Genomic DNA, 64,095 nt, shown 5'->3' with positions numbered 1-64,095 from the left:
GCTTAGCCATTTTAATCACGAATCACGTTATGCCACTTTAATAACGAATAACGTTATGCCACTTTAATAACGAATAACTACCTCGTACATTATTTAGCTCTTACTAGACCCCTATCCACTTCTATCTCACTCTACTTCTACTTGTCTATAACCTTCTTCCTATTAGTACATTATTTACATAGTAAACAAGTCACATCATAGCAATCATACACACTAATAACCACTACGCAATCACTATCCTTGGCGATACGTGCAATATCCGAAGATCGTTCACGCACCGACAAGCATTATATAATAGCTACCTCATATATCATCTATAGCATACACTTACCACTTAAGGTAAGTGTATTCACTCTTTACATCGAGTATGCACACATCCCCGAAAACATACAAGGAAAATGGGGCTAGAAACTCACCTGAACTCGGTTACTTCTTCTGCTAATGGTTATTCCTTCTTGAGCTGTGCGCGACTAACTGTTTAATAATGCAATATTAGATACTGCTCTAATCATTTTTATTACTACTTAATTAGTCTTACGCGTCTAAGCCGGTTTTACTTTATTGAATCATTACCCGGTTATTTAATCATTACTCGTTAATCCTTTAAAGGTATATTTCATCAATTATCTAAGTCCAAGGACTATTATGTAAATATCTCGTTCAATCTCAAGTCCAGGGACCATTCTATAATTCTGCCAAAGTACACTTCGTTATCTGGTTCGTTAACCAAGGAGGCTCCTTCGTTATTTCTTAACGAATTAGCCCTTATAACGAATTGGTCGTCATAACGAATTGGACCTTTATAACGAACTGGACCTGAACCTTGTAACGAACTGAACCTTTAACGGATTGGACCTTTGACAAATGACCCTTTAGTAACGAATTGAACCCTCCTAGTTTGTTATCTTCTTTTAACGAATGACTATAACGAATCGAGATTAATTCGTTATCTTTTTCCCTTAACGAAATGGATACGAACTAGGGCTAGTTCATTATGCTTCCTTTAACGAACCACTTAACGAACTATCTATAGTTCGTTAACTCCCCATTAACGAATTAGGGTTAGGTCAGAGAATGTCAGGAACATTCTCTGACATTCGCTTTCCTCGTACACACATTCTCCGGCGCCGCCTTTCCGACGCCGCCATTGCCGAAAAAACGGGTGGTGGCCGGAAAAACGTATTCCAGCACCATTTTCACCGTTTTTCGTCCCGTTCGTTCCAGATTTGAGCTAGGGTGACCCCTAAGCTCATCTTAGGTTCAGTTTATACCCGATTCCACCCGGATCTAGTGACTTTAGCTGTTTAACGGTGTCGGCTCGTCGTTTCGCAACTAGATCTAACGGGTTTGGATCTCTACAATATCAAACTATCATTACCTCGGGTCGTGATCGGTTCTTCCTGGTGATTTCGGCTAGAGAGAGAAAGTAGGATGAGAGAGAGCTAAGTGTGTGTTTGGGTGGTGTATGGAATATGTGTAAATGAATGATAAATGGGTAATTAAGGCTTATATAATTATGGATCATGGTCTTAAGCCCATGGTCTTTCCTTCCTTCCCTCATAACCCAAGTCCATAACCCATATCTATTTAACCCAACACTAGCCCAACTCATAATAACTCCTATTATCATTTATCATTTCTCCACTAGCCCGAGTAAACTTTCCCACCAATATTAACTAATATATTAATATTATTTTAGAAATTTTGGGATGTAACATATCCTCGCCCATAAGCAGGTTCAATCTCTATTTCAGATTCAACTTTTATTTCATTCTCAATCGATTTCTGCTTAATTGATTTATATGGAATCGATTTATATTCAATTGATTCAGATTCAATCCAATACCTCACACTGACTTATAAATCTGTCCTGTTTTTCTAATTATCATATAAAATAAACCGTTGATCCGATTAAGATGACTCTTTTTGGGTTTGATACCTTGCTAAGTCTAGTTTCTCAAGAATTTTAGAACATAGAAAAATATAATTCTTTCTTTGTTTATATCGACACAAAAATTGTTTTATGGTTTTTTTTATTGCAGAGTGCAATGGAATGTGTTTGGTTCAACTTTTGTATGCAAGACCGGTGATGCTGCCAAATAGGTACCTTTTTGTTATTGTTAAATACTATCTTTAATTTGTCACGTGTCTTTCTTTTTCGTAGCTTCAGATCGTATTTACTTAAGGTTGACTTGCAGGAAAGAGGTTTACATTTCTTAACACATTGCAGGTATGGATTTGTAGCTAATTTATCATGATTATAGTTTGCAGTTTGTTTCCTTGTCAAATGGTTAAATTTTGTTTACTTTTATAACATAGGTTGTTAAGCGGGTCTCTTTGCGGGTTAGCGATTCATAGTTGGAAAAATTGGCACCCTGAAAGTAATGGAAGCTGTTAATCAGGTGGGCAGTTGCACACTTGCACTTCCACTTGGGTATATTAGCTTAAAATCTAAGATCATGATCTGCAAATATGTAAAACTCAAAATTATTGTATTTACCATTTTAAAGATATTTTTATGTGACGAAGTTCGTGCTGGTCGATTGCTTTTTACTATTTTGTTTTGGTCGTTAAACACAGAATCCAAAAGTTTGACACATCGCACGCCGCAACGCGACGGTTGAAAATACTAGTTTGTATTAAGATGTATTTTGGTTGGTTATAACGAAAGTTTGGTCATTCAGTATAGTTATTAATAGCTCAGACTAAACATATATCTTTCAATCAGCGTAAAATAGTTCAGAGGGGTAAAATAGTCATTCTTCACAGCCATTCGGAGGTTCAACCAAACAACACTTACTGGTTCAACACTTACTGGTTCAAAGCCTCTTAATCATTCAGACCTCATAATGGTTCAGCACTTTCCAAACAGCCCCTTAGCTAGTTATCGAATATATCCCTGCTAGAAATCAACTTAAGTGCCACAGTATAATCCCTTAATAAGCAATATAATAATTGTGCTGCAAATCATTTCGCCTTAGTAACATTATGAAGGAGACTGACTGGTATTCTATATTCGAACATCACACAATAACAATATCTACTTGTCATGAGAAAATAAGATATAATTGAGCTTATTGATCAGCTCGCGATTGTTAGTTGTAAAACAACAAACAAAACTAGTTCAAAACATGCATATATACTTGCAAACAATTTGAAGTAATTTTATTTTATCGATTACAAATACAATACTCCAAAACTACACAAGTATAAACTAACTTCATGCTTAAGCTTTAAACCTAGGACCTCCCACCAAGAGTCACAAGTCTCCACCACTAGGCCAACTAAACTAGTGGCACACATCAAAAAGTTAAATGAGATAGCACAAACGAATTCATAATATCATAAACTATTTTACAAGAAGTCAACAATTCTTACACCAAACCTTTCAAGTATCAAACAAACATATGTTAAAATCAGTAATCTTGACCTAAAAGTCAAATAATTACAAGCATTCATCATTCTTTTTCTTGCCTAACTTCCAAAGCAAGCCACAGACAGAAAGAATGTTATAGCTTTGACACTAAAATTTGAATAAATATAACCTAGTAAAACATTTTACATCAAGATCTCCATTAAAGCTTCTAAGATCGATAGAAGCCTATTCATGTCTCGTATTCTCTATCATTCTTCAAGAATTCTAGTAGCGAAATGCTTGACATGAAAAGTTCCATACTTTACTACAATACTTGTCAAATCGAGTCGAAAAACTCGATCACAACCAATTTTCCAATTAAAATATACTAAAGTGTATGCAGATAACTACACGAAAAGGTCAAGATTATTGGCTTTCCATCTCACCCTGATGTAGGCTGCAACATCTCAAGTTCAAGCTTGCTTTTGTGGGCCTACCAAAACTTACAACTGTGAACTCTCATCATGCAATGAGCCAGCTTTGCAAACATCACCACGACATAAGGGGCAAATCCTGTTAGGAGAATTCAAACTTATGCATGTTAAACTTTTTCAACAAAATGGGTTGCGTAACGGGTCAAAACAGGTTCAAGTTGAAACGAAAATGGGTCATTTCTGGTGCAGGCTAAACCAGGTCAGGTGGCAATCACTTTTACTCTATATTTGTAACAATACATGACTTAAGGAGTGCGTATGCGATAGAAATAAATTCGAGGCAACTTTCAACCATTTTGACTGGTTCCCCTTTTAGAAACTTTTTTTTATCTGACCTATGTTAACCCGTTTGGGATAAAACATTACCCAAATCGACCCTTTATGAGTAAAAGGGCCAAACCAGTAACATCTAAAACACAAAATATGCCGTAACCATGTGTAGAAATACACCTGTGAATTTCCTTGTGCCATTTGTCAACGCATAATTTATGAAACTCATGATGGCAAGGGAGAACCCGAACTTCATCTCCATCCTCATATTCAACAAGGCAAATATATCTGTATAAAACAAATATATTATAGCTATTCATTTTCAAAGTTGAATGCTTTGACATCTTGTTATATTATAAATATTTAAGAATTTTGAGAATCACTTGATATATATTTCAAACAAACACATACACACATACTGTGCATCGTCTTCGATTAAACGCTTTGACAACTTGTGGTAAAGTTTAACAGGAAGTGCTTCCACAACTTCAGTTGGAGTGGGAACGGATCCGATTGAAAACATAGCGGGTTGGGATGAAGAAACTACAGATTGTTGGCGAATGTCACCCAAAACCTAAATTAAACATGACATTACCTCAAATAGAGCTTCAGTTGGTAGAACAATTCTTGGCAGCAACTAGTATTATTTCGATCTTGATTATTAAGACGGCATGTGCAATGGCCTGTTCGATGCTGACCTGATAATATACAAGACCTCTCGTGACCAGATAGATTCTCGAAACGACTTCCCATCCTTTGCAATGCATGTACCTACCACAAAGAAAGATCATCAAAATTTTAACATATACATATACATACACAGGGGAGGGTTCTATGCTTAACACTAAATATTGAGAGAATGCAGAATAGTGAATCATTCAGTTTTTCAATCTTATAATTTAAAATTTTTATATGTGTTGGTAAACAGTTAAAAGTTAAAAACATATAGAATAAAATTAATTGGACGGTTTTTTATGTGCATAAACATATGATGTGCTCTGCGTGTGGTAGTAAATATGAAAGAGATGGAATGAGTAGCTTTTGCACAAGATCGTGTTTTAAATTTATAAAAGTGATTTCTACAAAGGCTAAACACAAACAAAATAGGCAAGTGTACCTATCGTATATGTAGAATAGTATTGGTAAGAACCAAGTATCGATCCGTGGACACAAAGGTTTCTAATAATAAATCGTTGTTTTGCTTTAATCGGAGGTTTAATCATTTTGGGGTTAATTTTGAACTTTTTATAAAATGTAAATACTAATATATAATATATAGGTGACCAAGATAAGAGATTTTAAACAAGTTGTTTAATTATACGAAGGTTACCATCTAAGATCAAGAATCCACTCCATTTTAACATTGATAATTAATATTTAGACATATGATAAATTTGCCATAGTAATATATGATAGATAGCTTCTTAAACCTTAAGTGAGCATCTTTGGCACTAAGGAGATAACATGCGCATTTTAAAGTCCACCCTTTCCTAATGTCATACCATCTCAATGGTGTCAATTTAAGTTGTCAAGTAGTTTCGTAAAGTAGAAAAATTAGGATTGACTTCGATTTCTCAAATACCAATTCTAACAACTTCGGGTGGTTATAGTTCATCACACAACCTCCCCTTGGTTGATTTATGTAGGTTATAATTACACATTCCGTTAACATATGATTTCTTTAACTAATTTGATATCCTAAGCAGAGCCATTTTCGGATTACCAAGGTTTAGATAAATACATCATAACTTATATCTCATCATTTCTAAGTACAATATAAGGATCCATGTTTCGATAATGTATCAAAGTATTTCTATCTTTCAAGAACATGAATCGATCATGAACGATTGCCAATAAAATTGACAACCACCAACTTTGAATTAGTGTTTTAAGATGGTGAAACATTTCTCATCAAAAGATAATTGTAATATAACCATGTACTTTACTAGACTACATCACATGTCTTGATTAATTATCAAGTAAAACAAAGCTTCTTCATAGATTTTAGATGGTAAAAGGAGTTTAGCTCATAATGAGCACGATGATAAACATTAAGATGAATGATGATAACAAATACATGATTAAACTTGGAATAATCTAACCAGTTGTAGATGAATCTTCCTTCTTAATGATGGTAATGATGGTTGATGGTGATGACCTCCAAGCCTTCAAACTCTTCACTAGATCTTCAATGAGAGTGTTAGTGTGTGTTTTTATAAGTGAAAACCGGATAGAACTCTTTTCAAGGCACCCTCTTCAAATGGCACAAGAGCCTCTATTTATAGGCAATCTGGAGTGTGAGGCACGGCCCCGTGGTTGGTGGGCACGCCCCGTGTATTTTTATGACATGTGCCAGATTTATTTTGTCTTTTCTGAAAGGTGGCCACGACCCCGTGGTTGATGGGCACAACCCCGTGGTTTTTAGTGACATGTGCTAATTCTTCTTTGTCTTTTCTGTGTTCTCGTCCACGGCCCCATGATTGGTAGGCACGGTCCCATGCTTTTGCTTCCAGATTTTGTCTTTTCTTGCGTTCAGAAGCACGGGGGTGTGTTTCTTCAGACATGGGGGCGTGTCTCTTTGTTTTTCTTGTGTTTTCTTCTGTTTTTCTTCGTTTTTTTGCTTGTTTCTTTGTTTGGGGCTTGGTTTCACCTGAAATTATGTTTTATTATGATAAGTAGTCTTTTATGCTATGTTATTTGATTGAAATTGCAGTTTTTAGAGATTATTTGATGCCGAAAAGATGTATATTTCTATGTACATCAAACATCCCCACACTTGAACATTGCTTGTCCTCAAGCAATCTTTTTATAAATATTCTCTAAAAACAGCAAGCTTAGATTATAACCATCCCTTAAGTGAGCTCCAAGAATATGAAACAAAGTAACCAATTTTGTGTTAGTGATAAGTAAAAAGGAACTTTTGTTTTTATGAGCTTCCGTTTATGCAAAACGTCACGTTCTCACAATGTTCACTCACACTCGGTTTTATATCTGATCATACCTGTGATGTATGTATGTGAACACTCTTAGTCAAAATGCAACCTGTGATAAATAAGCTTGTAACAAGTTCAAATCTCCACCTTTTAAAGGGTTGCATAGATCAGAAGGTAAAAGGTTTTGGTTTTGTGTGAGTAGGGATTTGTTTTTTTTTTTTTTTTTGTGGTGGTTCAAGGGTTTAGGTTAATGAGGATGGTAAATACAACTTCTATTGATTGTCGGGAGTCTTGAGATGTCTTCATTGGTTAACTCCCTTTTCTTCAAAGAGAATATATATATATATATATATATATATATATATATATATATATATATATATATATTTTATATATATCTAATAACTCTTTTAAGGTCAGATCGTCAAGACCAGTTTTATCGAGGATGTGGATCAATTCTTCCTCAATCCTGTTCTGAACATAACTTCCAACTCTAATGAATCGTTCGGCTTTGAGCCTAATAGCCCCCATACTCATTAGTTCGGTATATTCATGCTGAGACTGAGTTTGACTTTTTCTACATCTTCCTTCGTGGGGCCAGTTTCCGCAACCTAAGCATCGTTCATATCTTTTTGCTCTTCTCTTTATTGCGTTTTTGGAGATTCCACAGAATGGTGGCCTTTGTTCATCTTGGCGCCACTTTTTCCTCACCTCATTGCTAAAGAGAAAGATTCTCTTCCTAAGTTCTGGAGGCAACCTAGGTTTTGTGAAGTGTATGCAGCAAAAGAAATTGAAATCTAAAGAATGCATTTCCAGTTCTTTAGGGTCTGCCGGTAAAAGACCAATGTTGTATTTTACCGGTGAGAGGGGTAAAGTGGTATGGTAAGGTTTTGTAAGATTTTTGGGTTTTGTGTTTTGAAGAATGGTTTGATGGGATTGTGTCAATATTACCTTCTTCTTTATACAACGTTTCGTTAGGTCTTGAAATGAATAATTTGCGACAAGTTCTAAATCACACGAAGCATATGACTCACTCAAAGCTTCCGAAAAAAAAAATTATATGGCATGAGGTTTATCTCATAGTAACGGAGGAATTGGGTATTAACGCCATATTTTGCATAAATTTATTCTCAATATTACAAAACTTCTTTTTACTTTTTTCACTTTTTTATAATGATTGGTTATTTGCGAAAAAATTTTCTTGGTTTTCTCTTTTAGGTTTTAACATAATCTTTGTTTGCTGCAAAAAAAATATTTGTTGATTTAGAGAATTTTTTATAATTATTGAACAAACAATTGGTCAAGTAATTCCCCTCCCCACACTTGTATCTCACATTGTCCTCAATGTGACAAGATTCATGAAAATATAAAAATTCTAATTGAGTATTGTGGGTAAAAATGGAAAGGTACTTCCCTACGGGTTAACGAAATTTTGACAGAGTGTCCCCTGTTTATCGTCTGTTTTCCTGTTTTTGTACCTGTATAATATAAAACTGCAAACAATCCACAAACAACCAAGCATAAACTGCTGAAAATTGGGTATGGAATCATCCATCCCTTGCGCTATTGGGCTAAATTAGTACCTACTATAATGTCTGGCACTTACGGCCATAATAGTGTCCAAATCAGTAAATAAACAAACAAACAAGTATGACAGAAAGTAAATTGTTTAACACACATATCAGAATAATGTCATAAGATACTACCAACCCCATGCTCAGGCCCAACCTACCTGTGCTGTCAATCATCAGTTACCCGTGTCCGGGTCGAATGGTCCCCACTGCTTGTCCATGCGATAGCCTAATCGTTCAATATCTCGCCTCATCTCTGCGTATTCGGCTGCTCTCTGTGCTTCTGAAGCAGCCATATGCTCTGTAACCCTGTTAAATGAGGCGGTAGTGTTAGTTGAGAATTGATCAATTAGTCCATATATACCCTCCAATGAGTATCGGCTATTGTGTGACGAGTTGGGGCCGGCCCCTGATGAAGATGGGCCTCCTCTCTTATGGTAAGTGCGGAAGCGTCTCTGTCTGGGTGGTGAAGTCCTTCTCTCGTGCACATCCTGTATCATCATCACTGCTGGGTCTTCCGGATCCCAAACCTGGTTGTACTTATCACAAAACCTCCACACATTCGGGCTGATTTGCTGAACCATTTACATGCTTTCACAATAATCAAGGTTGAGAGCTATCGAGTATGGGCTTCGAGTTCCTTCTGTATCTGCATCATAGGCTTCATAAAGGTTGCGGATCCAAGGACCACCGAAGATCGGGGTGTTTCCTCTAGCACTTGTGTTTGTCATGAATAGTTTGCATAATAGCATTGTGATGTTGCATGCTATGTCGTTTTTCATACAATGCAATGCCCAAAGATCCCTCAGGTTGACAACCCCTTCACTCTGACCTCGAGCCGTGACGGTGTGACTGAGAAAACGGTGGATATACCTCATGAGTGGGTCACGTAATGCTGTGCTTTTTGAAACGCTTGCGTTATACTCTGTTGTACTATAACTCAACTGTTCCCCAGCCTCTGCCCTTGTGTCTCTTGCTTCAGCTTCATCATCATTACCTTCATCTGTAAACGATGTTTTAGCCTCGAACCAGATGTCTGAGTCAGTTTCCTCGGTTGTATAAATTCCCAAATCAATTCCTAATTGGGTGACAGAGGTTTTACGCCATATTCCCCCACATCGAAACTCGATTGCCTCTTCATCCCACATGTCAAACTTTTTCTTTCTTATATTGAACGAGGCCAAGAATTCCTTTGTTAGTTCTGTCACTGCTTCTCCTGTTTGACCAAAAACCCGTCTCCATGGTCCTCTTACAATGTTCTCATAACGGTTCCATTGGTTGACGTGTCTCATATTGTCTTCACATGCATAGAAGTTAGCTTCGGGATACCTTTGGTTAAGATAAGTTAATCTTGCATTAGTTTGCCTGTCCCTTGTTCTGCGGTTTGGGAAGACTAGAAATGCATGAACATCCTCTCCATACTCGGCCATCTGCAATTTACATCCGAATTAGTCAAATTTCTGAAAAAAAATTTCAATTTCCTGGAACAGAGAGCAAAGCACGGCGGCGTGCTATCAAAAGCACGGCCTCGTGCTGTTGCCACTGTTTAAGTTTCCTTTTATTTTGACTTTGGTTGACCATGGTTCGTGATGTTTTTGGGCACGGCTCGTGTTTTTAATACTGACTTCTACCATATTCAGATTTGAACCCTCGTTTCTGACCGGTTTTAACAATTAGGTTTATTGGTTTATAGGGTGTTTATGCTAAGACCCAAAACCTGAATTTTACCTTTCAATTAAACCCTAATCATCAAACATTCAACAATTTATTCATCTTATACTAGCGAAATAACCCATATCCTTCTCGGTTTTTGACCCGATTTGGTCGATTTAAGTGATTATAGGGTTAAATTAAACCTAGAATGACGAATTCGAACAATGCAATCGTTAAAATTAACATACCTTAGGTTTTGAATTGAAGATTTGATGAAGAAATCTGATGTGCGAAAAAATATATATAAATAAAACACAAGTCGCAACTAAGCTTTAAAAACCAAACAATCTATCCTAGTTCACACAAACGGCAAGTGTACCGGTCGCGTATAGCAAAGATGAGGAAAGTCCGGATATCGAACTCGAAGACACGTGAAAACGTTTATAATTACTAAACTCTAACCAAGACTCACCAAAATATTTAATTGATTTATTTTAGAATTTAATTTAACTATTTAACTTAACTAAATGAAAACTTTTGACTAAACTTTGAAAACTTTGGTCTAAATTCAATATATAAAGACGTCTACCTAGGAATGAATCATGTTGACAGAAATAACAAGACAACGGATTGAAAATATTCACGACGCCGGTAATAAAAGATGACACAACTAAAACTTGTTTAAGAAAGTCAAATTACCTCTCAGTCTCTCGAACAATCTCTAACTTATCTTAGTTGATTTTAAAGAATAAACCGGAAAGACAATTATTAACGTGTTCAAATGTCGACTCTCCTCTCGGTCTCATCGACACACTATCCTAATGGAGACAAATACTATGCCACCAAGGATAGAGGAACAATTTAACTTAACCCAAATTAAACCAACTAATTGCACATAAACACTCAAACTTGACAAGACAAAAACCCGCTCTCGCGCGGTCTTAATTCTAACAAGTAAAAGCAACGAGACAATATTACTTCTTATCACCTCTCGGTCTCAAAGAAGGTGTATTTTAACTGATTTTAGATTATTTATATTACCCACTTATCCTTACGGTTGTACACCCCGCAAATAAACCCTAAACACCAAGTCAAGAGTCTAACAAGCAATCAATTAATCAAAACTAATTCAATTAACTAATGCAAGAGGATTATAAGTAATAACACAATAAAACACAGCCATCACACACAATCTAATTTATGGTTTAGTTAAACTTTACATCAATAATTTAAGTCTTGAACATTAAGAATCCATTATACAAGTCTAAACTACTCAACAATCATCTATCCTAGGCAGAACAAGCAAGTTTAGCTACTCATAGATTTTAGACAGCCATGTATACTTAAGAAAAACATCACAAACATCAACTTAAACATGATCAAATTCATTCAAGATTCAAACACAATCAATCACAAGTCAAACTATCAATCACTTGCAAAACAATCCAAAGCAAAAGACCGATTCAACAAAGTTAGGGTTCTTGAACAATAAACAAAGTTGAAAGATAATTACTTAGGGTTTATGGCTGAGTTTATGGATGTTATTGATGCCTAGCAGCTGTGCCAAGATGCCCCTTGATGTTCTTCTTCCTCTCCAGCCGCCACAGCCTCCACAGCCACCTCCTTTTCTTCTTTTTCTTTCTTCTTTTTCTGCTGCAGTTCCGATCGGAACTTGTAGAAGAGGCTAGGGTTTTTTATTTTCGGGTTCTTGGCTGGATTATCGCTGATTTCTCAATTAATTATCTTCATATAATATTATACAAGGCTTCTAACTTGTGGGCTTGGGTTGGGCCTTGAGTTGTAGCTTCAAAACTTGACCAACAAGGCCTCTAGAATCTTCCAAATTAACTCTTTTTTCACCATCTTTCATAAACCTACAATTAACATTTAAACTTTGTAAATTATTGCACTTAGCCCCCAATACTTTCATAAAATAAACAAATAAGCATAAAAACCATGATAAATTCATAAGGAAAGTAAGTGTGTTTTACTACACATCAAAATCAGTGAATTATTGGATGGTCGGCGGTTTTCGGTCCAGAAACGTAGTGAATGTTATGGTTGGTGGTTGAAATAGGTTATTTTGATAAGTTAAAAATCGTAACTGCTCTGGGACCAAAAGCACGGCCCCATGCTTTTAAAGACACGGTACCGTGCTGCATGATGCGGACAGTATCCTTTTGATTTTTGTTTATTTTTTGAGCTGGTTCGTTCTTAACTGGATTTATTTTTTGGTTAGTTTGAGACAATAATTAAAGATTTAAAACTTCATTAAAACATGGAACATAAAACTAAAGACATAATTAAACATAGATAAAATGAAAAATACAACAACAATTCTTGATCCTAACACATAGTACTAGCGGGAACAACTTCAACACGAAACAAAGTCAGAACTTCAACGACCACCATTCCCGAACAAGTCCTAGATGTGTGGTGGTGCTCGTTTGGCTTCCAAGAGCTCGGAGAGCTTTTTGTCGAGCTTAACGATTTCTTGGTTGAGAAAGTTAAGCTTGGAGGCCACATCTTTGTGGTGGCCATCCACAACATGGAAGTTTTCGAACCTCAGTAGTTCAACTTTGTTGATTAGCTCAATTACACGAGCTTCGGTTTGAATGTTGCTTTCAACTTGGTCTCTCATGATGCATTGTAGCCTCATGACCTCTTCATCAAGATTTGACGAAGATTCATGTTGCTTGCCCTTTCTCACTGGTCTCCATTCAACCTTCTTGTTTCCCATTTCAGTAATGTTGTGTTTGGTGTGAATGGAATAGTGAGTTTATGCATGCATTATATAGAGACTGGAAAGTTGAACACGGCCCCGTGCTTTTGGAAGCACGGCCCCATGCTGCTTGGGGAATAAATGTTTCTGATTCAGAGAATTGTACGGAGTCAGCGCGTATCATGCTAAAGATTTTGGGGTGACCACGGCCTCGTGCTTAGGGAAGCACGGCCCGTGCCTATTGTCACAGATGTTTTTCTTGTATTATTTAGCAAAACGCAAGAGCTGGAATTCTTAGAATGACGTTTAGAATGATAATTTGGAAGTTTGGTCATCTAAAAACTTACTTTTCATTAAAATTAAAAAGGTCCTAAAACAATTACGGGATAAGCCCGGTTTTCCTAAAAGTAAGAAAATATTCGGGTTAAGCCCGAAATCCTAACACATTGTGCATAATGCACTTGTTTACACATAAAAACAGAAAATTAAATTTCCTAGATGTTTCCAAAAGGCTCTCCTCCTCAGAATGATCCAGGTGGTGGAAAGTACGTGAAACCGAGAACTTAAAACTGGAGTTGTTCGTTGATGTCTCAAAGTTCCATTTTCATATTTTCCACCGATTTTGTGAGTTGAACGAGGCGCATCTCTACAAGGATGTTCATTTCGGTGAGCTCCTTGACGAGTTCTTGAAGTTTCAAGAGAAGCTCGGTTTTGGAAACATGGCGGGCATCGTTTCTCGGGTGTCGGGAAACGGGGATTGCTTCACTCATCTCAGTCGGCATGGTTTGATTTTCAGAGACTTTTGGTTTGTTTTTGGTTGGTGCAAGGAATGCAATGACACAATGTGCCCTTTTATAGCCAACCAGTATTCTAAGCACGGCCCGTGCTTTTATAGCCAACCAGTATTCTAATACCACCAGAACTTCTTCAAGTGGACCGTCGATATATGGTTTCAATCGATGTCCATTTACTTTGAACTTTTGGCCATTTGAGCTTGAAATCTCGATTGTCCCATAGTCAAAAACTGATTCAACTATGTATGAACCTGTCCATCGAGATTTCAGTTTTCCTGGGAAAATGTAACGTCCCAAATTTCAGATAATAATATTTTATATATTATCCTTAATGAAAGAGTTTAATTGGATTAATAAATAAAATAATAATAAGAGAGAAAGATAAGTAGGCTTAGATAGGATTAATCATGGACTAAAGAGGAAAGATGGGCCTAGGGTCCATGGGCTTAAGGGAGTATAAATACCCCTTAAACCCTAAATCTTTCCATTTCCATCCATCTTATCCACTTTACACCACAAAACACACCTACAAACCTTCCTGTTTTGGCCGCCACCTAGATCAAGGAACCAAGATCAAAATCAAACCTTTTATTCATAGATCTTTGGGAGTACAAGCTAGCCGTAACCTAATAACCATATAAAGGTATGTACTTTACGTTTAAAGGTCACATTTTTATGAACATTTTGCCATAAAACTTGATCCTAGAGTAGATTGGACCTAGATGTCTCATAAAAATACAAACTTGATGATTAAAACGGACTTAATGGAGATATGGTTATATACGGCTCATAGATGAACCCTAGATCTAGTCTAGAACGTTTTAAAACTATAAGGGTCCAACCTTTATGCCTAAAACGGGATAGATCTTGAAGCCACGATTGTAATGGATGTAGTCGGGTATGAATGATGATGATAAAGGGGTTTAAAGGTCATGATTTGAGCCTTAGAACTGTAACTAAGCAAGGAAGAAACATAGAAAATGGAATAATGAGCTGAACTGGGTGTTCTCGGCCAGATGTGAGGGTTCTCGGCCAACCCATGTTTTCGGCCAAAAGCGGGTTCTCGGTCAAAGAGAGTTCTCGGTGACCTGGGTTCTCGGTCACCAAGAGGTTCTCGGTCAACAAAGAGTTCTCGGCCACGAGTTCTCTACCAAAGGGTTCTCTGCCAGTCCTCTGACTGGGTATTGGGCTGAATCCACTTGGGCCTAGACCCAGTTGAGCCCAGAAGAACAGTTGGACTGATTTAATTAAGCCCATAAGGTGCCAAGCCCAACTTAGAGGATAATTTAAAATGATAATGGAAAATGTGTTAAGACCGTTAATGAAAATAAAATTTTTCCAAGCTGACCTGGCAGCTTAACCCCAGTCAGGGGCTCTGCCCCTTGGACCCCGCTAGGGGCTGCCGCCCCTAGAACCCCGCTGCCAGGGGCGCTGCCCCTGGACCCCCGTTCGTTGAGGGCAATAATCAACCTAGAAACACATTATGAGTAGTGATAGTTAATTGATGCATGTAATTATTATACAGTTAGTCGTGCCCAAGTGAAGAAAGGAATAACTATTAACGGTGAACGTAACCGACTTCAGGTGAGTTTCTAGCCCCATTTCCTTGTTATGTTTTCGGGGCTGTGTGCATACTCAATGTGATAGTTAATACACTTCCCTTAAGTAATAAGCGTATGCCCTATACGAATTATGTATGATGATTGCTCGACGGTGCATGAACGATCTTCGGATATTGCATGGACCGTCAGGTAGTAGTTAACGATATGATTGATATATATGATGGATGAATGTTGTATGTATGAATATATATGATGTATAAATGATGTATGAATGATTAAGTATGATGTAAGTATGATATGTTGCTGGTACGTGAACGCTCTTCGGAGATTGCACGTATTGTCATGGAAAGTACGTAAAGGACCGGTATGTTATAGTAGTACAAAATGGAGGGTACCGGACTCTAATAATATCCGAGGATGAAGGGTGACCGGACCCTAATAGTATCCGAGGATGGAGGGTACCGGACCCTAATAATATCCGAGGATGAAGGGTGACCGTACCCTAATAATATCAAAGGATGAAGGGTGACCGGACCCTAATAATGTCCGAGGATGGAGGGTACCGGACCCTAATAATGTCCGAGGATGGAGGGTACCGGACCCTAATAATATCCGAGGTATGTAGGGCGAATGCTCTTTATAACGTAAGGTTAGTTATGAATGTATATGAAAGAATAATGGACAGGTTAAGTATGGTACCTACGGGCACGTATATGTGTATGTATAGTAAGTTATGTGATTAACTAGAACTCACTCAGCGTAGCTTACTTTTAGTATGCACGCAGGCAAATAGGTTGAGGCAGCTCGCGTGATTGAAGACACATGGCATGGAATCGAAGATACTGGCATCTCAAAGAAATGTTGTGATGTTTTAAAAGACTATGTTTTGTTTTAAATGACTTTGAATGTTTTATAAGACAAGATTTGAAGGTTATGTAAGATATATGGTTGAAGTTTTATATTCCGCGTAAAGTTTTAATTAACTCTGATATTTAGAACTGTGTTTATGAGTAAATCCAACACTAAAGTAGGGTTACCGGTAACGGGGCCTTAAAGAAAAGACATAAATGAGCGTTGTATAACAGTACACGATCGCCGATTTGAAATTTTTTGTTACCTTTTAAATGGGCGTCGTGTAGGCGTTTAGTCTTTTCTTTGTAAGACCAGGAATTTTCGTAGGCCAATGCCCTCAGTTCCTTGAGCTCACGAATTTGATCTTCCTGATTTATGCCGGCGGATGTTAGATCAAAGTTTACTGCTCTAAGGGCCCAGTAGGCTTTGTGTTTTAATTCTACTGGTAGATGACATGCTTTCCCGTAAATGATTTTGAAAGGTGTCGTTCCTATGGGGGTTTTGTAAGCCGTCCTGAGGGCCTACAAAGCGTCATCTAATTTTTCTGCCCAATTTTTGCGATTCATTCCTACAGTTCTTTCTAAAATTCTCTTAATTCCTCGATTCGAGACCTCTACTTGCCCACTGGTCTGAGGGTGATATGGTGTTGCCAGTCGGTGGTGAACTCCATATCGTGCTAAGACTTTGTCCATCAGAGCGTTACAGAAGTGGGTACCTCTATCGCTGATTAGGGCCTTGGGAGTGCCGAATCGTGAAAATAATCTTTTCAGAAATCTTACAACCACTCGAGCGTCGTTAGTGGGAAAAGCTTTTGCTTCTACCCATTTAGATACATAATCGACTGCTACGAGGATGTATTTATTTTTGAATGAGTTAGGAAATGGGCCCATGAAATCTATTCCCCATACATAAAAGATCTCACAAATTTGAATGCCTTTTTGAGCCATCTCATTCTTGGATGAGATGTTCCCGGCTCTTTGACAAGCATCGCATGCTTGGATCAAAGTATGTGTGTCTTTGTATATGGTGGGCCAGAAAAATCCTGCATCAAACACTTTCCTGACCGTAGTGGCACTACCATGGTGTCCACCTATTGGTCCTTCATGGCAGTGTTTGAGAATGTCTAAGGCTTCCTTGCCTGCTACGCACCTACGAATAACTTGATCCGCACCTATCCTAAACACGTATAGATCTTCCCAGAAGTAAAACTTAAGATCCGAGAAGAATTTCTTCCGCCGTTGATGGGTAAGCCCTTTTCTTAGGAATTTACAAGCTAGGTAATTTGCGAAGTCAGCATACCAAGGACTTTTGTCTTTTTCTTCTATGACTTCTTGAATGCGCATGAGAATTTCATGTGGGAAATTATTGTTGATAATTTCTTTGTGAAGTTCTTCAGGGGTTGGATATTCTAAGCGCGAAAGGTGGTCGGCGGCGACATTCTCTGCTCCCTTTTTTTCCTTGACCTCGATGTCAAATTCTTGGAGTAGTAGAATCCATCGGATGAGTCTGGGTTTGGCATCTTGTTTGTTGAAGAGGTAACGTATTGCGGCATGGTCGGTGTAAACTATGGTTTTTGAAAGAACTAGATAGAATCTAAATTTTTCAAAGGCAAATACTACTGCTAGTAACTCTTTTTCTGTTGTGGTGTAATTTTCTTGTGCATCGTTCAGAGTTTTACTTGCATAGTAAATTGGGTGAAAGTATTTTTCTTTGCGTTGTCTGAGTACGGCTCCAACTGCAAAGTCACTTGCATCGCACATGATTTCGAATGGAAGGGTCCAATCGGGTGTAGTCATGATTGGTGCGTTGACAAGTTTGTCTTTTAATGTGTTGAATGATTTAACACATTCTTCAGAGAAGACGAATGGTGCGATAGGTCTTGATATTTTTGAAAAGTCTTTTATGAATCGGTGGTAGAAACCTGCGTGACCTAAAAAACTTCTAATGGCTTTGACAGAAGTTGGCGGTGGAAGTTTGGACATGGTTTCTATTTTGGCTCTATCAACTTCTAGTCCATTTTGAGAAATCTTGTGACCGAGAACAATGCCTTCCTTTACCATAAAGTGGCATTTTTCCTAGTTGAGCACTAGATTTACTTCTTCACACCTAGCTAACATTTTGTCTAGGTTTTTCAGACAATGATCGAATGAGTCTCCGAAGACTGAGAAGTCATCCATGAAGACTTCCATAGAGTTTTCGATCATTTCATGAAAGATGGCCACCATGCAACGTTGGAAGGTGGCTGGAGCATTACATAGTCCAAATAGCATTCTTCGGTAGGCGAAGGTTCCGTATGGACATGTAAAAGTGGTTTTCTCCTGATCCTCATGAGCAATGGGAATTTGGAAATATCCGGAGAATCCGTCAAGAAAACAGTAGAACATTTTTCTAGATAATCGTTCAAGCATTTGATCGATGAAAGGAAGTGGAAAATGATCTTTTCTTGTGGGGTCATTAAGCTTCCAGTAATCAATGCAAACTCTCCAGCCTGTGATGGTTCTCATTGGTATTAACTCGTCCTTCTCGTTCATTACGACCGTCATTCCTCCCTTCTTGGGTACTACTTGAACAGGACTAACCCAAGGTGAATCCGAGATCGGGTAGATTAATCCAGCATCAAGCAGTTTGATTACTTCCTTCTTCACCACATCTTGCATGTTGGGATTGAGACGTCTCTGATGTTGGACCACGGGTTTGTATTCTTCTTCCATGAGAATCTTGTGAGTACAAAAGGAGGGACTGATGCCCTTGATATCCATGATCTTCCATCGATAGCCTTCTTATGGTTTTTGAGGACCTTAAGAAGCTCGTCTGTCTCTTATTAAGAAAGGTGAGATGAAATAATTACAGGGAGTTGAGAATCTTTTTCTAGAAAGGCGTACTCGAGATGTTTTGGTAGTTCTTTTAACTCTAAGGTTGGTGGTTCTTCGATTGATGGTTTTGATTTTTCATTGTTTTCAATGATTTCATATATCATTTCTGATTCTTCGTGGTAGTCATTATTGAGATTTTCGTTTTCTAAAATGGGTTTATTGAGTGTTTTGTCTAAGACTTGTGTTTCTAGGGGAGTATTGATGGAGGAATCTCGCATATAGCAACTTACGATGGAATCTATAATGTCAACACAGTATAATGTGTCATCGTGCTGTTGCGGATATTGCATAGATTTTCCTATGTCAAAAGTGATTGCCTCGTCATTGACCCTGAGAGTGAGTTTGCCGGTGCAAACATCAATAATAGCCTTTGCGGTGGCTAAAAAGGGTCTTCCTAAAATCAAAGGTACACTTTTGTCTTCACCCATGTCTAGAATTACAAAATCTACTGGAAAAACAAACTTGTCAATTTTGACAAGCATGTTTTCAACAATGCCCCGAGGATATTTAACAGATCGGTCAGCAAATTGAATACTCATGAGGGTGGGCTTTGGTTCTCCTATCCCTAGTTTTGCAAAAACCGCATAAGGTATTAAATTAATACTAACTCCTAGGTCAGCCAGGGCATTGCTAACAGACAGATTTCCTATGAGACAAGGGATAGTAAAGCTCCCTGGATCGGTCATCTTTGTTGGTAACTTGCTTTGAAGGACAACTGAACATTCTTCACTTAGGGTGACATGCAAGAGCTCCTCCAGCTTTCTTTTGTTTGTCGGCACTTCTTTGAGAAACTTGACATATTTTGGCATCTGAGCAATAGCCTCGACAAAAGGGATGTTGATATGGAGTTGCTTGAAGAGTTCTAGAAACTTCCCATACTGAGCTTCCAATCGCTTCTGCTTCAGTCTTCCGGGGTATGGAATAGGTGGAACATAAGTTCGGACTGGCTCCTTGGGCTGCACTGTGCTTGTTGGGGTCAACCTTTCCTGTGTTTCATCAGGAAATTTCTTTCCCGTAACTGGTTCTGAAGTTGTTGAGACAACAGCGGTCGTACCGCTTCTGAGTGTAACGGCGTTAGCTGTTGCATTCGGGTTGGTGATTGTGTTGCTTGTAAGGGTGCCAGGTGGTCTTTCGGATAATTGTCGGGCAATTAGTCCGATTTGAGTTTCTAGGTTCTGAAGTGAGGCTTGTTGACTTTTGAGATCGGCTTCATGTTTTAATAATACTCCGCTGATATCAACAGCTCTTGAGTCGGCTTTCTTTTATGCTTCATTTGTTTTGGTCATCAGTTGGATTAGCATTTCTTCGATCTTTGAGTAGCTAGGGTTTTGATGGCTACTAGAACTCTGATCTTGAAATTGAGGTTTAGGCTGGAAGGGTTGATTTATCGGTCTCTTTTCGAATCCGGATAAAGATTGAGTGTTACCTCCGTCTTTCCAACTGAAATTCGAGTGGTTTCTCCATCCTGAATTGTAGTTATTGCTGAAAACGTTGTTCTGTCGAGCGATGAAATCGACTTCTTCCATGGCCATAATGACTTGTTTACAGTCACTTGTCTTATGATTTCCTCCACAGGTGTCACAGTTCGGTCTGGTTTTTGTCAGCTCGGCTTGAAGTTGTTCGAATTTTTTAGAAAGGGCTTCAAGCTGTGCTGTGACAAGAGTGTTGGAATCAACGCGGTGTATTCCTTTATGGGTAGGTCTAGATCTTGGTGGGTTGTAAGCGAAACTCTTCTTTGCGGCCTTCTCCAGGGCTTCAAATGCTTCGTTAGGTGATTTGGATCCCAGGTCTCCACCAGCGATCTGGTCGAAGGCCTGTTTGTTTTGACTGGATTGTGCGTCAAAGAAAGTTTGAACTTGTAACTATACGCTCTGTCCATGGTGTGGATATCTTCTTAGAAGACTTTTGTATCTTTCCCATGCTGCGTGTAACGATTCATCATCATCGGTCCGGAATCCGGTAATGTTGGCTCAGTATTTGGCAGTTTTATCTGGCGGAAAATATTTGAGGAGAAACTGTTCAACCATCTGGTCCCAAGTGGTGATAGAACCAGAGGAAAGGGATTCTATCCATTCTAAGGCTTGACCCCTTAGAGAGAAAGGAAAGAGTTTAAGTTTGATTTGATCTTCTGAACAGTTTTGAATTTTGAAGGTTCCGCATATTCGTAGAAATCTAGATATGTGAGAAAGAGGGTCTTCGTCGAGGAGACCATGAAATTGAACTGAATTTTCCACCATGTGAATGGTGCTTGATTTGATTTCGAAATGTTTGGTAACATCGGGTGGAGCCACTCCATTGCCATAACCTTCGAGAGATGGCTTGGCATACTGGCTCATGTTCGGCTCATTGATCTGGGCCGCCATCATTTCTTCGGTTTGATTTTCTCCTGATGTGGTGGCGTCTACTGATTCGTCTTTGATTGCTTCGGCGGTTTCTGTAGCCCGTTTACGAGTTCGTCGACGAAAGAGTCGTTCCGGTTCAGAAATTGTAGAAACCAAGCTCGGATTCAAAAGTAGAGGTCATACATGGGACTAAATCAAAATTAAACACTAAAGTAAAAGTTAGTTAAAGTTAGTACTAAAGGTTAGTCTAAGTTAAACTACGAGTTAGGCTAAGCTATTTTAAACTAAACTAGGGTCTAAATTAGTTAAATGCTAAAGTAAGGGTAAGGTAAATAAAAGTAAAAAGTAGGTTAGCCGTAAAATTATATATTTTAATATTTAGTAAAAGTAAGGATAAAATAAAATAAAAGTTAAAAATTTGTACAATTATAGACAATGATTAAATTAAAACTTGGATTGTTCTTAGAAACGTACCGCGTCCCCGGGCCCAAAAACTTGATGTGCTCTGCGTGTGGTAGTAAATATGAAAGAGATGGAATGAGTAGCTTTTGCACAAGATCGTGTTTTAAATTTATAAAAGTGATTTCTACAAAGACTAAACACACAAAAAATAGGCAAGTGTACCAATCGTATATGTAGAATAGTATTGGTAAGAACCAAGTATCGATCCGGGACACAAAGGTTTCTAATAATAAATCGTTCTTTTTCTTTAATCGGAGGTTTAATCATTTTGGGGTTAATTTTGAACTTTTTATAAAATGTAAATACTAATATATAATATATAGGTGACCAAGACAAGAGATTCTAAACGAGTTGTTCAATTATACGAAGGTTACCATCTAAGATCAAAAATCCACTCCATTTTAACATTGATAATTAATATTTAGACATATGATAAACTTGCCATAGTAATATTTGATAGATAGCTCCTTATACCTTAAGAGAGCATCTTTGGCACTAAGGAGATAGCATGCGCATTTTAAAGTCCACCCTTTTCTAATGTCATATCATCTCAATGGTGTCAATTTAAGTTGGCAAGTAGTTTCGTAAAGTAGAAAGATTAGGATTGACTTTGATTTCTCAAATACCAATTCTAACAACTTCGGGTGGTTATAGTTCATCACACAACCTCCCCTTGGTTGATTGATGTAGGTTATAATTATATATTCTGTTAACATATGATTTCTTTAACTAATTTGATATCCTAATTAGCAGAGCCATTTTCGGATTACCAAGGTTTAGAGAAATACATCATAACTTATATCTCATCATTTCTAAGTACAATATAAGGATCCATGTTTCGATAATGTATCAAAGTATTTCTATCTTTCAAGAACATGAATCGATCATGAACGATTGCCAATAAAATTGACAACCACCAACTTTGAATTAGTGTTTTAAGATGGTGAAACATTTCTCATCAAAAGATAATTGTAATATAACCATGTACTTTACTAGACTACATCACATGTCTTGATAAATTATCAAGTAAAACAAAGCTTCTTCATAGATTTTAGATGGTAAAAGGAGTTTAGCTCCTAATGAGCATGATGATAACATTAAGATGAATGATGATAACAAATACATGATTAAACTTGGAATAATCTAACCAGTTGTAGATGTATCTTCCTTCTTAATGATGGTAATGATGGTTGATGATGATGGTTGATGGTGATGACCTCCAAGCCTTCAAACTCTTCACTAGATCTTCAATGAGAGTGTTAGTATGTGTTTTTATAAGTGAAAACCGGATAGAACTCTTTTCAAGGCACCCTTTTCAAATGGCACAAGAGCCTCTATTTATATACAATCTGGAGTGTGAGGCACGGCCCCGTGGTTGGTGGGCACGCCCCCATGTATTTTTAGTGACATGTGCTAATTCTTCTTTGTCTTTTCTGTGTTCTCGTCCACGGCCCCGTGATTGGTAGGCACGGTCCCGTGCTTTTGCTTCCAGATTTTGTCTTTTCTTGCGTTCAGAAGCATGGGGGCGTGTTTCTTCAGGCATGGGAGCATGTTTCTTTGTTTGTCTTGTGTTTTTCTTCGTCTTTTTGCTTGTTTCTTTGTTTGGGGCTTGGTTTCACCTGAAATTATGTTTTATTATGATAAGTAGTCTTTTATGCTATGTTATTTGATAGAAATTGCAGTTTTTAGTGATTATTTGATGCCGAAAAGATGTATATTTCTATGTACATCAACATACACATTTGTTTGCAAGAAACGCAAAATTTAAATAATATGAACCATTGATAAAAAAGAATTAAACGAATTAAGTTTATTCAATTTGTTCTCACAATATTTTAGCATTTTGTAATGAACCTCACCCTATTTGTATCAGTTTTAACTTTTAACAGTTATATTTTAAGGTAACATGTGTACTTGTGATCTTATCCTTCTCCTTTCAAGAACATTTTCCCTACGTTCCAAAAGCTTAGTATACCTTGTTCCTCTAGCGCCCATATTTTCAACTTCAAAATCAAGTTAAAGCAAATGTAAACTGCAGCATGGTGGTAATTAAGCAACGTGGATGCATGTGACTTTTTTTTTAACTCAAGCCATGGCGGATCTTCGAGCTTGGGTGCGGGTAAATATGTGACCCCACGTGGGTTATCTGGGTCACATATTTTCCTATATGTATCCAAATTTTAGTAATGAGAAGCAGATGAGTTACGTTTGATGAAAAGTTTTGAGTTAATTTTATCACAATTGATTCTGAGTAAAAATGATTTTGTCTATGCTAGCTCGATTTTGGCATCTCGAGTGGTGTTCTTAGACCCGATCCTCTAACCATAGTGGTGTATATGTATCTTCTGTTAAAGATCGTAGCCCGGCAGTTTTTATTTCGGTGGTCAATCTGTATCCGAAATAGATCGTTGAATTATCTGTTTTATTTATCATTTCAGTTTCCTATCCGTTACCCGTGATTTTGCTATCGCAGAATCTGAAAAAGAATCGGAAATGGAATCGTCATCTCGGGGTCCAGGTGGCATTGGCATGAAACAAGATGGGAAACTTTTAGTTTTATCACTATAGTCACTTTGGTTTCTTGAAGTGCCGCTCAGACTTGATTCACCCCATTCACCAAAATGAGTTTCAGAAGGTATATGATCCTTTTTTTCAGCCTGTTTGACTTCTTTGTTTCGTTCTAGTTTACCTTTTGACTTTGATAAATTCATGTTTGACATATTGCATTCAATATCAGTCTTCTTAGCCTGATGATTAGATACCTGAAGAGATCGAAGTAGACATGTATACGAACCGAACAAACACGAGCGGGTCATGTTTGTGTTCTTTCGTTTAACTTTAACCTAACAAACGATTGAACACGAACAAGTAAATGAAACTACTTAACGAGCGTGACTTTCTTGTTCTTGATTGTTCGCTAAGAAAATGAGTGTGGTTCACAAACGTAAACAAACATAATTGAACATAGATGAACAAATATAATTGGGCGAACACATGTTAAAAGTAAATTTGAATATGTATCAATATGTTAAGCCTAAAAAATAAAAAACATAAAGAAATTCCATGCATGTGTTTACTTTGAGTAAAGCTTAGCTAAATAATAACATACATTTTAACCATATGCACAATTTATTGAATATTTTTTTTTACAAATGGGGTGTATTTGGGATTACTTATCACTTGGGGGGTTGGCTTTATTTTTTAATCACAAATGGGTTGTTAGTTTTTAATAGTTGCGAATAAGAGTGTTGGTATAGGTGTGTAAGAGAATGTAAGAGGGTTGTCAGGTGAGATAATCTTATTTGTATTTGGTAATGACGAATAAGGTAAATTGCGTTTTATAGTGGCGAGTAAGAATGAGGTCACGTGACCAAGGTCACGAATAACCTTAATATCACTTGATATCGGCAAGTAAGGGTAGCTAGGCTCGGCTTCGAATAAACCTGTTGGGTTCACATAAAACAAATTCAAAAATAAAAATATTGATGAGACTTTACCATGCATGCATATACAAGTCATGTATATTTGAGAAATGATCTCAAATATTGAAACTAGTTAAGGTATGATGATGAAGTTAATTGGGAAATGATATGAAGATGAAGCTAGCATGCATATATAAGTCATGTAATTTGAGAAAATTATTTTGATTTTGGATTTTTGTGGGTTGCATGTGACATCTGCAAAGATTCTCTCTATGTACAAGCGAGCTGCCCATCAACCTTTTCTTTTGATTTTTGAGAGATTCCATGTTAAAGTCTCATCATTGTAAATCTTTTTTTTTTATTTTTGAATTTGTTTTATGTAAACCCAACAGGTTTATTCGAAGCAGAGCCTAGCTACCCTTACTCGCCGATATCAAGTGATATTAAGGTTATTCGCTAATACTAAGTGCTAATTGTACTTGGTCACGTGACCTCATTCTTACTCGCCACTATCAAACGCGGTTTAACTTATTCGCCACTACCAAATACAAATAAGATTCTCTCATCTGACAACCCTCTTACATTCTCTTACACACATATACCAACACTCTTATTCGCCACTATTAAAAACTAACACCCCATTTGTGATGAAAAAACAAAGCCAACCCCCCAAGTGATTAGTAATTCCACAAATTATTATATCCGGTAGGACCAACACTTCGAGAATAAAGGAAATGAAACATTCAATGTACAGGATGAATTGAAAAAATATATTGTTCAAATTAACCTTCAAGGAACTTGTAAACAATAAACATATGCACAAACTTAAATAATGGATTTAATACGAGTTGAACAAAAATATCATAATCACACCTTCCAGGAACTTGTAATTAAACAAGTATTCAAGTTAGCTGGTAGAGGAAGTATATATTCAACATGAGTTGTTGAAAATATCTTAATCACACCTTCCAGGAACTTGTAATTAAACAAGTATTCAGCATGATAAATTATTAATAAAGTTAAAGCACAACCTTCGTAATTTCTCCTTTGTCTAGCACAATGCTTTTCGAATCTCCTAAGGACGCCGTGCCATGGGTAGGCTTATATACCGCCATTGCATCTTTGATATGCACCATTGCAATGGCTGCCGATGTCATACAAGCTTTTAGGCAATGGAAGCTCTGGTTTCCAAACAAATTCTTCACTCTCAATGCTGCCACCATCACGCTTATTGCGATAGCTATGAAACTACCTGTGGATCTAACAACCGAAATGTATCCACATCCAGAAGGTTACTTTACTATCACAAAGATGTTCAGCATGGTTTTCTTGGTTGTCATGTTAGCCAATATTCTCCCTTCTTTAGGGCTTATGGATGGCAGAGAGCTTCTAATGAACATCGTGGCCTTGGGCATCCTCATGATCACCATTGATGTTAATGTTTTTATCCAAATTGAATATGGTAAATCTCAAGATCTCGGAATTTTGATATTTTCTACTTTATGGTTGTTTTAAGCCGCTTTGACAGTTTCAGCAACTAGAAAAAAGTTAGAACATCGGTACAGGGAATCACAACAATTGTTTTCATATCATCAACACAAATGGTTTTCTTTCAAGGAACACAAACGTCATGTTAAAAGGTATTGGATGATGACAGAAACTCGTAACCCCCAATTTGTAATTGCTTACTCATCAGTTGCTTCTGCTTATGGGATCTTATGCTTACTCCTTGCTTTACTTTCAGTTATAAACTATTTCACATTATAAGTGAGAGAACACAAGCAGATGTTGGTTATATAGATTATAAATGGTCAAAGAAGATAATTGAGATTGTGCAATTAATAGGGGTTATAGTAGGTAGTATTGCACCATTTTTTAGATGTTTTACATCTATAAGCCATTACAACCTCTCCAAAAAATGGAGCAAGAACCAATTAAATGTGTTTCGAGTCGAGAAACATTGGATCCAAACCCTTAATTATTGGAAAAGTAGCCACGTTCATTCACGTATTCCAGGGCGTCATTGCAAAATAGTTTTTCGCTACACAAAAAACACCTTTTTGAACTTTTGTATAGCAATTCATGTCGCGGTTTTGGTTTTATGTAAGATAATATGTCTCGTTTCGAGAACAATTTTAATCTTACTCTCTTGTTGTTGGGTTTTCTTCATGTCATTTTGGAAATGGCTTAAGAAGATAGCAAATTCATCTACTAGCAATTTAAGCTCAGATTTAGAAGAATACACAATGTATGTTGTACAGATCGAAGAGGAGGCACAGCTTTCAAACAGAACATTAAGAAATACACTCCGTTCTATAACTCAACTCCTTGATGAGTCTGTAAAGAAAGAGCCACGTGATCTTATCAAGCTTCTAGACAGATCTAAATGTTTCAATGGAGTAGTGAAGTTCGACAATAACCAAGTCCCGCCTTTATATCCAGAAGAACCGCGTAATTGTTGGAGTCTTGTAGTAGTAACTTTGACTTCAATTGCCATTGCACTTCCTAACATTGAAAATGCTCATTTTAACGAATTACTTGCTGGCATGAAGGAAGGCCTCCAAATTGTTAGACATATCGAAGAATGTCTTAATGGGGATGGTGACTCAATAAAGGCAAGTAAATCAGCAAGACGTTTGTGGGCAGAAGTTGAAGTGTATCGCAAATGGCTTCAAATTGACCTTCAAAAGAAAGCTCGTAAAGGAAAAACTTCAAAGGAGATTCTTACTTGGTTGGGAGATGAGGCCGCAAAAATTGTGATACAAAGTAAGAGTAACAAAAAGGCAAGTATAGATCACTCACCTTTTAAGTTTATAGTTGCAAGTTCCATGTACCGAATCAGTCAGACTATATTACTACAATGTAATGAACACGGAAATTTTTCGAATGATATGGAACTTTTTGAATGGATATCAACTACGATTGCGGATATATTACTTGCTTGCTTTACCAACTTACCACGTGTCATACAATTGAATTACCATCACCATGCAATCGAGAAAAGAGGAGACAACATCCAGAATGCAGCTCAACTTCTTGGTAAATCCAAAAAGATCCTTAAGATGCTTAAAACACGTCAACTTACTAACACAGATCTAGACTCGATGGCATACATTGATAAGTGGCGTGTACTAACTCTGAGTCAAATGCCTAATGGTAGCAGCAGTGGTGCTTCTACAAGTGGGATTCGACAAGAGTCTTCAACTTCTAATGGATCGCTTACAATAACTATTATGTAATAAGTGCAGATGCACCAATGTTTCCATAATCTTATCATGTGTCCTAATACTTCTATCTGTGATTGCTAGTTGCTAGTTAGGTATAAAATCGTTGTATGATTTTGTCTAATATCATTCATGGACGGACTTAGATAGATAGTTATCGGGTAGCCCTTCTAGATACCAACTTCTTACTTTGATAGTTATGTGGTCTCATGACATTGTCATAGATGTAACAATTGGCCCCACAATAACTTGCCCGGTCTACAAATATAAGGCTCTATGATCGCATAAGTGAACATACAATCCAACTTTGCAATAAAGTTGGCCACCAACAAAGGATGAAGAATGAACAGACAGAAAGAAAGTTACAGTTTTGACACTAAAATTTGAATAAATATAATCACATAACACATTATACATCAATATAGCTCCATTAAAGCTTCTAAGACAGAAGCCGATTCAAGCCGCTTATTCTCTATCAGTCTTCAAGAAGTCTGGCAACGAAACACTTGGCATGAAAAATTCCATACTTAAAAACAATACTAGTCAAACCGAATCAAGAAACTCAGCCACAAACCAATTACCCAATAGAAAAAAGCCTGAACATAAAGGTCAAGATTTTGACTTTTTATCTCAAGTTCCAAGCCTGATACTATGAGTCACCAAAAAGTTACAACTGTGAACTCTCAGCATGTGATGAGCCAGCTTTACGTATATCACCACGGCATAAGGGGCAAATTCTGTGAGTTAGGTAACGGGTCAAAACAGGACATTTCTGGTGCAGGCAAATCAAATCAGGTGGTGTAGTGTAGCAACTAGCAACCGTGTTTTTTGTACTTCCAATTTTGTAACAATCAATACAGTACGATTACAATAATAGTTTAATCTTTGAATAAAATTGTTAAAATGCCGATTATACAAAAATAATTTTTATCAATCTTTAATGTCAAAATCAATAATATTGAGCTGAAAGTTAAATAATAACAGGCATTCATCATTCGTTTTCTTGCCCAAAGCAAGCCACCACCAAAGGATGAAGCATGAAACATACATACAGAAAGAAAGTTAAAGTTTGACAACACTAAGATTTGAAAGAATAAAGTATATAACCATATAATACATACAGATCTCCATTAAAGCTTCTAAGAAAGAAGCCGATCTATCACGCTTCAAGAATTCTGGCAGCCAAATGCTTGAGTTTTATAAGGATAATAAGAACAAGAAAACCAAATTTTGACTTTCCATCTAACCCTGATGTAGGCTGCAGCATCTCAATTCACAAGTTCCCAGCTCGCTTTTTGTGTCCACCAAAAATTACAACTGTGAGCTCTCACCATGCAATGACCCAGTTTTGCAAACATCACCACGACATAAGGGACAAATCCTGTGGGTTGGGTAACAGGTCAAAACAAGTTCAAGCTGAAACGGGTCATTTAGCTAGTTCTTTTGAATTGAGCTATGTTAACCCGTTTGGGATCCAATCCAAATTAACTCATTAGTGAGTAAATGAGTTGAACATGTAACATCTAAAAATAATATGAATTAACTATGTGTAGAAATGCACCTATGAATTTCCTTGAGCCATTTGTCAATGCATGATCTATGGAACTCATGATGGCATGGGAGAATCCGAACTTCATCTCCATCCTCATATTCCACAAGGCAAATGTAACATCTGTATAAACCAAAATAAAAGTTTAACATAAGACCTAAATTCATATAGAGGCAGCTTGATTTCTTTTTTAATAAAATGATAACTGTATCATTTCGAGAATCACTTGTAATATATTTCAAACAAACACAGACACGCACACACACACATACTGTGCATCGTCTTCGTTTAAATGCTTTGACAACTTGCGGTAAAGTTTAACTGGAAGTGCTTCCACAACTTCAGTTGGAGTGGGAACGGATCCGATTGAAGACAGTGCAGGTTGGGATGAAGAAACCGCAGATTGCTGGCGAATGTCACCCAAAACCTAAATGAAATAAGTCCACTAAGTTCAACTCATAATAAAGTACTTAACAAAACAAAACCTCATTTTTAAAACATGACATTACCTCAAACAGAGCTTCAGTTAATAGAACAATTCTTGACATGCTGCCCCTATTATTATTTGGATCTTGATTATTAAGACGACATGTGCAATGACCTGTTCGATGCTGACCTGACAATATACAAGACCTCTCATGACCAGATAGATTCTCGAAACGGTTTCCCATCCTTTGCAATGCATGTACCTACCACATAGAAAGATCATCAAAATAGTATAACTTTATAACATATATATAAACACACACACACAGAGGAGGATTCTATGCAGAACACTAAATATTGCGAGAACACGCACAAAATGAATCATTCATTTTTTAAGCTTAAAAGTTTATTAAAATAAAAGAAAATAATACAAATGTAATTTTTATTCCTCTCCCGAAACTTAAAAATACATATGAACAAATTCGTTTTTATATGTAACTACACATGTGTTAGTCATGTGTAGGTTATATTACATACACATAGTATGTATAGGTAAACGGATAGAAATTTAAAACATATGAAAAAAACAAACAAACTTGAAGGTTATGAAAATGTTTAAAAATATGAATCACTGATATAAAAACGACTTATGAAAATGTTTAAAAATATGAACCCTATATGTGTACCTGTGATCTTAATCTTCTTCTCCTTTCAAGAACATTTGCCCTATGTTCCAGAAGATTAGTATATCTTGTTCCTCTAGCACCCATATTTTCAACTTCAAAATCTTGATTCCCGTAACTAGAAGACGTTGTGGATATTATCACATTCTCATCAGACAAACGTGATCCCATATTAACATCACTCACAACTTCCCGTTCTGATAATTCTGGAAATGTTGGCCTGTTAATAACCCTATCACGAAGCCTTCCAACACTTAAAATTCTACTAAACCTTACATTTTGTTCAACATTTCTCGGATACAACATGTTTCTGTTACATTCCATTCCGTTGTTATTATTACCATTTGGACCCATTTCACGGATAAAACTTGCATCAGTATCGTCGGAACTAGAAGCGGAATTGGAATCATCATCTTGGGGTCCAGGTGGCATTGACATGAAACAAGATGGGAAAAACTCACAACCATGACGACTTTTAGTTTTATTACTATAACCACTTCGGTTTCTTGAAGTGCCACTCAGACTTGATTCACCCCATTCACTAAACTGTGTTTCAGAAGGCACAAGAGCCTGTTTTTGAGCCCGTTTGACTTTTTTGTTTCGGTCTAGTTTACCTTTTGACTTTGATGAATTCATGTTTGAGAGATTGCATTCAATATCAGTTTCTTTGGCCTGATGGTTAGATACCTGAAGAGATCAAAGTAGACTTGTAAACAAACACGAGCAGGGCATGTTTGTATTTCTTTGTTTTAACTTTTAACCAAACAAACAATCGAACACGAACAATTAAACAACTGGAATTATCTTGTTCGTGATTGTTCGCTAAGAAAATGAGTGTGTCCGTGTTCGTCTATGTTTGTTAATTGTATAAACGAATGGTTCATGAACGTAAACAAACATAACTGAGCATAGATGAACAATCATAACTGCGGTTGCGAACAGCCAAACACCAACTAAAAGTAAACGTAAGCATCACTCTGTTGGGCCTAGAATTAAAATTAATAATAATAATAATAATTAAAAAAAAAAACTAGACTAAATTGTAACGGGCCTAAAGTTTTTAAATGAATACACTAACGAACGAACTAATTAAAAAAACAAGGTAATGAACATTAATGAGCATAAACAAATATATAAAAGAGTGTAAATGAATAACCAAGATATGTGTTCATGTTCATCCATTTAACCAAATGAAGAAAAAAAGTTATTCATCTTCGTTCGTTTGTTAATAAACGAACAGTTCACTCGGTTCATTTACCAGGCTAGATCAAAGTATCATCTTAAAGATATCAAATTTACAATGTCAAAAATTCAAAAGATTAATAATTATGCAATCCATCTAACAAACACCCCAATTATTAACCAACATTACTTAGTAATCACAAAAAAACATAATTTCAATATAAATTCTACCCAATAATTAAAATTCAAAAACACATAACAATGGGTTTTAATTAGGGGGAAATAACCTCATTTGTTGAACAACTCCGGTGGGTAGATTTGCTGGTGGTTGATCCCATTGTTTTGTATGGATTAACAAATGTATCATATATTCAGATGGGTTACAATTACAATAATAAAGATGAAAAGAATAGTTGTCAGATTTAGATTTGGGTAGAATGTATAATAATAACATGTGGGCAGATGGATGCGTCAGCATTGTGACCTGGAAATTCCAAGATCACGGAATCATGCCATTCAAACCAGGGTTCGGGTCAGATTCGGGTTTTGATAAGTTTACGGGTTCACCTGTTTAATACGTTTACTAGTTATGTTGTTTTTTATTTTATAAAAGCTGAAAAGAAAGTTGATATAAATTTTATAATCCAAGTGTAACTATTTTATAGAAGTTTATAATTTTCATCGTAAAGAATGTAAATTTTTAGTATTTAGAATAAACAAAAATTTCGGGTCAGTCCGTAGATATGTGTGTTGTATTTTGGTTCATGTATCTGACATAATTTTCAATCCGAGTTCTTGACAAATTTTTTGGTTCGTGTCGGGTTCGACCCATGAACACGCCCGGTTTTCCCCCTACTTTTATGCACCGCTAAGCTTTTTAATTTTAATTTTTTTTAAACGATAACTTTTTTGTATTTAGGTTGCCGTGCTCTTCAATTTTTTTTAATTATTGTAATTAAATGATGTTTTCTAAAAGTATATTTATTTATAATATTTCATATAAACAAAAGAGTAAATTTAAAATATATTTTAATTGTTTCGCTATTTAATTGAGTTGAAGAAAAAATAGAACCAAAAAATAGTAACAAAGGTTACATATTGTTTTAATAACATTATTTACTATAAACAACTTGTGTTTTTTTTTAAGTTATTATTCGATTTTGTTTATTCACTCTTATCATTTACTTTTAGGTTTAACTTTGTTTTTAAAATAATACCTAATAATAACCAAATTTCAAATACATTTTTATTTAATTTGAATATGATCAAAAAAGAAAAGTCAAATGTATTTCATACATGTCATTTAATTTGAACATTAACAAAAGAAATTCATAACAATTGATAATTAGACATCAAGACACGATCATAAGTACTTATAGATAACTCAAAATCACAATTAAATGATTAGAATAATAATAATTTTATTGAACAAATGAACACATTAGTTTCATAACTTATCTCAAATATAATTAAACCGCATCAAAGAATACTATATATTGAAACATATCTTGGTGGATGTTCTTCAGAATCAACAAACAATTGCATCTTCTACTCGAAAACACGATTGTGGCATGTTTTGTCACACGGGTATGGGCAATCTATCTTTTGAAATGTAGCGCGCTCATAGTACCAGTCTCCAACCGCTTTTGCGATGGTCTGTTATAACGGTTAACACATAACAAAACATTAGATCCAAAAACATTAACTTGAAATGGAAACTTATGTTACTAACATATTATACTACGTTACATACCGTGTTGCTCAACAATGGAGAATCATTTCTCAACCATGTTTCTTGAATTCCAGTTTGACAGTGGGAATAACACGAGTTGATGAACATTCCTCTCGAAGGAGAGTTATCGAATCCAGTCAACGCCTTTAAGAATTCCTGTCTGTACCCTGTGAAAAATGACCAGTTTTAACCTGACCTGTTACCCAACACGTCCATATTGTGGGTTAAAAGGTATTAAAAGAAACAAGAGTGAACCTTGCAGGATATTAAGTTGATCAGATGAACACTTTGTTATGTCAAGTTTGCATTCACGCCAGACTCCTTTTCGATCAGCAACGCCTGGAGCCAATATATTCTTTACCTGTAAAATAATATAAATCAAAGAAACTCAAATTAACATACTATAGACATCAATGCATATATTATTACTTCAGTTCATATTGAATTTTGCCTAACCTGCCATGAGTCATAGGCAGCATTTATCAAAAAAATCGGTGTTTTGATGTATTGCACCATGTTTTGCGGGAAAAAACACTGCAAAAACCACAAGAAATGTTAGTTATAACACAAGAAAAAAGAAACTTTGTACAAAAAATAAATAAATAAATCACGACATCCGCTCTTACCAAACCAGGACTCATTTTCGAAGTGCAGTCGGGAGACAAGACTTTAGCCGATCCCTATATATCGACGTTATAAAAAAAATTAGAAAATAAACGACAAGTGAATAATTGATATAAAAAACTATAATTTAGAAGGGTTAGAAGGGTACATGTGTCTTAACAACATCTGCATAGAACTCTTCAATGTAATTTGTTCCCATCACTGTCTTCCTGTTAATGAACCAATAATGCCAACTTGTTACATTGAAGAATATGCCAATGAAGTGAAAACAAAAATAATATATAAAACGAATATTTACGCGTTAATGAAGAAACCAGCATCCGAAAGGCATTTCACTTTAGTGGTTGCGGGTAAAAGTGATCTAAAGTTATCACACTGCAATATGGAAGTGAGTCCACCAGCTGAACAACCCGCAAGCATAGCCTACAATATTAATGTATAAATTTAGTAACTATATAAATATATATAAATGTGAACAAGGGGAATAAATTATTAAAATTAAAACATTAAGTTTACATTTTTTGCGTTCTTCATTCCTTTTGCTAGTAAATCTTCAATAACAACCTGAAAAATCCTTGCTCCTCTGTAGTGAAGATTGGTTTTCTAGAAAAGAAAGGATATAAAACGGGTTAAACAACAGATCAAAACAGACAACTTTTTAGTACGGACCGCAATGGGCAGGCCCACAATCACTATTTTTTTACTTATTTTCTTTAACTTAAATATCATTGAAGTTAAACCTATGTTATTACAATAAAAATCTTAACTTTTAGATAAAAACTATTTAGAAACTTCAAGATTTGTTATAAAACTATGACTTACAGGATCAACTTCTTCCACATCGCCGGTAAACGAAGCTCCATCACAATACCGAACCTTGATTCTATTCCAATCAAAAAAATCTAAAAACAAAGCAAAAAGTAAATAAAAGGACCACTTTTGTTTCACTTTTTTGTTATTATTAAACGTCACACTCGAAAGCCGACTTACCAGGGTTATATTTTGGCTTGTTGTGAAACATCCCCGAGAAGGTCTCGGTCGTCAACATGTGTTTGGAAGAACCTCTACGAGTATCTCTACGTTCAAGGCAACTCGTGGCATTGTTGCACCAACCTCCTCCCTATTAGAAAGAATATATTAACAACGGATTATCATAATATTGTTATCATAATTCTATAAATAGTTAATTAATTAATTAATTAATCCATGCTTTACCACTATGGATTGTCATACACGAAACTTATCGCGCTTTTAATCAATATATAAATAAATATAGCTTACAAACTATACATAAGTTTATACCAAACTCAAAACAATCAAACTGAGGAGCATATTCAAGTCATTATACCTCGAAGAAAACCAACCAGTTGTCGATTCCTGCACCGAACCCCTTGTCGAAATGATATGCAGGAGCACTTCCATCCAAACAAACTACAGATGACCATGATTAACTTTGAGTTAACAACTTAACATTTCAAAACATAACAAAAAAATAAAATAATAAAATAAAATAAAATATTATGTTATATAATAAAGTTGAAATCATTCATAGTGAAAAGATAAAGCTAGTTTAATTACCAGCTCCTTGAGCAACAGCACTGTCTAGAAAAGTGAGTCCAACTTCATAACCTTCAATACTCACCACACTTAATAATAATACTCCCACTAAAACTATGCATACTCCTCCCTTCATCATACCTTCAATTCCCTAAAGATTTCAAAACAAATATATATATATAAATATATAAAACTGAACCATATGCATATGTGTGTATATATATATAATGTTTCATCAAATACATATTCATATATCCTACCACTTGCCAAGTTAGAATTGACACACACCCACATTTCTTAATTACTAGTATTGACTCTTGCAGTCATAGTCAATTTCTAAAACCTAATAACTAAGATTGCTTTAACTCTTATTTAATAGTACTATTTAAGAATAACTGGTTTCAAGCTTCCCATTTAGATTATAGCATTAAACGCCATCACCACTTTGGTGGGATGGTAAAGGCTTTGGCCTTTTGGTGAGAGGTCCAGGGTTCGATTCCTGGCATTGGCGGTATAATGTAAATAGTAGGAGGAAAGCTTGAATGTTCAAAAAAAAAAAAAAAAAAAAAAAAAAAAGATTATAGCATTAAACACAACCATATCAACTTCATAAGTTGCATATTGACCACAAAAACACGTACCTTAGAGATGAACTTATAAGTTATAACAGATAGTTTATAAAACTTGAAAGGTAAATGCAACTGACGACTAATGAAATGTGTTACATTATATATATGTGTATATATATATTAGTTAATAAGTGAGAAAGAAAAGAAAGATGGGTTTGGAAGTTTCGTTTGACGCGTATAATAAGTCAGGTACCGACGAAGACAAGGATTCGGTGAGTGTGCATGCATATATATATACATAGATAAAGTCAAAGACAGCTTGCAAAGCGGCCAACATTATTGTTTTCGGACCAGAGTCTATAATTGTGGATCCATATGGCAGAACATTTTATTATTTAATTTACTGCTACTCATGCCAGGCGCTACTGTTTAAAAGTTAAAACCTTAAATTCAACTAGTGGGGATTTACATTGTTTGTAACGTTGCACAGAATACTTATAAAATAAAGTTTGTGGTATATGTTAAAAAGTATAGCAACATGTTAGATTAAAAACTATAAAAAGGGGTATTGTTAAGGGGATCTTAACAATAACTTAGATGGGCCGGACTTAATATATATAACTTTTCTTATTTTTAAGAAAAATTATACTATTGAGCGAAAAAACTAGGTGTGTAGCGGCCTGGCTTGGCCCACACTAAGATCCGCCAATGGGTACCGATAACATCAGTATATATAGATGTCGATGTTGTTTGATCAGAATTGGTTTGGTTTTTCACGAACTGGTACGGTAACAACACTTGTATATTTACAATATAAAAAAATACTTTGTTTTGAATATAACTCTGTTTTAAACAAAATTTATACCGAAATATCAAAGAAAAAATACATTTTGTTATTAATAGAATAAATATAAACTTCTAAAATACAAATGCCATGCAAGATTATAATTGTCCTTAACCATTCCATTGATCTCTTCTCTATTAATGTTAATAGGCATTTACAAATATGACAAGTATATCTCTAATATTGAGATAATATACAAGAATTATAACCGAATATAAACTCCTAAAATGCATTTATTCTATTTATAAATATATATAATTAATACGTATAGATGTAGAATATAAGTTGTAATTATAAAAGTTTCACTATACATCTGGTTGCTTTTTATATTATCGTGTACGTCTCGTAAGTATTTCTTAATGGTTGTCTAGTCAGACTATTAATATTTACACGACACTACGTCTTGTGAGACGACTTAATACTTATACTAAACTACAAAGAAATCTGGTTCATAGCTGTGATACCCAAAAGTAGAGGTGTACAAAACCATGTATTTTTAGAAATCGGTTGCGTTATAGTTAACGGTCACGGTATTGATCAAAATCGGTGTCATAGGAAAAATATTGGGGTTTGGAAGTTGGAACCAAGCTGTTTGGAAAACTAAAATCTAGAGGAACTCCGTAGGTTCAGAAACTGAACCGGGCCGAGTTCGGAACCCATCCTGAAACTGGTTTTTAATATAAAAATATATATATTATAAAGTATAAAATAAACAAAATAAAAGCTTATATTGTTTATTTCTGAAAATTACAAAAAAGGTTAAAAAATTGCAATGCATTAAAAAAAACTTATAAATCACAATACATTTTTTTATTGTTTAATCGTCACGGTGATTTGGTGTATAATCATCGTGTTTAATAGCGTTGTTGGAACCCGAATTATTGTATAGTTCTTCATCAAAAGTGATTTCTACATTGGTAAGTTTTCTTTTTAAAAGCTAGTGTATTAAGAAAAAAAAGAATTGCTTACAAGTAGCAAGCAATCCAGACGTGTAAAGAAAAAAAAAGGTGAAAAACAAAGTAGACAGACAACCTACAATGGATAATTATTAAAATTAAATTTACCACTTCTGATAATCTTTTAATTCTATTCTCACCCATAGAAATAATGTTATTTTAATTTCATTTATCACATAGGCCAACAAAAAAAAGGTTCTACATTGATAAGTGGATCATCATTCTCGTGATAACTCATTGTATATGTGTGCTTCTCCACGCTTCAAGTGAATATACAAAATCTATAAGTTGTTGCATACATGTGGTCTTCTAACACAAATGCATAACCTTGTTCTTTTTAGAGATATAACCCTTCTACTACAGTTAAGAGTTGGTTCCAAAAAATAACGTAGAAGATTGGACGATAGGTATATCATAGGTCATAGCAGATAGAATCGAAAATTGGGACACTTTCTAAATTCCTCTTCACAAAGCCAAAATATCGAAGATTTCAAAATCTTGTGCAGTCGGAGTGGATAAAAAATTTGTTCCGATATGTTCGCGACTTGAAGTGCTACCGCAGGCATGTATTTATTAATTTCATGTAGATGTAAAAGTATTATTTAAGCTAAGCATTGGATTTTTAATACTACTTTTGGCGGCGATAACATTTACATATATGTATGTGTTGTATCATATATTGGTTGATCATACATGTATAAAATGAAAACTCATTTAAGTTGAGAAAATTTGTGAAAACTCTATCTTACATTAAATTGTTTTTAAACATATATAATATATGTTACATTTAATACAAAACATTAAGAAATTAAAAAAATTATATCACCATTTTTATAAGTGTGTAACACATTTGTTACATGTATTTTCAGGAGAAATTATTTTTACTTTTATATTTTTTATTAACTTTAATTGTAAATTACAATATTCAAATTTTAATTTAAAATATGAGTTTCTAAAGTTTCTTTAACTCAAGTTAGTTATAAACATTAAACATATTTATTAAATCATTGGTAAAACTATTTATAACATTTATCGGAACAAGACAACAACTCACGTCTACATCTAGCAAACCCAAATCGTAGGTTATTCTCATCGTAGGATGACTTGCACAATGGTGTTACTTGACGAAAAACCGACATTAAAGAAAGACTATTCAAATTTTAATTTGATGGTGTTTGAAAATCTGGACTTGTTTGGCTCAATACGGCTTCTGACCTTGTGAGTTTATATCAAAGCATACTGTTTTAGAAAAGTGCCAAAATGGGTTTTGACCAAAATTAAGTCTTGAGATAAGTCATTTGAAAAAAATAAGAATACCAAAATAGGTTCACCAACCATATTTTTATGGTTACTAGTGGTGCGGTGGAGATGGTAGCGGTTGCAGCAGTGACGGAGACGAGGGCAACAACTGCAATGGAGGAGGCGGTGAGAGAGCGAGTAGATGAGGATACAATGGTCACGGGTGATCCTAGATTATTTTTCGTTGTCTAATATATGCGACACAAATGAACCCGTATACATTTTACTTTCACCTAAATCAATTCATTATCTAAAAAATATGTCATCATTGTCGGTTATACTGAAATACAAGAGTACATGCACCAATCGGGCGATGTCCAGATGGTTGAGTGTTATGTGCCTTATGTCTAAGGCTTGATGCAAAACTACTATCGAGCCGAAGGTCTCACCGGAAGCAGTCTTTCTATTCCTACGAGGTAGAGGTAAGGATGTACACATTTACCCTCCTCAGACCCTACCATAGCTTTGCTATTGGTAGGATTTACTGAGTACGATGATGATGATGATGACATGTTCTCAATGGATAGCAGGGTATTATTGGCATGGAGTTTCATGAATGTTTCGATACTAAACTTTTGAAAAGAATATAATTTTAAATGTTATCATTAACATATTATACTATGTATACTGTTGAAAATTGTAAGGAAAAAACCAAAACAAACACTAATATGTTTTCAATTTAAAAAGTAATTTTTTAATCATTAAATTATAAATATATGCTTAAAAGTTGATCCATTTTTAAAAAATAAATCCGTTTATATATTGATTCTTTTTGTACATTGTCATATAAATTTATAATATAAACATATGATTTAAATCTATCTATATTTATTTTTCGGTTAATTTAGTAAACTATACATATTTGTGTTAAATTGTAAGAATAGTATATACCTATCACTTTCAAATATAACAAAGTTTATCATATTTAGTTTCTTAGATTTTTTTTATCAAGGATTGCTTCAGGTTTTTTGTGAAACTTAAATTTGATTGTTACGGGTTGAAAGTTGATAAATAAATTGTTTGGTACAAATTAACTGCATTTGGCTTAAATTTGTTACGCGTAAAAAAGATGTAATCTGAATATTTTTAAAAATTTGAGAATGCAAATAGATTTATCATCAAACTTGTTACGAGTTCAAAGTTTTGACTAGAAAATGTTAAACAAATGAAAGTTAGAATTTAAATGTGACTGGGTTTTGAATTTATTTTTAATACCATTTTTGGAAATAATCAAAAGATTCGGGATTTTGCACATTGAGTATTTTCACATAATTAATAAAATTTAAGAAAAAATGACAATCACTTATGACATGCCACCTCTAGGCCTATCAATACTTTCAACTTTTATGAAATTAGAAATATGTGTGCCATCATTGACTTTTTCTTGAATAGTGATCAGAATGTTTTATGTGAAGCATTTCGTACAAAATTATGCTCAAGTGAAGCAAAACATTCACAAAATTGAACGTGTTAACATGTTATTTTTTTTTTGTCAATTGACAAAGTCGAAAGCCTCTCAAACTTATCAAAATCTTTTCCATGGTGCAGTTAAAAACTATTATTATATGAGAAGTATTCTCAGAAATTGGTTCATAACCAATTTTATTTCAATTATACATACATGATATTGAGAATAAATTTTCAATAGACGGAGTGTTCTTGGGTATGTTTTTGCACGTGCATTATTTTTTTATTAAGTTATTATTTATTTTTTTTGAAAAAAAATCATTTTGTGATATAAATAAAATCAATTATGTATAATAATACAAGCATAGATGTAATATATTTTTCTATATACATTATGTATTATTTTATTAGTACTTAATTATTTAGATAATCCCGTGTGTTACACGGGCTCTAAATCTAGTTATAAAGTGTAAAATAAATAAAATAAAGCTTATATTATTTATTTATGGAAATTACAAAAAAAATTGCAATGCATTATAAATTAAAAACATATAAGTCACAATACATTTTATTTTTTTATTGTTTAATCATGGCGGTGATTTGGTGTATAATCATTTTTTGTTTAATAGTGTTGTTGGAACCCGAACTATTGTATAGTTCTTCATCTGATTTCGTAAGTTTTCTTTTTAAAAGCTAATGTATTAAGAAAAAGGGAATTGCTTACAAGAAACAAGCAGACGTGCAAGGAAACAAAAGTGAAAAATAAAGTACACAGACAACCTACAATGAGTAATTATTAAAATTAAATTTGCACAACTTCTTCACTCAAACGATAATCTTTTAATTCTATTTCTCGCCCATAGGAATGATGTTATTTTAATTTCATTTATCACACAGGCCACCGAAAAAAGGTCGCCATTTCTCGTGATAACTCCTTGTATGTTTGCTTCTCCACGCCTTCAAGTGAATATACAAATCTATTAGTTGTTGCATACATGTGGTCTTTTAACACATGCATATTTTCATCGATCTTTGAACGAACCTTGTTCTTATTAGAGATATAACCCCTTCTACTACAGTTAAGAGTTGGTTCCAAAAAATAACGTAGAAGATTGGACGATAGGTATACCATGGGTCATAACAGATAGAATCGAAAATTGGGACACTTTCTAAATTCCTCTTCACCAACCCAAAATATCAAAGACTTCAAAATTACATCAACTTTTTTTTTAAACATATGTAATATATGTTACATTTAATACAAAACATTAAGAAATTAAAAAAAATTGTATCATCATTTTTACAAGTGTGTAAAGCATTTGTTACATATATCTCTAAGAAAAGTAACTTTTAATTGTACATTTTTTATTTTTTATTAACTTTAATTGTAAATTACAAATTCAAATTTTAATTTAAAATATGTGATTGAGAATAGGGATGAGATCGGGACCGGGACTGGTCCCGAAAATCCCGGTCCCAAAAATCGCGGATTCTTGGTACCGGTACCGAAATGTTCGGTTCGGTACCGGTACGGGACCGGAACGGGACCGGTATTTAAGGTAAAATTTCGGGAAAATTCGGGAAATACCGGTCCCGTACCGTACCGGTACCGAAACTCAAAACGTTGGTACCGATTCGAAACCGACGGTACCAAATCGATACCGATTTCGGTACCGGTACCAGTCCCGAATTTGGCCATCCTTAATTGAGAATGAGTTTCAAAAGTTTCTTTAACTCAAGAGAGTTATAAACATTAAACATATTTATTAATCATTGATAAAACTATTTTTAACATTTATAGCAACAAGCCAACAACTCACGTCTACGTCTCGCAAACCCAAATAGTAGGTTTATTCTCCTCGTAGGATGACTTGCACAATGGTGTTACTTGATGAAAAACCGACATTAAAGAACGACTATTCACTTTTCAATAGCGATTTGATGGAGTATTTTTAGTGTTTGAAAATCTGGACGTGTTTAGCTCAATACGGCTTCTGACCTTGTGAGTTTATATCAAAGCATATTGTTTTAGAAAAGTGTCAAAATGGGTTTTGACCAAAAGTAAGTCTTGAAATGAGTCATTTAAGAAAAATAAGAATACCAAAATAGGTTCACCAATTATATTTTTATGGTTACTAGTGGTGCGGTGGAGGTGGTAGCGGTTGCAGGCTTGCAGCAGTGACGGAGACGAGGGCAACAACTGCAATGGAGGAGGAGGTGAGACAACAAGTAGATGAGGATACAAACAATGGTCACGGGTGATCCTAGATTATTTTTCGTTGTCTAATATATGTGACACAAATGAACACGTATACATTTTACTTTCACCTGAATCAGTTCATTATCTAAAAAAATATGTCATAATTGTCTATTATACCGAAAGACAAGAGTATATGTACAATCGGCCGACGTCCAGATGGTTGAGTGTTATGTGCCTTATGTCTAAGGCTTGAAGCAAAACTACTATCGAGCCGAAGGTCTCACCGGAAGCAGTCTTTCTATTCCTACGGGGTAGAGGCAAGGATGTATACAATTACCTTTCTCAGACCCTACCATAGTTTTGCTATTGGTGGGATTTACTGAGTACGATGATGATAATGATGATAATGATGATAATGATGATGATGACGACATGTTCTCAATGGCTAGCAGAGTATTACTGGAGTTTCATGAATGTTTCGATACTAAATTCCCATCATTACCTATATATTATGAGGGAGTGGATAGCCATATATCGACACATAATAATGTGGAACATGCCGAAGAATGAACTTGCAAGGTTCTTCAAATATCAAAGATAGATTTTGACCACATTAAATGCTAATGTGATTGGTTATGTAATGATGAATATTCTAGACAGCTATAGCCATCATGGCTTGACTTTTGCGCCATCATGGCGTTCTCATTCATTTAATGTTCGTATTTGACATTTTTGGTTTTCTTGTGTCTGAAGTTGTGAGACTACTTAACCTAGTCAACGGGTCATGCATTATGACTCTAAGAGTCCAAGATCTATCGATTTAGTATTTAAAAGATTGGAATTTGCTATTCAAAAATGGTTTGCGACACAACTTGTAACTCGTTTGCCTTCTGTTTTAGCGTAAACACTTCTTTTTTTGTTATTTGAAAAGAGAGATTGGTTTTTAAGGAAGCTAATCCAAGTAAGATTTACTTGTTATGGTTAGCCTTTAATAATATTCTTAGAGATTTCAAAACTTGTTAACTCAAACCACAACGTCTGATTAACAAGATTTTGAAAACTCATATTTCAAATTTATGAAACATCTCTTTGTAGAATCTCATTCTCATTTATTTTCAAAACTCTATAAATCCTCAAACTCCTTAATCTCATAACTTAACAAATCCCGGTAAATTATATGTAGTCCTTTAAATGCTATTGTTACCCTACTATCGTAGCCACAGACATGCGTCACTCACTCGTTCTATTTTACCCGCGATCTATACAAATGTACAACCACTGTCCCCACAATCTTTGCAATATATGTGCCATCTTCACCATCATGGCCTTGGCTTGGTATTAATGATGGCCCCTCTATGTTAAGGGATAATGGTTCGATCTCTAAAGGATGGATTTAATAGGTGTATCTTATAAGTCGTTAAAAACATAAAAAAAATGGATAATAATTTTTGTTTTATTTTTTTTTTTAAAGAGAAACATGATTAAACCTGTATGACTAAAAAGTAAAGATCCAGAGAATTAATTTTTTTTTCTTTTTCTTTTTTGTCAACGTCACTAAAAAATTCAGGTTGATTTTGAAATAATGGAATTAGGTTGGTAAACTTTTTGCCAAATTTGTTTTAATATATTGACTTCTGAATATTATATAGATATGCGAATATAAAAATTTGTAACTTCAAACAGTAATCATTTTCTATTTGTAACATATGTGTTGCTTGATGTGGCAGGGAACACAAACACGGGTAGTTACGTAACATGAACCATTTTTTAGTTATAAAAAACTATAGTAATATCATAATCAAATTAAAGAGAATAAAATGTTCGTTTTTATAATATACTCTTTTTTTTCTTAAAAATTATTGTACGAAAAAGTTATGATCATGTAAAATTGGTGAAAGTTGGTTTAAAAATCTACAATATGCTCAAAAGAATTCTCCCATATGTGTTTTAAAAGTTATAATTAACTCTTAAAATTATCTTTTATCTCATCACATAGATGCCACACCGGAAAGATGAAAGTGGTGGTTTATTATAAATTATAATTATAATGGTGGTATCTCTTCCGATGAAGTGAAAGCTTATTCCTTCTTATGGGTGAAAAACCGCAACATGGTGCTTTTTTATTTTCGTTAACTTTCTGTTGTAAAAGTAGTTGTGGTTCTTTGTAGCGTGTTTTAGGCGGTCCTTTTCCTTTTTGTTCTTTTGGACCTTTTGCATCTTGCTTGAGGTTCTTTTTGTTTTTGTTTTTTTTATAAAACTTGGCCTTTAAAAAAAACATAGTTGCCAAACATGATAAGTTTATAACGTCATGTTTCTGCTTGCTAACTGAAACATTGCGCTATCAAAAAATATTAAAAAAGTATTCGTTATTCTGTGTTTTCTTTGATTTTTTCAATTATGTTTCAACTAATGAGATTTTACACTCTTCTGAGTTATTATGAGGTGCCTTTGGTTTCAATTGTTTTGACATATTATAATATAAGCTTAGTTTGATTATTATGCATGTATGAGTGTGAAGTTTGATCTGGAACTCAAGAAATGCTCTTCATTCGGGTTAAGCTCCCAGTAACCAAAACAACTAAGCAAGACAACAAGAAAGAAATGAATCGTGTTTCGACAGTGTAAATAGGTCTCCTAATCATTAATGCGAATTACATGATCAATAAAGAATACAACCAATTACCACACTTTGTATGCATTGTTGACTTCATGATGTTTAAACCTACACTTTAAATTTGTACCTTTCAAAGAAACCATTTGTTTTCTTCCACATTTTGCAAATCCAAAAATGTTGCTGTATTTGTATGTGTGATTGCTATTCCAAAGAATGTGTATGCGTACATAATCGGTTCTGATGGGATGCGATTATTATATAAAAATCCGATTATGACATGTTTTATCACATGGATAAGGGCAGTCTATCTCTTCAAATGCACTCCTGTCATAAAACCAGTCTCCAACTGCTTCTGCAATCGTCTATAGTAAAGTTTGTAGTACCAATTAGTTCCAATTTCCAAAAACATATTGATCAATGTTTTAAGTTCAAGTGTTGAAACGGGCCAGTCATGCAGACTGGGTAACGGTTCAAAAAGATTTTTTAGTCAGGTCAATAAATTGAAATTATTCTGGTGCGGTTAGGGTTGTACACGAGCCGAGACAAGCCAGGTTGGGCTTGGGCCCGGCTCGTTTACAAACTGACGGAGCCAGATCAGCTCATTTATCATAATGAGCTGAAATGTTGAGCTCGATTTCGGCTTGTAAAAAGTTTGAGTCAGTTCATTTATTAAAAAACACAATTTAATTATATATTTTTACACAAATTGTATATAACAGAAAAAATAATATAATTTTAACATACACATAATGCATAATGTATAAACACAATTTATAATGTATATATATAACTTTTGGTTATAGTTTATAAATATTAATTTTTGGCTTTAATTTAAACAAGTCGACGAGCCAGTTAAACAAACCAAACAAGCAAACCAACAAGCCTAGCTTGCCTTGGTCCGGGCTCGGCTCATATACACACAAGCCAATTTTGAGTTAGCTTTATGGAGTAAGGCATGAGCCACTAGTTTTCTAAACAGTCCTTGTATGATTGACCCACAGACATTTTTTTAAGTTGATAGATTAAAAATGAGTTCAAAAACTATGCTACATATTATAATAATATTCTAATCTTTAAAAACGAATGGATTATCATATATAAGCCTGCAAAATATTAAATAAAATACTTTGGAGTGTTTTGTTTGTTTGACTTGTTTACCTTTTAGTTAATTATTTTCGTTTGACCCATTCAGCCCGTTAGCAATAAACAATAACTCATTTTGACTCGTTAATTAGAGAATAAACGGGCCGGGCCCACGTTACCTTATTATTCAGCATGGGTGAATCACTCATAAACCATGTCTCTTGTATTTCAGTTTGACAGTGGGCATAGCAAGAGTTGATAAACATCCCTCTTGGTGAAGAAGTGCCAAAAAATCCATCCAATGCGCGTAAGAACTCCAACCGGAACTCTGTATATTAAGTCAAACTATTATAAAGTCAAAATGTCTGTACGAGTCAAGATACCCCGTTAAAGTTGAATTGACCTGAAACACCTTATTGTCTATATTATTAGCATTAATATATTTGATATATCAGATATATTCATGCTAATATATATAACTACTATAATTATTATTTAACTTAGGGAAATTGGTGACCTTGTATAATCTCGAGTTGACCTGATGAACATTGTTCGATATCAACTTTACAGTGGTGCCATTTACCATGCGGATCAACAACACCTGGAGCCAATGCATTCTTTAACTGTAGAAATGTATACAACAATTATCAAAAAATGTTAAAAAGAAACTTTGAGATAAACATAAAGAAAAATATAATGTTTTAAGTATTTGCAAAATATTTTGAACTGTTTGCCTAACCTGCCATGAATCGTAGGCCGCATTTATTATAAAAAGTGGTGTTTCTATTTCTTGGACCACATTTTTAGGGAAAAAACACTGCAAAAAAGGAAAATGATTTAAAATTTAATAAAATATAATGTTGGAAAATTTTAAGCACATTCTCTCTTACTAAACTATATTTCATCTTGGAAGTGCAAGAAGAAGGCAAAATTTTGGCTGATCCCTACCACAAGATGAAATAGAATATAACCATTAAACTCAACAATGTAAATTTGTAAATTGATTAGTGCTTCTACTTCTATAAAGGGTCTATGAAAGTACATGTATATTGACCACATCATCATAAAAGGCCTCAAGGCGTCTTTGACCAAAAAGATCCTTCCTGTTTATGAGTAATTATATTATAGCTATGCTGAAAGTATACAAATTAATGCAAAGAAAAAGGGTTAATAATTTTAACTTACGAATTAATAAAATAACCAGCATCAGAAAGGCATTTTACTGTGGTGCTTGTAGGAAAATATGATTTAAAATTATCACAGTGCAATATGGAAGCCAGTCCACCAGCTGAACATCCAGAGAGAATGGCCTATAATAAACTTCTACTAATTAAGTAGCTATTAAGCAAATAAAATAACACTCAGGTGCAATAAAAGAAGTAGCAAAGGTATTTTGAATCATACATTTTCAGAATTATTCATTCCTTTTGCTAGCAGGTCCTCAATAACAGCACGGAATATCCTCGCTCCTCTGAAGTGAAGATTGTTTTTCTGAAATATTTAGAGCAATATATAAGTTTGTAAATGTAGTAAAGCCACTACTTGTATTGATTCTTGAGCAGTATGCTAGAATTTACTGGATTGACTTTGTCCACATCCCCTGTAAAGGATGCACCGTCACAATATCTGACCTTGATCTTATTCCAATTATAGAAATCTGTCAATAAAATTATTAAAAAGAAACCATGAAAACATTTCGGTGTATGATATCTCACTGAATATGAAATAACTTGTTAGTTGTTACCAGGGTTGTATTGAGCCTGATTATGTAGAATCCCTGAGAAAGCAACTTGTTCCAACATTTGATTGGAGGAGCCTAAACGGGTCACACTACGGGCGAGGCAAGTAAAGACATTGTTGCACCATCCTCCTCCCTTATAAATATAATCATAAAAAGTTACATATAAATAGAATTATTGCATCAAGGACCACTGGAATTGTTTATAATCATAATTAGTTCAGTACAAATATCAATACATATAGAGAATGAGAAACGAACCTCAATGTGTACTAACCAGTTGTTGGTTCCTGAACCGGATCCCATGTCCCAATGATATGCAGGCGGACTCCCATCCAAACAAACTGCAGAAAATCATGATTTTTACTCAAAATATGTCAAAATAATAGATATACTAACAGAAGGATTTGAGTTTTAGTTAGTTTACCAGCTCCAATATCCATTGCACTTTTAACATAAGTAATATTAACATAGAAACCGTCTGTTTTCATCACGCTAAGCGAGCTTATCAGTATTACACATAGCAATTGACATGTCTTTTTGATCATCTTCCTGCCTATTGATAAAAATCACAAGAATAAAACACTTCTACTCAACAAATAAATTGGACTAAACAAAATTCGTTTATAGACTACAGACTTTGGCTGTCAAACTAGTAAACACTTTTTGGATCTATTTGAATGATTTTCCTTGTGATTGAAGATAACTAATATTCACAATAAAGTGCACACCAACAAACAAAAGACATAAATTAAAGGTTTAAAAAAATAACTTGAGCATAAAAGTGAGTTGCTAGTAGCTACATTCATCATCTAGTATCTTCCTCTTCCCTAACCAACAAATACAAGACACGTGATCGATAAACACGTTATTATTACAAAAGAACCGACTCGAAAAAAAACTCGTTACAATAATTCTCCCCGTATTAAAAGATTCAACCCTAACTTTCATACTAATTCTATTTGAATTACTAAACCAACTTGACAAACTTGTCAACTCAAGTCCTTCCACATTCACCAACTCGTGAATACAGTCCGGAATTACCAACATATAACACTTTTTACTCTAGAAATAAGTCGTATAATACAAGATCTAACTATTGACTTTGGCTGTTAAGCTAGATAAACCTTTTGTATCCAAATTTCATCATTTTACTTGTGGTTGAAGTTAACTAATATGCATAATAAAGTGCACACCAACAGACAAAAGACACATATTCAAACTGTATAATAATAATAATAATAGTAATAATAATGATAATAACTTAATAAGAACATAAAAGTGAGTTACTAGCAGCTACATTCATCATAGTATATCTAGATCTTAATAATAAAGACTCGTTTAACCACGCGAAAACGATAACAGAATGTATCATCCTCTCCCCTAGCTAGCTACATTCTAATTGTATCAATCATCAGTGTTCAAAATGTGTAAGCCAATACGTAAGCAATTGCATAATCAAAAGCTATAAAGCTACAAATAATGATATCTCGAACTGAACCTGTTTTATTAACAATCTGACGAAATGAACTGAAATTGACGCAGTCAATGGTTTAACGATGAAAACGTACACCTGAACTTATAGCATTGATGAATTGGAATTGATACCTGTAACGGACGGAAACGAATTGCGTATGACGATATCAACTGTATAAAGAGGCAAATGACGACGATACGTGAACTTGCAGTGCAATGTGTTGGATTTGATTGATACCTGTTAGGGATTGAAGCTAATTGAGAATGAAGAATGAAAGGTTAACCAGAGCAGCAGCAATGGCAGAGGATGGAGGTACATATGCGTTATCTATCTTGTTTCTCGTTACTTTAGATAGAGTGAGTGTAATATTAATATTATATTTGCAGTTTATTCGAAAACAAACACCATTGGCTGCTCCTGCTCCTGCTCCTGCTCCTGCTCCTGCTCCGTATTAATATTATTGCTCCACCATTGTTTATGCTTTTTTTAGCTTCTCTTCTCCGAATTTATTATAATAATAATAAAAATAAAAATAAGCATGCAATTTGTAGGCTTTTACTTTAGAATTATTAAGAAAGAATTCATTATACGGTGAGATGATATCATATTCCTATTTTTTCGGTTTTAGGTTGACTCAAAACCAGTGAGGGGTGCTTGAGGGAGGATTCGAGGACCCATATACCTTTTAGACACGGAAGAGTGATACATTTTAAAGTAAACGAATCATCTCCACAAGTAATGGTCGTTCATGAGTCGAGCCAGGGTGGTTTCGAGCTCGGGCTCAAAATTAAACGGGCCAACTCAACTAAGGCTCTAACTCGATTTTAAAGTTAAATGAGATTAAGATCGACCCAACGAGCCGAGCCATGATCGAGTCGAGCCTAGGTCGATTTTTGGCCCAATTATAAAACTGAGCCAACTCACCTTAGGATGTTTCAAATCAAGTTTTTTTAGCTAGTTTTATTCGAGCTTTTACCGAGCGAGCAACGAGCCTGGAGCTTTTTGAACAGTCGGACCACAACACATAACCTTTAAGTCGGAGTTAAACCAACTCGAATGTTAGTAAACTGAGCTCAAAATTAATAATGTGGATTTAGTTTGTTTCAAATTTATGTCTAACTCAATTTGTCGATAAAGTAAATATTATACTAAAGGATTGTAAGACATAAAGATTAGGTTCGAGGATATGATGTGGATTGTGGAGCTCAAACTCCACCATAAACTTCAATAGTTCAATGTGTGATAAATGTCTCAACAGTAATCACAATTATAATAAACTAAGTAATCATAAACTCTAATAAAAGTAATCATGTAAAACCCCATGCCAAACATGATCTTCTAACACCGTCAATCCTTATGTTTGTGTAATCTAAAGAGATAAGTTATAATAAACTAAAAAAAAGGACACATTTTTCAAGTCACACAAATGTATTAAGACAAGTATGTGTATGGCATTGAAAACGTATCAAGTCGTTCATGAACTATTCAGTACCGCTAGCTCATCAATTAATTAAAATAAGCCAAGCTTAAATGAGCTCTTGAACTAGAGTCTAAGTTGAAGCTCATTTAACAAATAAGCCATGCCCCCAACCTCATATATCGAGATCTACCATGTTCACATGCCTAAATGAATAAAATGGATTTGGTTACATAACCAGGATTCATCTCTTAAAAAAATTGAATAAAAGCTAGCCTGCATTGAAAACAAGTGACCCTCTAAAGGGACAGAGTCACTTTGGCCTTCGCACAGCTAGTACCTCTTTCAGAGGTGGAAGTGTTAAGCCCCAATGTCGTCTTCAAAAAAATAATTTATAGATCCGCCACTAGTCCGATCCCTTGTGGTCTTCAACCCCAAGAAATTGGCTTTGTTTTTTACTCTTCCAAGAAATCAAAGATTTCCCCAAAAAAATTCAAAAACCTTCTCCACGGATATGAAGTTGCGGCTTTCTCCGTATTTAACATGTCATAACTTAGTTCTTTTGGAGTGGAAATATATTTTTCCTACGGGATATACTACAGGCCTACAGCAATGGTAACCTGTAAAAGTCAAGTTTTATATGGTGAACGTTTATAAAAAAATCATTCCATTAAAAACTCCTACATTTAATTCTTGTATGTTTTTCTCATTTACGGATACTTATCAAACTATGAAGATGTTGTGACTTGTGAATGGTTATTTCACAACTCACAAGTAATACAAATAGGTACTAAACCTGATACGTTTCTATTGATTTTCTGAATTACTACAACTGAGAACCGAATGTAATACAAGATAACCGATATAGAAGGGGTGAGAAGCTTAGAGTTTACATAGTATGATTGGAAGAAAACACATTCTAAACAATATTCATTCATAAACCTGTGGGCCTTTCACCAACACTGAACTGGGCTAGGTGCAAGGTTGGGTCTACTTCGATTGGGCCAATTGTGTTCATAACAGAAGAATAAATGTTGAGCCTCTAAATATGGAGAATGGAAAAATAAAAAATGAAATGTTTTTTTTAAATTGTAAGGATAAAATTGATACGTAAAATGAAATAAGAATGCTCTAATACATATTAAACGAAAGTACGAAACTATATATACTTGTCAAGTTACACATGGTAACTTTGGTATATGTCACTGTCACATACATGAAAATTATCATGGAAAATGATATATCTTTAAAGTTTGATACACCTTACAATAAGAGCATACAACGCCTCAACGAGAGATTGAATTTTCATGTTCTTAGTATAATAGCACATTACATAAGTTTATGATATTGAAGAGGTAGGTCCCAGCAGAGCCCAGTTGGACCCGCAAGACTCACCTGGAAGAGGGACGTCTGCGCAGAAACCAACTGGATCCGCAGGACCAACCATGCTCAGAGACGTGACGTCCTTACGCGCAGTACGCAAGCTGGTCCCGCAGGAAATGCCTCCCGATGGTGAAGGACTCCGCCTGTCCCCGCAGCCTCGGATACAAGCCATCAGGGAAGGCCACCCGCGCAGCAAGGCTACACGCACAAGGCACTTAGCTCTCAATCACTCAGTGTCACCTGAAGGAATGAGCGAAGCCGGGAACAATCCCGCACAAGGGCGGGAGGGGGAATACTCCCGCCCAAATAAGCCAGTCCGTACGATACGGGAAGATCTTCTGTACTGTACCTGACGAGGTATGGGAAAAAGATCTGACTAAAGATACGACAGCTTATTGACAACAGTATGGTGAGCAGCATGCTCCTGTACTGTGTCACTATTAGCCGCTGCCTACTCACCAACTCCTGTCATACCACGTGCGTAGCCGGCAGTTGGTGGAAAAGGAATGGTATACAGCAGGCCTGGTCATTATCAGCCGTTGCCTACCCACCAACTACCAGCAGGGCACGTGCATAGGCTACTGTTGGTGGAACAGGAACACTGTTGCAGCCGGCCATACCTCCTTGGAAACCTACCTTCGGCTATAAATACCCCAAATGGTATGACCATCTCATCTTATCATATTATCATCTTATATCATCATATTATACCTGATATCTGCTCTAGCAATCTCTTAATGTACATTTATATTTAAAGAGCAATCTAGTCTGATTCTCACGCCGGAGGGTGGTCACAAGGAGGAACCCCCCCTTCTCAGTGACAAGCTCACGGTGTTTGTTTTGCAGGTTATCAGAAGAACCATCTTCTCAGGGTCTCACCCCTCGTGGGAAACATCTATCTAACCCCCAGGTTACCAGTAATCTGCCCGGGGTCCGGTTAGTGTTTCTTCATTGGCGCCATCCGTGCATAAAGCTAGAACTACATTTTTCTCCAGTTTTTCAAACTTCTATAAAGATGGTTAGAGAAATTCCGGTAACCACAACCCCAGCTACTGGGGGAAATACCGGCAACACAGTTTTTACAAACACTACCCCGGTTATCCAAGCCGGGGCAAGTGAAGTAAATTTTACGAACACTACCCCAGTTACTCAAGCTGGGGCAAGTGCAGTAAATGATCGCCTACTGGGATCCACCGATACCCAGTTTGAGAAACGAAGACTCCCCCGCCAAACTCTCGATGAAGTTAAGGCATGGGCGGAGGCACGACAAAAGGAATTCCAGGCTGAGTTGGACGAACGCTTGCGTTCCGTACAACAGGCTGACGAATTCGAATACTGGGAGGATGACTCGGAGGAATCCGACTCCGACGCGAACCCTCGCCATAGGGCAAAAGGGAAGCGTAAGGAAATGGAATCCCAACCGATAAGGCATTTTGGACAAGCCTTCAAACCAAAAAGCACAGGTGGAAGTCCACGAGACTTCTCCAAAACGTTCAGACCAAACGTTGCAAATGCGGGAACGTCCAAATTTGCAAGGGACATTGCGGAAGCAATCGCCCCAAAGAGTGCCAAACAAATGCCTAACATAGGCACATATGACGGTATATCTGATCCAGACGATCATTTGAACAGGTTCATAGCGGGGGCAACCGTCAGCAATTGGACGGAACCCACGTGGTGTTACATGTTCCAAATGACGCTTGTTGGGGCTGCTAGAGCTTGGTTTGATCGTCTACCGGTCAACCACATCTACGACTGGGCAGACTTCCAGCAGAAGTTTAGCCAACACTTCAGTCAGCAACGGAAGTATACCGAGGAGCAATGGACAATCCTCAAATGCATACGAGAAGAAGATGAATCTCTGCCAAACTTCATCACTCGCTTCAACTCAAAGAAGCTAAGTTTGGGCAATATCAGCGAAGATCTTGTTCGCGCTGCCTTCATCCAGGGCGCGCATGACCCAGAGCTCATCCGCACCCTAACGGGTAAAGATGGCATGCCGTCCACATGGGATGCCATCATGACAGCAGCAAAACGCTATGCGGAAACGGAGAAGCAACTGGGTAGAGATCTCCCACAGAGCACAAACCTCTACACTCAGAAGACGAGAGAAGACAACGTCCTCACCGCCCGACTAAATAAAAAGCGGAAGCTAGGCATTTGGCAGTCAAGGGTAAACTTTGACACCTCATCCGGCTTGCAACATCGATTGGGCGGAAGGGATAATGTACATCCGCACCGGAACTCCAGATGGACGCCACTCACCAAAAGCGTCACTGAGATATTCGCCACTGAAGAGCTCCCGTGGCCAAAGCCTCCAATAATCCGACATCGTCATGATGCTGATCGGAGCAAATACTGTGACTTTCACAGGACAAAAGGCCACAACACTGAAGAATGCATAGACGTAAAAGACATGGTCGAAGCATTTGTCAGAGATGGGACGCTCGCGCACCTCGTGGCGCAATAAAGGCTGAGCATGCGGGTGCGTGTAGAACCTCAGCTGGGGAAAACACGAATAAAAATTCCAGCTTCAATGTCGAGACTACATGCTGCGTAAAGAACGAGATCCCGAACCAGGTGCGTATCGGCTCGATGGCACTCCCATCCCAACATGGAAGGGAGATCATTTACACAATTTGCATGTAAATCAATTCCAATTTGTAAAGAAAAGGCCAAGAGCCACTTCTAATGGAAATGATTCTCTTTAGAACATCGAAGCTGATGATTTTACTTTTCTGAACACTAATATGCCGGCTTTCACCGCATAATTACGAGAAGTCGTTGCGTGGGAAGGCGGTCCTACCCGCACAAACCCAATAACAGGACAAAACCTTCACGCAGGTCATTTGAAGGAGAAGTTCAGCACCCAAAAATGAAAGTGCCGGTCTATCCGCACGAATCATAATGAGGAAACTGAATAATAACCTATCGACAACCGCGCGTCGAACGGTTCAAAACAAAATTCTTAAAAGGATGAGGAAAACCTACACGCAGGTCAGATAAGGGTAAAGTTTTGCCATCCTACTAAGTGCAAGTGACGGTTCTACCCGCACAATCACGAAAGAGGAAGCAAAACTTCACACCTATTATCAACCACGTTCAAAGGTTAACTTATCCTCAAAAGATGAGGAAAACCTACACGCAGGTCAGATAAGGGTAAAGTTTTGCCATCCTACTAAGTGCAAGTGACGGTTCTACCCGCACAATCACGAAAGAGGAAGCAAAACTTCACACCTATTATCAACCACGTTCAAAGGTTAACTTATCCTCAAAAGATGAGGAAAACCTACACGCAGGTCAGATAAGGGTAAAGTTTTGCCATCCTACTAAGTGCAAGTGACGGTTCTACCCGCACAATCACGAAAGAGGAAGCAAAACTTCACACCTATTATCAACCACGTTCAAAGGTTAACTTATCCTCAAAAGATGAGGAAAACCTACACGCAGGTCAGATAAGGGTAAAGTTTTGCCATCCTACTAAGTGCAAGTGACGGTTCTACCCGCACAATCACGAAAGAGGAAGCAAAACTTCACGCCCATTATCAACCACGTTCAAAGGTTAACTTATCCTCAAAAGATGAGGAAAACCTACACGCAGGTCAGATGAAGGTTAAAGTTTTGCCATCCTACTAAGTGCAAGTGACGGTTCCACCCGCACAATCACGAAAGAGGAAGCAAAACTTCACACCTATTATCAACCACGTTCAAAGGTTAACTTATCCTCAAAAGATGAGGAAAACCTACACGCAGGTCAGATGAAGGTTAAAGTTTAGCCATCCTATTAAGTGCAAGTGACGGTTCTACCCGCACAATCACGAAAGAGGAAGCAAAACTTTAACCCATTATCAACCACGTTCAACAGGTTAACTTATTCTAAACACTTGGAAAATTGCTAATTTAAACTAAGTATGCAAGTCATAAGTTTATAAAGCAAGGAACCCAGAGAAGGAAATAACAATCTTATACGCAAAAAGATTTGTATTTCACAAAGATATATTACAAAGAATGGCTGGGTAACTACCCGCCTACAAAACAAAATCTAGTCTATCCTAGCAGCGGGAAGGGATCTTCAGAATCAAGCTTCAGGACCACTTCCACTTGGACCCGCCCCATCAGTAGAGCGTGGCGGTTCAAGGAAAGCCTTGAGGATAGCAAGTCCATCATCAGCAGCAGCGACTTCCTTCACCTTCTCCACCACCGGATGCGGAAAGGCGGCATATTGGTTCACCGCTTGGTCATATGCAGCTTCGGTGTCCACATCGAACAAAGGGAAGTTGGAAGGCGGGACGCCTTTCTCAACGAACCCTAGACCAAGCAGGAAGCCGGCCTTTTCCCCATCCTCATGAGAAGCGTTGAGGGCTGCGCTCATGGCATCATCGTAAGTAGTCTCTGAGAAGACCCGATGCACAACCTACAAAAAAAATACAAGTGTCAAACACCCTTTCTATGTACAAAGGAAAGCGTGAAAGACGTAAAGCTAAACATACCTGAGACAACGCTTCTCGAAGAAGCCATTCCTTGGCAACCAGAGCTTCTTGAAGGGCGGCTTGAGCTTGGGTGCAGGCGCGTTCGGCTTCGCTTTTGTTAAGGTTGGCAAGTAGCACTTCCTTTGCGGCAGCTTCTTCGACACCCTTAAGCTTCCGCTCGGTATGGTCAAGCACGCCCCTCTGGTCCAAGATCTCCTGGAGCTTCTTGGCATCTTCCATCGCCAAGGCATCATGAGCACGTTGGAGAGCCTCTAATTTGGCCTTGAGCTCCTCGTTCTCCACGCGTAAAGGCTCAGCAACGGCTTCAGCCTTGGTGGCCCTCTCGGTTGCGTTCCTCGCAGTCTCCTTAGCCAGCCGAAGCTGTTCGTTAACAGCTTGGGCAGCCTTGGAGCGGGCCTCGAGTCGCGCTTGAACCTCAACCTCGAGGGCCTTGAAGGCCTTCTCCTTCTCCGCAGCAGCTGCGGCCAACTTTTGGTTCTCCTCCCGAAGAGCCCGCGCTTGAGATACTTCCTTGGCGCGAGCTGCTTTCAACTTGTCGTTTTCACGACAAAGCAGCTCGACGCGCGGCTGCATCCGGGCCTGGAGAACACGAAGCTCATTGGGTAGCCTACCCTCCTGGTAGCTAGCCATGGCTTCCCCCAACGCACCATGGGGAGCAGCGTGGCGAGCCCATTCCACGCACTCCACAGGGGTACGAAGGGTTGTTCCTCGGCGGATGTTCCATCGCGGAACATACACTTCATTGGAATCCGACACTGCAAAAGAAACAAAGCAGTTAGGAAAAGATGAAGAAAAATATGAAGGCCAAAAGAACCCTACGCACCTGTAGGGTCGATTACAGGCCGATAGCCACCGAACTCATCACCTGAACCTAAGGGAAATCCATCCAAAAGGTCAGGCAGATGGGAAGGTAACAAAGATTGGCGAGAAGCCCCGCGCGTACCTGAAGGTTCGGCCGTCGAGGCCGATGGCGGAGGCGGCATGGTTTCCGCCGCAGTCGATGGCGGAGGCATGGTGTCCGCCGTGGTCGCCGCCGCGAAGTCAGCAGCAACAGTAACCGCCGGCTCGGTGAAGGATGCTGTAAATATCGCACTCACCGCCGGCGGTGACGTCATCTCGGCTGGAACAGTCGGCTCAACGGAGTGAGCAACTGGACCAGCGGAAGCAGGCGCAGGCGCCTGGGTCGACGCCTCAGGTAGGCTGACCGAGCCTACCGTCATTGGCGGAGAGGTACTCCTCTGCGCTCCACCCTGGAATGCGTCAACATCCACGCCTGCACAAAGAAGACAAGTGTTTTAACAATAAATTTATAAAGTGATAAATCTACAAAGATAAGGATGTTTGTACTTACGGGTTTTCTTGAGCTTGAACGTACGGACGGGCGGGGACGAACCCGATGGAGCCGGTCTCTTGATGCCGGTCACCGTCGTCGTCATTGGTTCTCCGGAGGTAACAGTCGTAGCCTCCGGAGCAGTGGTCTTCTCACCACCGGGGTTCCCCGCCACCTCTTCACTATCTGACTCGGTGTCAGATAGAAGCACCAGATCAGCTGTGGAGGCCACCTTCTCCTTCCCTTTCCCGCCGGCAGCCCTCTTCTTCCGCACCAACGGAGGACCATCTGCGGATTCCTCAGAAGAATACAGGATGTCAGGAATTCCAGCAGCGGGTACAGCATTGAGGGGTGGAGGATAGAATAACGCCTTACCTGGCCACCGGTGGCTCAGGATCTCGTGGCCCAGCGGATAGACCTCCACAAACCGATCCGCCGTTTGTTCCAGGATGGGTAGCTCGTTCTCGTCTAGAGTACGAGTACCCATCCGCGCGGGACCATCAGCTTCCCGCGGGTACAGGAGCGACTCTAAATCGTTCCCCTCTGAAAGAAAAGAAACAGTTAGAAGACAAACTCGTATCAGCAAGAAAAACAAGACATACCATAAGGAGTAGAGTTCTAACCGTATTCGAGAAGGATGGGAACCTGAGACGCCTCCTTCCATACCCGGCTCATCCCCAGCATCACCATCCCGGACTCCGCAAACCGGTAAACCGGAGATTGGACCCGGGATATCTTCGCGAACCATTCCGCCTCCTGGTAGTTGGTGGCGTGGTGGCTCAGAATTGCTTGGCCATTTTTAAACTTCATGGCAATGGGGACGGCGCGGGCAGAAATGTAGAAGAACTCCCGCTTCCACGATCGGAGACTGCGCTCGGTCGCGCAAATCTTCAAACCCTTGATCCGGGTTGTCAGGGTGTACCACCCCTGGATGCACCTCCAAGTATAGAAGGTCATCAGGCGGTCCACATAGGGCTCAATGCCCAAAATCCGGCACACCCACTCGAAGTGGCGAATCTTGGCGATCGCCATGGGGTGCAACTCGGTCAAATGCACACCGTGCCTCTCCAGGACACGGTACACAAACTTTGTCAATGGGAACCTAAGGTTCCCATAAACAAAGAATGCAGCATATACCCCGATCTTGCCACTGGGGACATCGTACACGGTCTGATGGGGTTCAGGAAACTCAGGCTCGAGAGGATCGAGCATGAACTTCCTAACAACATACCTGTACTGATCGCCGGGCAGAGCACACTGGCACTCGCCAGCAGTACTCTTATCATCGACTACAGCTTCAGTATCATGTGAAGACATATTGCAGAGGAAGAAGAAACGATTTCGGAGGAATGCTCAACTGAATAAGAGAGTATTCACCAGAAATCGCCTTAGAGATGAAAGAGAAGAAGTGAAGATGTGAATTACAAATGACCCTCTTCCCCTTTATATAGTGATCGCAATTAATGCGGTGAATTTAATGCGAAGGAGAGAGAAATTGAAGGTGCAATGAAACCGTGACATGTGGCACCGAGCAAGCTGGCAACAGCTGTTGACAGGACGCGTACCATTAATTTCGCGGCCACGCGCCCGAAAAATCGCGCCCACGCGCCTGAAAAAGCGTCTGGAATGACCATGTACTGTCACGTCACCATAACTTCCTACACGATCTGACACAGTCAGAAGAAACCGTCGCACGACGTTTCAGAGTTTTGGACTGTTCTTATCTTTCCACCAACTCTTCGAATTTCAAAATTCAAAATTCAAAAAGATCAAAAAGTATGCGGGAAAATACCCCTTACCTTGGCAAACAAGTAACCGTAAGACGGCTACGGGTACAGTGTTAAGGCAAAACCCTTCACATACCTAGCACCCGCAGGGAATAGAAGCCAAGAAAACCTTGGCGAACAAGTAACCGTAAGACGGATGCGGGTACAGTGTTAAGGCAAAACCCTTCACATACCTAGCACCCGCAGGGAATTGAAGCAAAGAACCTTGGCGAACAAGTAACCGTAAGACGGATGCGGGTACAGTATTAAGGCAAAAGCCTTCACATACCTAGCACCCGCAGGGAATTGAAGCCAAGTACCTCGGCAACCAAGTAACTATAAGACGGGTACGGGTACAGTGTTAAGGCAAAACCCTTCACATACCTAGCACCCGCAGGGAATTGACGCCAGGAATACCTTGGAAGTAAAGTAACCATAAGACGAGCGCAGGTACAGTGTTAAGGCAAAACCCTTCACATACCTAGCGCTCCGCTGGGAATTGAAACCAAGAAGGATCTTCTGGGCAATGCTTGCGGAAACGGAAATAACATCCCCGCATAGCGGGAACGTCGAGAACTACGTTGTTTGAAGCTCCAGGATGGAATTGGTGGTCTTAACATAATTGATCACTATGTTCAAAACTACCAAAACCTCATGGAGAATCCACACAAGTGGGACTCAACGCTCCTGACTTGCGAGGAGGTTACAGCCTACCCGCATCATACCCAAAGACCAAGCAGGAAACTCGGGCATTTCTGCAAGTGACAAGGACTTCCGCGGGAGGAATCCCCATGGAAAACCTTAAAAAACCCTTTTCAAAACCCTCTGCTTAAGTCCAAAAGTTCACCTCAATTTATTAAACACTCATGAGAAGAACATTGGACTGGGGGGACTTGAAGAGGTAGGTCCCAGCAGAGCCCAGTTGGACCCGCAAGACTCACCTGGAAGAGGGACGTCTGCGCAGAAACCAACTGGATCCGCAGGACCAACCATGCTTAGAGACGTGACGTCCTTACGCGCAGTACGCAAGCTGGTCCCGCAGGAAATGCCTCCCGATGGTGAAGGACTCCGCCTGTCCCCGCAGCCTCGGATACAAGCCATCAGGGAAGGCCACCCGCGCAGCAAGGCTACACGCACAAGGCACTTAGCTCTCAATCACTCAGTGTCACCTGAAGGAATGAGCGAAGCCGGGAACAATCCCGCACAAGGGCGGGAGGGGGAATACTCCCGCCCAAATAAGCCAGTCCGTACGATACGGGAAGATCTTCTGTACTGTACCTGACGAGGTATGGGAAAAAGATCTGACTAAAGATACGACAGCTTATTGACAACAGTATGGTGAGCAGCATGCTCCTGTACTGTGTCACTATTAGCCGCTGCCTACTCACCAACTCCTGTCATACCACGTGCGTAGCCGGCAGTTGGTGGAAAAGGAATGGTATACAGCAGGCCTGGTCATTATCAGCCGTTGCCTACCCACCAACTACCAGCAGGGCACGTGCGTAGGCTACTGTTGGTGGAACAGGAACACTGTTGCAGCCGGCCATACCTCCTTGGAAACCTACCTTCGGCTATAAATACCCCAAATGGTATGACCATCTCATCTTATCATATTATCATCTTATATCATCATATTATACCTGATATCTGCTCTAGCAATCTCTTAATGTACATTTATATTTAAAGAGCAATCTAGTCTGATTCTCACGCCGGAGGGTGGTCACAAGGAGGAACCCCCCCCCCCCCTTCTCAGTGACAAGCTCAGGGTGTTTGTTTTGCAGGTTATCAGAAGAACCATCTTCTCAGGGTCTCACCCCTCGTGGGAAACATCTATCTAACCCCCAGGTTACCAGTAATCTGCCCGGGGTCCGGTTAGTGTTTCTTCAGATATACTTTTGCCTTAAAAATTCATTATGTTTTGTTTTCAGTTTGCTTTTAATGCAAATATTACTTCATTTATAACTTAAAGAAACATGCTTTTGTAACCCATTAATTTTAATTTTTAATTACAAGTGATATTAGACCATTTTCATTGCATAAAACGAAGTGCTCTCACATGGGCGGATGCATGTGGAAGGCTCTCTCTCATTTTTTAAGAGGGCCTATCACATTTTCAAATTGTCCATTCAATAAGCCCATCACTTTATATTCTCATCAATTATTATATTAGCTCTTTTGAAGCATACACTATTAACTAAGGATGAGCAAATATAGTATCGGTGCTGATTTCGTACGTCGGTACCGAAACAATACTAAAGTTTTGAGTTTCAGTACTGGTGGGGTACGGTACCACTTTATCTTAAATACAGGTACGAACATTTCGATACCGGTACCGGTACCAAAAAATTACGATTTTTGGGATCTGGATTTTCAGAACCAGTACCGAGCTCATCCCTACTATTAAATAAGCTATTGAGAGTTTTGTTAAGTGGAACAACATCACTCAACGAACGTGCTAGTTTCAAAAAATTATAGACCCTTCTAGTTTTTGCAATTTGAAAAAACATAGGTTGTGCAATTTGTAATATCAAATGAACACAATCCAAGTGATTTTAGCTTATGCAACTAGTTGTTCGCAATTCGAACATGTATGTTAGTCGCAAACACTATTATCAGTTTAAATTCTTTACTATATGACTTCTACTTAATTTTGGTAACTAGTAGTTGAACCTTTCATGTTATATGTTGTTTTACTCAAACTCTTTTGGCCTTGATTGTTTTAAAACCATACCTATTTTTGTTCCGCTCACAAAATATTTGAAATTTGTCATTAGTCGCACTCCACGTCTGAAGACTCACTGACGGCCCTATCCCTCCTCGCCATGTCGGACCCAAATGTGTTTCCTCTTCCTCTCTCCGTGTCTTTCACTTTATTTATTATAAAAAACGTATTTTTTTTTGTTATTAAATGAATTTCGTTATTTAATTAACAAATAAGGGGACCGGGTCAAGCTAATATTACAGTAAAGAGTTGAAAACCCAAGAGATGGAAATTAGAACCGACAGACACAGATTCCTCCAGAACCCAACTTGTCTTTGATAATCGTTCTATTTTTATTAAATACACAAATTGTTGTTATCTAAAAAGTTGCAAACCCGAGAGGTAGTAAATATATTACTTTAGAAACAAATTAACTTTTTTTATATATCGTTTGTAGGATTGTTCATGGTTACATATTGGATCGGACCAAACCAATATGAACAATATCAGGACTGTTTACATGGAAAATCTTGAAACGT

At 37.1% G+C, this 64,095-nt stretch overlaps 3 protein-coding genes across 4 annotated transcripts; all 3 read right to left on the bottom strand.

The window, feature by feature from the left end:
• Nucleotides 1-3,834: 3,834 nt before the first annotated feature.
• On the bottom strand, nt 3,835-32,713 carry LOC143602830 (uncharacterized). Its single transcript, XM_077079818.1, has 6 exons — nt 32,657-32,713; nt 31,191-31,874; nt 30,588-30,767; nt 30,351-30,505; nt 30,091-30,201; nt 3,835-3,928 (listed from the first exon to the last, which is right to left on the bottom strand). Exons 1-6 carry the CDS (start codon nt 32,705-32,707, stop codon nt 3,859-3,861), a joined length of 1,251 nt encoding a protein of 416 aa, XP_076935933.1. The 5' UTR covers nt 32,708-32,713; the 3' UTR covers nt 3,835-3,858.
• Nucleotides 32,714-33,833: 1,120 nt separating this feature from the next.
• On the bottom strand, nt 33,834-36,452 carry LOC143603771 (pectin acetylesterase 8-like). The gene is made up of 12 exons (XM_077080477.1): nt 36,304-36,452; nt 36,074-36,156; nt 35,716-35,845; nt 35,548-35,627; nt 35,242-35,328; nt 35,024-35,148; nt 34,874-34,934; nt 34,728-34,781; nt 34,558-34,635; nt 34,357-34,462; nt 34,123-34,268; nt 33,834-34,025 (listed from the first exon to the last, which is right to left on the bottom strand). Exons 1-12 carry the CDS (start codon nt 36,419-36,421, stop codon nt 33,918-33,920), a joined length of 1,176 nt encoding a protein of 391 aa, XP_076936592.1. The 5' UTR covers nt 36,422-36,452; the 3' UTR covers nt 33,834-33,917.
• A 10,751-nt stretch (nt 36,453-47,203) lies between these two features.
• Nucleotides 47,204-50,666, bottom strand: LOC143603781 (pectin acetylesterase 8-like). Of its 2 annotated transcripts, XM_077080486.1 has the most exons (12): nt 50,601-50,666; nt 49,420-49,544; nt 49,254-49,336; nt 48,999-49,128; nt 48,832-48,911; nt 48,659-48,745; nt 48,440-48,564; nt 48,297-48,357; nt 48,145-48,198; nt 47,994-48,071; nt 47,772-47,877; nt 47,204-47,582 (listed from the first exon to the last, which is right to left on the bottom strand). In XM_077080486.1, the coding sequence occupies exons 2-12, from the start codon at nt 49,538-49,540 to the stop codon at nt 47,386-47,388; spliced, it is 1,122 nt and encodes a 373-aa protein (XP_076936601.1). In that variant the 5' UTR covers nt 49,541-49,544; nt 50,601-50,666; the 3' UTR covers nt 47,204-47,385. The 2 variants fall into 2 exon arrangements, with proteins under 2 accessions (XP_076936601.1, XP_076936604.1); XM_077080489.1 differs by lacking the exon at nt 50,601-50,666 and having other exon boundaries at nt 49,420-49,572.
• Nucleotides 50,667-64,095: the final 13,429 nt, after the last annotated feature.

Source organism: Bidens hawaiensis, unplaced genomic scaffold (genome assembly GCF_021521415.1).
Source record: "Bidens hawaiensis isolate Kalapana, Puna unplaced genomic scaffold, B.hawaiensis_p1.1 tig00001961_1, whole genome shotgun sequence".
Taxonomy (NCBI): Eukaryota; Viridiplantae; Streptophyta; class Magnoliopsida; order Asterales; family Asteraceae; genus Bidens; species Bidens hawaiensis.
Note: the sequence above shows the minus strand (reverse complement) of the source record. Positions and strands in the feature narration are given on the sequence as shown.

Bases quoted from the DNA above. Each gene is read 5' to 3' on its own strand.
- LOC143602830 (XM_077079818.1), bottom strand. From the start codon at position 32,707: ATGGGATCAACCACCAGCAAATCTACCCACCGGAGTTGTTCAACAAAT. The intron at 31,875-32,656 runs GTTATTTCCCCC...TGATCTCTTCAG, and splicing joins GGAGTTGTTCAACAAATGAG to GTATCTAACCATCAGGCCAA. The intron at 30,506-30,587 runs GTAATGTCATGT...TATTTCATTTAG, and splicing joins TAACTGAAGCTCTGTTTGAG to GTTTTGGGTGACATTCGCCA.
- LOC143603781 (XM_077080486.1), bottom strand. From the start codon at position 49,540: ATGATCAAAAAGACATGTCAATTGCTATGTGTAATACTGATAAGCTCG. The intron at 48,358-48,439 runs GTAAGTTAAAAT...ACTCATAAACAG, and splicing joins GCTGGTTATTTTATTAATTC to GAAGGATCTTTTTGGTCAAA. The intron at 47,878-47,993 runs GTTAGGCAAACA...ACATTTCTACAG, and splicing joins CGGCCTACGATTCATGGCAG to TTAAAGAATGCATTGGCTCC.
- LOC143603771 (XM_077080477.1), bottom strand. From the start codon at position 36,421: ATGATGAAGGGAGGAGTATGCATAGTTTTAGTGGGAGTATTATTATTA. The intron at 35,149-35,241 runs GTAAACTTAATG...TTAATATTGTAG, and splicing joins GAATGAAGAACGCAAAAAAT to GCTATGCTTGCGGGTTGTTC. The intron at 34,636-34,727 runs GTAAGAGCGGAT...TGGTTTTTGCAG, and splicing joins CGAAAATGAGTCCTGGTTTG to TGTTTTTTCCCGCAAAACAT.